This window comes from Pleurodeles waltl, chromosome 6 (assembly GCF_031143425.1).
Source record: "Pleurodeles waltl isolate 20211129_DDA chromosome 6, aPleWal1.hap1.20221129, whole genome shotgun sequence".
Lineage (NCBI taxonomy): Eukaryota > Metazoa > Chordata > Amphibia > Caudata > Salamandridae > Pleurodeles > Pleurodeles waltl.
In genome coordinates, this window is record NC_090445.1 from 171,745,778 (window position 1) to 171,817,866 (window position 72,089).

The window sequence follows — 72,089 nt, forward strand, 5'->3', positions numbered from 1 at the left end:
TTGGCTGGCTGGAGAGCGCCTGCACAGTCTACCAGCCTGCCCGGGAGCGCCCTGGCTGGGCGCTCACAGCCAATCCTGATGCTGCTTTGAGCAGCGTCAGGATTGGCCACAGGGCAGGCTGGGAGCCTGTGCCTGCCTGGCCCGGAAACGAAGCAGCATGGCGCGGCGCAGCACAGCGGCGGAGAAGGTAAGTGTGTTTTTTTTATATATAATATAATGTGTCCCCCCACCCACTCCTGCGCGCCTCACCGCCCCTTTTGTGACCCACGAGCCGCGACTAGCATTGTGTACCCATACAATCCAGTTCAGGGTTTTCTGCAACACCTACAAGCCCAACATTGTCCCATCTTGATCTTGCCTGCAGGTCCTCATTCTTTATTGACACTGTGGGAGTCTGCTTCTGTAATCTTGCCAATTGGGTCGTAGTTTCAGTAAGGTCATCTTCCATGTCGGGACTTCTCATCTCTGCGTAATCAATCCTGACCAAATGTCTATCCATCTGCTCAGTTAGGTGGTCCAGCTGCAACGCCATGGCGTCCAACTGCAACGCCATGGCATCCATCTTTGAGTCGAAGCATTGAAGACTGGATTTCAAATCCAGGAGTAGAGAGGGTGCTGCATCACCAGTGACTGGATAGTCCAGTATTGACTCACAAACCCCATCAGGTGTGGATTCCTTACAATGGTGGTTCCTCCTGGCCTCGAAGGACAGCTTGCCCTGTCTGGTATGATCCTTCGCCGTAGTAATAGAAGTGGACAAGCAGAGCCCAGTGCAATCAACTGTATGATGACTTGGAGGTATAGAGAACAGTCTAGAGGGCATGAGGGTATAGATGGGGGGAGGCCATGCTATGACCAGGGGGTAGGCAGCTTAGTGACTCAGTTCAGGGCAATGGTCCCCTAAGAAAGAGGGCCTCATCATACTAACCTACCTGCAGTCACCGTCCTCTGCATCTAATGAGGTTTGTGCAGTCAGGATATGCTGCATCTCACACCAGGGCTTCCCTTCCAACCCCGGCACACCACAATGTGGGGGACAGGCCACTGTTGGGCCTGAGGGAGGCGGAAGGGCCACAGACAGAACGGCCCTACCCCCCACCCGCCTTGAAGAAGCAAATGTAAAGTTGAACATTTTGTAGCATTCTGTAATTGTGAACGAATTTTAATTTGGAGACTAAAAATGAAGTTAATAATCCCTGATAGTTTTGTGGGTGTGGAAGGGCATCAAACAGAATATAGTATGAAGGATGAGTGGCCTAAAGTGAATTTAGAAAAGCTCCAAACTTCCCATTGCAATTAAAATATTGTTTTTTAAATATTTGTGTGTGAATTAAATAAAATATTTAATCATTTATGTATTTGTTTATGTATTTGTTTGATAAATGATTGTTTTGGTATTTTTGTATATTGTTTTGCATTTCAAATCATCAAAAATATTGAGCCCTGTGTCCTCGGTTTCTAGTAATGACTCAGTGGGGGTCCTCGGATTCCAATAATGATTAAGTGGGGGTACCGGGTTCTTGTACTGATGAAGTCAAAAGGTTAAGAACCACTGAAGTGGAGGATGTGACTGACATTAGCTCTATAAAGTTTGGGTGGCGAATTGGAAAGGAAGACACCTAAATTTTTAATCGAGCATTTTGACTGCCTGTGAAAACTATTATTTTTAAAGAATTCCCAGATATTCTGAAATTCAACTATTCCAATCCCCATTGATTTAGCAAGTTGAATTTAAAACCTAATGCTTCTGAAAAATCTGTAAGCTTCTTCCTTAAAGCCAGGGTCAAGCTTTCAGGGTTTGTTAAGTAACAAAGCATGCCATCAGCAAACAATGTCAGATTGTGTTGGCGACTCAGTCCCTATCCTACAAATCTTGGGGTGAGTTTTAACCGTGCATTTCAGAGGTTCCATTGTGAATGTGAAACACAGGGGTGAGATCTGACATTCCTGCCTCAAGCCACCAGAATTATGCTCAGCATGAACTTTTCCTGTATATGTATCCGTGCTTTCGGTTTTACATAATTAGCCATGGTATGTGGTTTCATATTTTGATCTGACCACTTTCAGCTAGTAATTTTCCTAAGAAATACCTTTCTGCCCTTTACAATGTGTTGTCAGCATCTAGTGTGAGGTGTATGGTTTCATTTTTATTTATCTTAATGATGTTAGCCATGTCGATGTTGTCCCAAGTTTCTGTGTTTTTGATAACACTAAAGGGGTAAATGCAAATGAGTCTAGGCTGGATGTTGTTGAGGCTTGTCACCAAAGGCTAGTATAAATTCTTGTATCACTGTTTAACAACGCTATGAGTCTCTTGGTGCAGTAGCCTGTAGGATTTTCTTCATGTTTCAAAAGTAAAGTGAGTGTGGAATTTAAAACAGATTCCAAAAAGTAACTGTATTTTTTCAACTAATAAAGTCATTAGTCTCCTCTGTGTTTAGGGGGAGGTTGGACCACGCTGTCTAGGATGGATGTTGGCCATGCTCTGCTCTTCACCAAGACCCTTTTTCTCTGTGGCTTCCAGTCTCTTAGTTTCTGCTACTAACTAGAAACAGCACCTCTTCGGCTAATCAGCTCTCTTATTCCCACGATCCTGCTGAAGAGAGTAATACTCTCACTCTCTCACGCTCAATGTATTGAGCCCCAATAGATTTTCTATCTCTCAAGTTGTAACCTCTAGGCTATACCTTTTTATAAGATCCGCCCTCGGTTTTTGAGGCATGCCCCTGAGATCTATGTGTATTCTCTTCACTTTGAAAGTTACTTTGTTTTCAGGTTCAGATTTTAGTTCAAGTTTCTGTGCCTTTGATCCCAGAGTGTCCCTTACCATGGAGACATAAACTTGGGAGATATTTATGGCATCACTACTTCTTTCTGATCTTATGGTGGCGTACCTTTGGCACATGGGCCCTCATTCCGAGCCTGGCGGGCGGCGGAGGCCGCCCGCCAGGCGTCCCCCCTCCGAAATACCGCTCCGCGGTCGTAAGACCGCGGAGGGTATTCCGAGTTTTCCCCTGGGCTGGCGGGCGGTCTTCACAAGACCGCCCGCCAGCCCAGGGGAAAACTCCCTTCCCACGATGACGCCGGCTCGTAATAGAGCCGGCGGAGTGGGAAGGTGCGACGGGTGCAGTTGCACCCGTCGCGTATTTCAGTGTCTGCTTTGCAGACACTGAAATACTTTTAGGGGCCCTCTTACGGGGGCCCCTGCCGTGCCCATGCCATAGGCATGGGCACGGCAGGGGCCCCCAGGGGCCCCGCGACTCCCCCTCCCGCCATCCGGTTCCCGGCGGGAGAACCGCCAGGAACTGGATGGCGGGAGGGGGAGTCGGAATCCCCATGCCGGCGCAGCATGCTGCGCCGGCTTGGAGGATTCCTTTGGGGCAGCGGGAAACCGGCGGGAGACCGCCGGTTTCCCTTCTCTGACCGCGGCTGAGCCGCCGCGGTCAGAATGCCCCGCGGGGCACCGCCGGCCTGTCGGCGGTGCCACCGCGTCCCACGGCCCTGGCGGACTTGTTCCGCCAGGGTCGTAATGACCCCCATGGTCTGAAATGTTGTATCGCTCTGTATACTTCCAAGAATGATCTCTGCTGCATGCCAGTAAGCGCTATCAACTTCACGCCAGTTCCACTGTCTATGAATACCCGTACTATTTTGGAATTTGCCTAAGAACCATGTGTAGCATAGTGATGGATGGAGATTTGTGAATATGCTTTCCCCCGATTAGCATTGTTACGGCTTTGGTACCATTCCCAATGGAAGTTACACATTTATGATCTTGTTTTGTCTTGTTAATTGAGGGTATACTGCCTCTTGTTGATATGTTTTCCTAGCATCTGGATACCTAGCCTGCCACTTGTTACAGACTGATCCAGTGACACCGCTGCTGCCTGGGTTTTCCCACCAACAGAAGTCCTGACCACCCCATAACCTACCTAATGCAGGCCACAGTGCAACCGTGCAAGGCAAGTCCGTCTGCACCCATCCACCCCTGGACTGCACCCAGTGCCATGAGGCCTGGCCCTCCCCCTCACAGAGGTACTCCATCACCGAGCTCTGGATGCTGCAACAAACACTGCCAACACACTAACCCACACTCCATGGTAGGACTTTCACCTGCTCCCACTGACCCCTCACCTGCCACAGCACATACACCAGCCTACCGACTAGCCCTGCCCTAAACACACCACAGACACCACCGGAACAAAAACACCAACTTGCATGCGCCCTTCTCAACACGCACTCAATATGCAAGCAATCCACCGAATTATGGGACATCATTGCCACTCTTACACTTGATACCGTCTTCCTTACTGAGACCTGGCTCAACCCTAATGAATATAAAACCACTCACCAGGCTCCCATCAACAAGCTGGGAGGAGGAACAGCCATCATCTTTAAAGAGACCACACAGTGCACCACCAGCACCAACTTCCTCGGCGACCTAAATTTCCACCACAATGACCCCAAGGACAACACCTCCACACACCTTCTCGACAATATGAGCAGCCTCGGATTGACCGTGATCATCCATGACCCTACACACACCAGAGGACACACACTGGTCCCCATTTTCACCTCCAGCAACTGTGTCAAATACAGCCATGTCACAGAGCTCACATGGACAGATCACTCTATTGTCCACTTCAGGCTCTCCAGCACCCGCATCACCACCATCAACACGACCAGCGCCCCCCACGAGAGTGGAACAAAGTCTCAAAGACCAGCTAGATGGAGACCCTAAACACCTCCAACCCCGCTACTGCCACCAACCTCGAACAGTGAATGAAGAATTTCAACACCTGGATCACCAATTGCTCCAAAGGCATCGTATTCATTAAGAGCAACATCCGGGGAACAATTCTCCAAAAAGGCCTGCTGTTACACCCAAAAACTCAGAACAGCAAAACGAGAAAGCAAACAGCTGGAGAGGAGATGGCATGTCAGCAAGGGCACCTCTGACAGGGCAGCCTTCAAGACTTCCCTCAACCTCTACCACCGCCTGCTGAAGACAGCAAAGAAAACAGCCCTAGCCGCATGCATTGAAACCAAAGCCAACAACTCCAAAGAACTTTTCAACATCGTTAAAGAATTCTCCCACCCGGGTGCCACTGAAAACAACATCACACCCTCATAGGTGCGCTGTGAGACAACTTTGCCGACTTCTTCCACAGCAAGATTGCAACCCTATACAGAAACTTTGAACCACCAACCCACACCTATAGACCTTCTCGACAGATACGCCATCCCGCACCTGACACAAACCACAGACTGACTACCTGGAACTTCCTCTCCACCCAGGACACCACCTTCACCATGAAATCCATCCACCCGGAGCTCCCATAGACCCATGCCCACACCACATCTTCAACCTCGGAAACCAAAGGATCAGCCAAGAACTCACCACCCTGTTAAACACCTCTATCACCACTGCAACATTTCTTTATGCCTGGAAATATGTCAAAGTCAGACCCCTACTCAAAAAACCTTCTGCCGACCCCACCGAACTCTCAAAAACAATCACCCAATTACCCTGCTCCCATTCCCAGCGAAGGTGCTAAAAATGGTCACTCGTGACACACCTGGTGCAGAACCAGCTACTCAACGCCTCCCAATCTGGCTTCTGCAGCAAACCAGCACTGAAACCACCCTGATCACAGACACCGATGACAACCAAATCCTCATTGACCAAGGAGAAACAGTAGCTCTGATTCTCCTCGACCTCTCAGCAGCCTTTGACACCATATCCAACCACACACTGATGGAAAGACTCCACCACATCTGCATTCAAGGGGACGCACTCTGATGGATCACCAATTTCTTCACAAGAAAAACTCAGAATATTAACCTCCTACCTTTCACCTCCGAACACAAGGAGATCACCTGCAGTATTGCCCACAGCTCATCCTTCAGCCCCACACTCTTCAACATATATGACCCCTCTGGCCAACATCGTCAGGTCCCATGGTGTCAACATAATGTCCTACACAGACGACACCCAACTCATCCTTTCACTCACCAATGACCCCACCGCTATCAGAACCAACTTCCGCAGATGCGTGACAAGCGTTTCCGACTGGATGAAGAATATCTACCTGCAGGTGAACACAGACAAGGCAAAAGTACTGATCTTCAGCAACAGCAGCAACACATGGAATGACTCCTGTAGGCCATCAGACCTAGGACCCACACCCACTTCCTCCGACCATGCCAGAAACTTCGGAATCATCACTGACAACAAGCTCACCATGAAATCGCAGATCAACACCGTCTCCTCCGCCTGCTTCCTTACTCTGCGCATGCTATATAAGATCTTCAAGTAGCTACCCCTACACATGAGGTGCACCGTGACACAGGCCCTCATTACCAGGCAACTGGACTCTGGCAACGCCCGCTACATAGGAATCACTGCCCACCTCCTATAGAGACTTCAGACCATACAGAACACTGCATTCATACTCATTGTAGGCCTTCCCGACGAAACCACATCACACCTCACCTCAGGCAACTCCACTGGCTCCCCATACAGAAAAGATGCTAATTCAAGTTGCTGACCCATGCACACAGGCTCTACACAACCAAGGACCCACCTACATTAACCACCTCCTGAACTTCCATCAACCGTCGAGAAGACTCTGCTCCACCTCCCTTTCTCTTGCCCATACTCCCTGCATCTACCAAAGCAGAAGTGGAGGACACTCCTTCTTCCACATCTCAGCAAAGACCTGGAACGGCCTCCCCATGCAACTCTGGACCATCACCTCACTTCTAGCATTCCGAATGGTCGGCAAGACCTGGCTGTTCGAATAAGCCTCCAAGACCTGCAAGTGCCTGGATACCCTATCAGGTGATTAGCCACGTTTTATAAATCCTGTTTGATTGAGTTGATTGATTGAGATATCCAAAAAGAAATGTGGTTCCAATCAACTGGACAATGCCCCATTATTGCTTTAATATTTTGTGGATTAATTGCAAATACTGGAGCACGTGCAGGTGTCTGAGCCATGCTTGTCCTCCTAGTGCCTTGCTATTGTAATAAAAATTTTTTACCTGCCTGGATATTACTGTAACTTATGCTCCCTGTTTTCACCTGTGGCTAACTGATTCCTAGCTGGGGGATATGTTTGTGTTCCTCATGTGGATGGGCCATGTCTTCCCTGGCAATGTTAACCAACCCAGGTGCACTATGTTACATAGGGCCATCTACTCTTCGACTGAGCAGCACGCCTTCTTTCAGCATCTTCAGACCCTATGGGTGATTAGCAGCACTTTACAAATCCTTGATTGATTGATTGATTGAAGGTTATATTTTATTGGACCTGTATAAGTCATATCACACTGGAGGATCTTTTTCAGCATATATTGTGAAAAGCCATGCTGCATCCTGCACATCACTCCATAAATAGAATGCATCTGTGGCAGATAAAGGGTCAGCTATGACTGTCAATGTGATTTCTACCTCCATTAAGAGGAATCCAATTACTGTCAAATGGCCAAGTAACATTGTTGGACAAGGACACACCCTTATGTGTTTCAGGATCTTAAGCTACATCCTCATATCTCCACTTTAAATTATGTGTGCAAAAATGTTTGATGTACTGGGTCATAAGGGGTCCTTACCGTCTGTTGGGCATCATGTTGTACCCTCTCAAAATTACTGGGGTCACATCCAGTACAATCTCTTCTCTGTATGTGATATTACAGAGCCACACTTTAAACTCCAAAATCAGTGTGCACACAAGTATTGGTATTTTATAATAAACTAATATTTTTAGGTACCATTCTCCTACAAATAACATAATATTTAGAATCATAAGTATTAACAACTCAGAGAACAAAGTAGCTGAAACAATGAACGCTAAATACAACACAATCATACTTCATCAAACATTCCTAACCAATTATGTTTGCATGTAGGTGGTATTTCCATAGCACAAACACAACCAAAAGGCAGCAGAGTGAGGTAGCTGGTTTGAGACGGTTAATGCATTGTGATTTAGTGTTCCTTAAAGAGGTGCATCTTCAACTCTTTCCTAAAGTGAAACAGCTTTAGCGTGGTCCTGATGGATATAGGGATGTTATTCTGCTTTCAGGGTACATGGAGAGAAAAGGCCTTCTGTTTTGTTTATTTTCTTTATTACAGTTCTTAATCTGCAGACTGATAGTGTCCTGGCTACAGGTGTGAGGACAACCATCAGAGATGGTGAGCTTGTCTGGAAGATACGTGGGAGGTCATGATGGGTTTGTAAATGATGCAGCTGGTTTTGAAAATGGTGAGGGCAGGGAAGAGAAGACAATGGAGTACCAACAGGATGGGGATGATTTAATCATATTTCTCCAGGCCCTGTATGAGACAATCTGGGGCATGTAGGATGGCCTTAAAAGGTGCCAGTGTGGAGTCTGCAAGGCCATGGAGCAGGATGTTAGAAAAATCCAGATGTGAGGATTTGGACAGCAGTTCCAAAGTCACTTTCTGGAAGAAACGGTTTCTCCTTCTTTAGAAGAGAGAGGTGGTACCAGGCCATCTTCGTTTTTTGGCAATATGTTCCATGAGAGTGAAGCTGATGTCCAAGATGAATCCAAGTGACTTGGCATTTTGTGAAAGTTGGGGTTAAAAGCCATCAAGGTTCATGCTATTGAGCCACATTATTAGTACTGTTTCTTGACTGTTGTTCTTGGCGGGAGTTTGTTCTTGGTTGGGTTGAGCTCCAGTTCTGAATGATGTGCAGGCAGTGCTTGAGATGTTGGACGCCAGAAGTAAAGGCGACTTTCAAATATAATTGTGTATCATAGACACATTGATGAATCTTGATTCTGTGAGTAGAGCAACAAGTGACTACATGTGGAGTTTGAAAGTGCCATGGGACAGTATAGCTCCTTGGGTGGCTCTGCAGGTGACGGAGATTTTTGGGATCTGGAGGTGCCTTTGTGAACAAACTGGTGCCGGTTGGAAAGGAAGGAGAAGAACCAGCGAAGGATATTTCCAGTAAATTCCATTCTGGACTACAGGGTTTGTATGAGTGTGGGATCATCAGCTGTGTCAAAAGGCAGCAATGAAGTCCAGCAATATTAAAAGACAAAGGTCATCGTCATCTGTGTTAAAGAGATCTTACCGTGTGTAAGGTAGCAGTATCCTTGCTGCAGTACAATCTGAAGCCAGACTGGTAGTCATGCGGAAGATGGTTAGAATTAATATGATCATGAAGTTGAACATATATTGCTTTTTCAGTAAGCCTGCTGATGAATTGTAGTTCAGTGATGGGTCAGTATGGGCGAGGTCATCAGGTTTTGGTATAGGTTTCTTTAGCCCGAGAGGATCTGGTCTGTCTTGACAGCTTCTTTGAAGATGCCTTGAGTAAGGAAGGTAATGACAATGTTGAGTAGGGGTAAGAAAGTGTCCCCATATTTGATTAAAGACAAAGGTAAGACAACATCTTCATTCTGCATGGGAATTCTTCAGAGAAATGCTCATCTTTATCTTCGTGTTGAGGTAGATTGAAGATTGTGGCAATACCTTCAAGAGATAGGAATTTGAAACTGACCATTGAGGGGTCCTGAAAGAAAGGGTGGGCATGAGAGAAGAAGCAGCCTCTTTGTTATCTAAGTGTTGTTGGATCTTCTGTGTTTTTTTTAGTAAAGCAGATGTTGATGGCATTGCACTTTCCGCTGGCATGAGGAATAGGTGCGTCTATCAGGAGGTTGATGCAGAGCTTGATTGTCTTGAAATGTTTTTTGCTTCTGTTGTGGGGGTTTACTGAAGGTGTTGGTAAAGTACTTTAATTTGGATGACATAATGAGCTGTCTGCATGATGCATGGAGCAATGTCAGTATCAGAAGGTCATCTGGAGTTCTATTTTTCATCCATTTTCTTTAGAGTCTGTGGATGGATTGTTTATTGTCCGCATGGTTTTGGGAACACCAGGGTACTGAAGGGGTTCACTTGCACTTGTTTGTTTTATTTGGGGTGTGTATGTTCACACTGTTTTCCAAAAAAGTGAAGTTATTTAGAAGGGGGTTGGTGTCAGATGTGGAGTTGATAGGGTGCGAGGTAAATTAAAGGATTAGGTTGTCTATTAATTATTCTTTGAAGAATCGGAAAGTTTGGTCTTCACTTTTAAATTGACTTGGGTTTGTTGGTAGGACCCTGAGCAGAGAGATTGGGATGATTTAGGTGGTCAGTCCAGGGAGGTTGAAGTCACCCAGGATGCGTAGGCATGTCGGATGAACATGGTGGCATGGAGTTCTGAGAAATCATTATTAAAATCCTTATCACGCCCAGAAGGCCTGTAGATGAGATGGAAGGTGAGAGTATGAGTTGCAGAGAGTGGGAAATGCTGCAGTTCCATGGAGCTGAGTGATGCTTGCATAGAGTGCAGGACCGGGGGACCTAAGAATGAGTGTAATTAGTCTAAACCTTACCTGGGCTACCTGATGACATTTTATATTGAGTCATGTAAGCCCTCTGCTTAACCTAATGCCATTAAACTCATCTTTCAGCATCCCTCTAATAAAAAGGTCCATTTGCATTGTCCTGCACCAATCACTGGTACCTTTCTTACATTTTTAACATTTTATCATCTATGAACCAAGTAGGGATTGCTAGCAATTTGTTTCTGTGTTTGTTACATAGGATAGTAAAATATGCCTGTATTCAGATTTAAGACACACACAGACCTTGCTGCTGTTGTACTCTCCTAGTTTCTCTGATATGAAACTATGCATTGTCTTTTAAAAACAGATCCTCAGCTACACTGAAACGTGAAATACTACAAAGAGTGGAAAATCCCCTTTTCAGCTTGTTAAAATGAGTTACAGAAAAATATGTGACAATTAGCACATACAAATTTCAAGCTTATATAAAACTGAGAGGCCCAAATTAGTAAGGAACGGGCCTGTCTTCTAGGGACCTAAACGCCTGCTGTGTCCATCAGTGCATTTGATGGACAATGAACATAAAGCAAGGCTGCCGTTGTATTATTATCTAAACACATAGTAAAGGCCATGCCACACGTCACAGGATCATGAAGGTAGATGATGATGTCATAGAACTTGTGTTGGACATTAATCTCTGCTACATAAAAGTTTGTTTTCTGGTGGACACTGGTGTGTGTGTATCCATTAATGTAGTGGTGAATGGAGATTTGGTGACCCTACTTCTGAGGTTAATCCCATGACTGGGGAAGCTTCAGAAATGACAATTTACATTTTGATGAAAAATAAAAACCTGTTGTGAGGCATTTCAGGGGTATTCCATTTCACATACGGATGCAAGCTGATGATAAAATTCAGAATCTCCTGCAACATGATTGAGCTGAGTGGGGCCCACTCCCAGGGTTTCTTCAATTGTTACAGTTCACATAAGACAAACTGGTGATTAGATTTGCATCTGTTGGGATATGAGACAACCTAATCTAGCCATACAAATTGAAAGACTGTTATCACTTAGCATTCAGATTTATCATCTGAGTGGCGCTTAGATGTTTTCAAAACTCAACCCAAACAAAACGTATCATAAGCCAGAGCTGGAAGAGTCTTCATGGTACACTGCCACTCCCAAGGCACAGTACAAGAAGAAATTCTGACAAGAAGCCCTAAAATTCCATGGATACATATTTTCAAAAGATGAAACAAGATATGGTCCAAACAAAGTGGTTGTCCTCAATTTTGCTCCAGCACCAGAAAATGTGTCAATGCTTTGCTCGTTCCTTGACATGTGAAATTACTACGCAAAATAAATCCAAGACTTTGTATCTGTCACAGCATCCCTCAGACAAATTACATGAAAGGGTAATGACTACATAACTTGGTACTAATATCTCACCACCACTCCATGTAGAAAGGGGCACGAGACAGGGATGCCCACTATCCCCCTTACTTTTTGCCCTGCCTATGGAGCCTCTAGCTGTTGCCTTCGTCAACAAGGTCATAACTGCGGTGTACCCCAGGGGGGCGGGATCTACGCTGTGCTCCCATATGCGGACGTTCTTTTCATATACGTTAAGGACCTGACTGATTTCCCTAAAAATATAATAACCCTTCTTGAAAAATATGCGGAATTATCATGACTACGAGTTAACTGTGCCAAATCTTGTATTTACCCACTGTCCCACACTATGATTGACCTGGGCCCCATCCCTGCTGCCCCAGCTTTAGTCTGCCAACCAACCACATTACCAGTACCTTGGTATATATGTATCACACGCAGAGGCTGATCTATTTAATGGTAACCTCTTACACGCTTTTACCCCTCTTCTGAGCCAGATGGCTTTTTGGAAGATGCCCCCGCTGTCAGTGATGGCCCGAGTGGCACTCGTTAAAATGGTACTCTTACCCTGCCTTTTATACTACTTTGTCAGCTCCTGCTGTATGTTCCCTTTTTTCTGCTCCCTAGAGTGTGAAATACGTTGCTTTATCTGGAACACCTCCCGCTGTTGAGTAGCCCTTTCTAAACTTTACCAACCAACAGATCAGGGTGGATTGTCACTACCAAACCTTGAGCACTACCATTGGTCTGCACAGCTGCAGTGGATGGCTCATTGGCTCTCCTCTCTATGCCTCTCGAACACTGCTACTACATCAAGTGCATGGTCACATCACAAATTGCTACATTTATTTTATCCATGCGCAAAACCACCCACTGCTGAGCCCCTGTTATTAAACGTAGCATTCGGCTGCTATCGCAGATGCTGTCACCTCACTAAAGATCTGGTCCCCTATGCACCAGCCATCCCACTCCTGGGGACACCACGGGTCACACACATTATCGCAACTGCTGAACTAGCTTCCTGGCACGCAGTAGGAATCCACACATTAGGTGAACTTTACACCAACAGCAAGCTCTATACACATGACGCCCTGATAGATGACACTGGTCTGCCCCCTGGAACGTTTGAGTTGTATAGTTCCAATAAGAGGGCGCTACAGGGAGCATAGGGTGACTTGACATGTGAACCCCCAGTACATTTCACATTACAGTATTTACATGTATTTGGAGAGTGGCGACACCTGGTGTGTTGGATAACAGACTCCTTACGACACCTCACTGCTGGCCCACTCACACCTCTCCATGACTGCTGGGAGGTGGATAGGGGGAGACCCTTTGCTGATAAAGAATGGTTGGCAATACTAGAGGGGCCCACACGCATCCCACACAATATGCAATTTCGCTCAGTACAATACTATGTTATGTAAAGGGCCTACCTCACTCCTAATAAGATTAACAGATAATATAACCGTACTGATGCCGCGTGCCCACGCTGCCACCAGATGGGAGCAGATTTATTACACATGTTGTGGGCATGTCTGAGTCTACAATACTATTGGACCGCGATCCTGAGCTGCTTGGCCCAATGTGTAGGCCGCTCCATACCACCAACCTGGGAGACCTGTATCTTAGGGTTGTTTAGATGGGGCAAGAAACTAAAGGCTACATCCTGTTTTATTGATTTTACTGTTGGCCAAATGTCTTATAACTTGCAGATGGCACTTCTCCGACCCGCCAACTTATGAGGCATGGACACAATCTCTGAGTGTCTGGGCACCGGCGTACAGAATTGCTCTCCTTGGTGAGGACACCCTGGGCCTGCGCAGATATCCACTTCCGACTCCGTGGGAGTCAATCCTTGCAGATCTTTACAAGCCTGTGTGACGCGAGGTCACCAGGCGATGTTGGCACCTGAGGCTGCTGTCCATAGTGCAACATCTCCCCTCTGACCACAATACGAAGCACAACATGGCGCCTTGTCGAATGCAATTATACCTGTACATTTGCATATTAATTAATGCTACTGCTGATATTGTGTTGCTGAAATGCTTGTCACTACGACGAAGTAACCCTGCTGATGTCTTATTGGACTTGACAAGAATTGTCACTGAGTTAATTGCCTATAACCCTTTCCTTTTTATCCTTCCCTTCTTTCCCCCAGCCAACGTACATTATTGCTCGTACCTCTATCATCATCTCCTTCTGCTATTCCCGCTAGGTCTGCTTCGGAACAAATTTACTCTCTTGTTCTTGTTCATGTCAATGACCAAATTGTTATTGCAATTGTTTTTTTTGTTTTTTGGCTGTTAATGTATAAGCGCACAAGTGTTGTCTGAAAACTCCTTGTAATGCCAAATGATTTGCTGTATGCGTTTCAATACAAACTCAATATTAACAAATGTAAAGAAATGAAAGGGTAATGAGTTCAAATGATTATAACAGTGTCATGTCAGTTTTGAAGACATTCGTACCTACACTGCTGATTCTAAGCATGAACATGATTGTAGGCTCCATTCCAGAAAGGGTGCCATTCTCATCAAACGAGATCATGATCCCTACACCCTTGCACAAATCATAGCCTATTCAGGCCTCAGCCTGACAAAATCTGAATCTGCCTACTCCAATTTGAAAAGGTGTTTGGCCTATCAACATTTCCAAATGTATGGGAAACAAATCTATACTGTAACTCATCATCACTATTGCTTTTGAATTATCCATAAGTCAATGAAAAAGCACAACCTGGTTGACTTTTATTCATGTTTTCCCTGTAAAACAGTGTCACCAGAACCACTAACTGCAGAAGATTATCCAGGGTGCATTATGCGACAGGCATCTGATGCAGTGAGCCAAGATAACATCCTAAAAGCAACCCGAAGTGACTTCAAGCTCACTGGAGCCACTGAGCTCATAGAACACCAATGATGGCAAAATCCCAAGCCAAAAAGGAAGATCATCCTGGAGTCATTCTGAAGTCATTTGATGACTCTAGCTGGGCTATTCCTGTAATTATCTTCTGAAGTCATCCAAAACCATCCTGAAGTATGTGTATAGGGTGAAATATTTAAATGAGACAACTCTAGAGTAATCACAATGAATACTCCAGGATGATCTTGTGATTACTTCAGTGGAAACATGTGATGATCATTTACTACTGCAGGATGAGCCCTTAATGACTTCAGGATGAGGCCATATTACTCTATGATGATTCTATGACAACTTCAGGATGAGGTTGTATTTCTCCATGATGATTCCATGAAAACTTTGGGATGAGGTTATATTACTCCATGATTATTCCATGACTGATTCAGGGTGAGGCTGTATTACTCCATGATGATTTGATGACAGCCTCAGGATGAGAATAAACTAACCCAGGATGATGCCACAATGTCTTCTGGCTAAAGCTTTATTTCTCCATGATGATTTTAGGATGGGAGTGTGTTACTCCAAGGGGATGATCATATAGGAATTTGGAAACTGGGCTGTACTACTGCAGGATGATATCTTGAGTAGAAATTGTCAATCTTTTTTGAGAAAATTAAAAAAGAAGTCTTTTTTTCTTCTATTTTGCCTATGACACAGATCATGGCTTTGTATCCAATCAATGACTGTTCTATATGCAATCCATAAATCAAAGGTGGATTCCTTGCTCAGACATGTAAAAACTGCCCACAAAACAGTCCTTAAAAACATGGACTGCCCATTGGTTTTCTGAATTATTTTTTTTCAGTAATCAAAAACAAGTGTCTAACCCCAGAGACCCATGCTGATTGGTTGATGGCAGGCAATCAGTGCTTGGACCCATATTGTTGGCTTCTAGGAAGTCAATCTCGTAGCAGTTCATGGATCACTAAAGGACACTGTCGGCTGTTCACTTTATCTGTTTGTGGTAAACTGTACTTGACATCTTTGATATTACAACTTCATCGCACTGGTGACTTATCCAGCGCTGAGAACTAACAAGTCCTCAATATCGTTATATCACTCTTTTTAATACTGAGTCTCCATTACTCTCCAATGTTGGTGTTGGTCACTCCTATCAAACAGGTTTGTTGAGGGCAGATGTAAATGTAAAAGAGTGACTCGAAGTATGGATGTGTTTACCATCAGTGCAGGATTTGTCTGAGATCTAATTCATGTGCATGAGTTTGAGACTGTAGGAGAGGCATGTTGTGATGAAGTAGCCCATAATAAGGGGCAAGTAACAGCTGTTACCAGCTCCATCAGAATTATACATTATTTTCTTTCACACTTAGATTTCAACTACTTAAATTAGGTGAAGCATCTTTGTGTATGTCTGTGGGAAGATGAGGAATTACCAGAGGAGCATGAAACTCCCTCCCTGCCCTTGAACAACTCCCACTCAACCCCTCCCCTAGCTACTGGTACCAGCACCTCTAAGAATGAGAACAATCTCACCCATTTTTCAGGCCTCAGTAGTCTTCAGAGTGGCAGACTGCTGTGCTGCAATTAAGATGTGGTATGATTAAGAAATTCTGTAGAAGTCTATGCCAAGTGTTTGTGCTATTGTATATATAGTTATTGGTCTAGTGGCTGTGAGCAGAAGAGTAACTCCTGGAGATCAGTTCGATCAAATATGTTGTCAGTAGCCTTTAAACTTGTGAGTAAAGAAAAGTGTTTTGTGTGGCTTAGAGTCATTTAGCCTGATTATCAAAAACAGGGAGGTATGTGTGACTAGCTGATTGAAAAAGAAAATGACATAAGTGAATAGTTAGTGAGCTTAAAAATAATTGTTGATGAATGATACTGCATTAAGTGGTGGATGTACTGAGTGGATAGTGATTTTCAGCGTTATTGGCGTACAATAACAAGGTTTATGTGGGTAAAGGAAAGTAGGTTTTAGGTCTGAGTAATTTTGAGAGTATATGCATGAGCTGGTGACTAGCGTAGCTAGACAGCATTGTGAATGTGGATTAATAGTGCATTGGGTCAGTGTGCATGGCACTAAGTGACAAAAGTAGCATTGTGAGACTAGAAAGGGTGTTGGATGTGCAATCAATTGAGGGGGTAAGTAACACAGGGGGCACAGGGGGCATAGTGGGAAGCAACACAGGGAAGGAAGCAAATCAGAGACCGAGCAACGGGAGATGGTGGAAGTGAATAAACAAAAGAACACAAAAGGGAATTAAAGAGCAAACGAGAGTATTTCGAAGGGCGAAGTTGTATAAAAATTAGCACGTATTTAAGAGCTCCTCAAAGAACAAAGTTGTGGAAAAATGTTATTTTTATAATGAAAAGAAATGTACTGGGAACACACACAGAATGAGGAAAAAAGACACTGTTATGGAGTGTTTTTGCAAATTTTTTTTAAAAAGTTCCCAAAAACAGACACTTGTGGAAGGATAAAAGGAATAAATTAGAGAGATGTTAAACAGGCTGTGTTCACGGGGTGGGGGAAAGACTAGATGGACTGGCTGAAACAAGTGAAACCGAGAGCAAAACAAAAGTGACAAAATAAAAAAATTGAAAACTATGTTTGGAGTCCTTTTCCAGGTCAGCTATCAACATTTGCCCAGTAAGTCTTTTTCAACCAGAAACTTTTGCTATCTGGCAGGTTTCGACCTAAAAAAGTGATGATCAGCCTAATCATTGAGGCTGCTTGAAACTGACAACTGTCCCCACAGGAAATCAGCTGTTACATCAGTAGGCACAGGAAGTGTGGGGGTGGCATCTGTCACTGTTTCTAGGAGCTACAAAGCACTGTCACTCGATACAAAAGCCATATACCAGGCTGCTTGTGGTGAAGAATGAGCATAGGAATACCTTGGGAGGAAGTTCGTTAATGTGTAATGGAAAAAGTGAGAGAAGAGTGTAAATAAATTATTAGCAAATTATAAGTCTACAGATTACAGATCAAGGTACAGTAGAATACAAGAGTTCTCGTCCACATACAGAGCTCTGTTGAGGTGTACATACCTGAAGACAGTCTACGTTAAAGGTGGACACAGTACAAGTCCTGTAACAACCTATTTACCTGGCCTCTTCCAAGGTCCCCAGTCGCCGCTCTCTCCACTCAACTCATATCTCAGTCTTTGAATGTTGCAATGTGAAGTGCCACTGATTTTAAAATGATGCTCAAGAACTGTTAAAATGGGGTGGAAGACAAAAATATTTTTGCTGGCCACAACAGGAAACCAGATGTTTTTCCATGCAAAGCATATTAGGTCCTCCTAATATGGTCACAATATCTTCACCTATTACTTAAACCTTCCTGTCCAATATCCCTTATATCCTTCTTTCACCCATACCCATCTTTCTAATGTCTCCTAGACTTTTTGACCATCTACCCTAATCATAAATACCCTGACCGCTGTTGCATTGCAAATTCTTGCTGCCCAGATCAGACCTCTCTCTTATCTGTCCTTTTCTTCCTCACTCCTCAACCTTTAGCCCCCCTCAGCTTATAGTACCAGGCCCTCCAGGCATTAAAAATGCCTGCTCTTCTGTCAGTCATACCTGCCCCTTCCTGTTGCGGCAGCGTATGAGAAAGAAAATCCAGTGGAAGAAGGAGATTCCTCAGAGAATCCAGAAAATTCAAGTGAAGCTGAGGATGAGGTGAGATCCTTAGTCTCAGAAGTAGGAGCCCCCTCAGAGGAGGATTTGGCTGTAGAAAGAATGACCAAACAGTTTGCTCTAGAGGTTCAACTTTTGGAAATAGAAATTAAAAGAAGTGAGTTGGGTGTAGGACCCATCTCTGGTGGCAGCATACAAATGAATAGGGAGAAAGAGAAATCTTTTCACCTAAAACTCCCTAAAGGAGTTTTTTCCCCTTACACAGAAGGTGATGACATAATGAAGTGTGTTTCTGCCTATGAGAGAGCCTGGTAGCCAGGAAAGTAGATAGGAAGCACTGGAGCTCTCTATTGTGGGAACTGTTCTCGTGTAAATACAGGGACAGACTCCAGACATTGAATGAGGCAGATGCTAAGTCTTATGACCTCATGAAGACTACCCTGATTGAGGGCTTTGGACTTACCACTGAAGAATACAGAATAAAATTCAGGGAGATTAAAAAAAAAAAACAGAGTTAGTCCTGGGTGGAATTTGTGGATTTTTCAGTAAACATGCTGGGTGGTTGGTTAGAAGGTAAAAGGGTACAAAATTATGATGGGCTTTATAATTTAATCATGTAAGAGCATCTATTGAGTAATTGTTACAATGAGAAACTACATCAGTTCCTGGTACACTTGGTCCACTTTCTCCGCTAGAGTTGGGGAAGAAGGCAGACCACTGGGTCAAAACAAGGGTGACCAAAACTACCACTGGTAGTGGAGACCAGAAGAAAGAGGCCAAAAAGCCCCCTCATGGGAAAGATGGGAACCAAAATAAAAACAAAGAGTCTTCATCAGACCCCCAAAAACTTGCTCAGAACGGTGGGCCAGAGACTCTCCACAGTTCAAGGGTGGGTATCAAAGGAAGTACTTAGATCCCAAGAATGCTTGGTGCGATAGTTTTAAAGCTACGAGGCACCCAACTGGAGACCCTAGCTGTAAAAATAAAAAGAGTGCCTCTAGTCCACCTGCTAATCTCCAGGTGGGATATCAGTTGTGGCCTGACCATATCAGTGAACCCACTGAGGCAACATTAGTCACTGCCTGGCCCACTAATGTGTAAAAATATAGGCAGCACCCATTGATTAATGGGACTAGAGTAGAAGCCTGGTGCTAGTGTCACTATGGTGACTCAGCAACTGGTTCACACAGATCAATGCAAGATTAGGAAAACCGTTCCTGTCACCAATGCTGACAGAAAGATCCATCCTATGGCTATGGTATCTTGGGACGGGGGGTAGAGCAGTTGGACAGAAGGAAGTGGCTGCGTCCCCATTCATCCCTGCAGACTGTCTGCTTGGAAATGAGCTGGAGAATTTCCCCTGGGCTGAAGTAGAGCTGAGGACCCATGCAGGAATGCTTGTATGAAAACCAGAACACAAAGCAAACTCCAAAGTGAACAAGAGGTGTTGGATCCGTGAAGAATCTTGGGACCAGGGGAACCCTCTAGGGCGCATCTGTGCCAGGGACAAATAACCTGTCTTGAAAGCCTGAGGCAACAAGCTGCACAGGAAGAACAGGGTAATGTCAGTGGTACCCACAGGGTCTATTGGGAGAACGGGCTCTTGTATACTGAGGCCAGAGACCTCAAGCCTGGTACAACCAAGAGGGTGGTAGTACCTCAGCAGTACAGCAGTTTCTTCTCTCTTTAGCCCACAACATTCCCTTAGCTGGGCACCAGGAGTAGGCTAGTGAATCACTTGTATTGCCCTGGGATGTCCCAAAAGGTGAATGACGTTTGCCAGTCCTGTGTCTCCTGTCAAGCTAGTGGCAAGGTGCAGGAGGTCACCAGGAGAGCCCCCTAATCCACTACCTGTTGTTGCGGTGCCCTTTGAAAGGGTATTGGTCGACATTGTGGGTATATGCTTGGCCTTCATTCCAGAATGACTCCTAGGGCTCTCCAGGATAAGTGGTCTGGGCCCTACCCTATCCTTGAAAGGGGAGGTCACCTACTCAGTTGACCTTGGCAGTTGCAAGAACCCCAGGATTAATGATGTCAACCACTTGAAGCCCTATTTTGACAGAGATGAGGTTACCATGCTCATGGTTACAAATGAGGGACAGGAAGAAGAGATTGAATCTCTCCCTGATCTCCTCTCCAGCAATTCCAAAGATGGTACTGTTGATAGAATGGTCTTGTCAGACACCCTCACAGAGCAACAGCAGGATGATTGTAGGCAAGTCCTCAACTAGTATGCTGAACTTTTCTCTCTGACCCCTGGTAGGACGAGCTGGTGTACCCATGATGTGGACACTGGAGACAGCTTGCCTGTCAAAAACAAAATTTACAGTCAGTCAGACCATGTCAGAGAAAGCATCCAAGTTGAAGTAAGCAAGATGCTGGAGTTGGGTGTCATTGAATCCCCTGGGAGCCCCTGGGCCAACCTAGTAGTTATAGTCCCTAAACCTCACTCCAAGGGTGAGAAAAGAGAAATGAAGTTCTGTGTGGACTATAGGGGCCTCAATGCAGCAACAAAGACTGATGCCCACACAATTCCTAGGGCAGAGAGCGTATTGACAGATTAGAGGCAGACAAAGATCAGAGTACCTTTTATCTCACATCAGGGTACTGGCAGATAGGCCTGACCCCTGGAGCAAAAGAAAGATCGGAATTCTCCACTTCAAGTGGGCAGTACAGTTTACTGTGATGCCCTTCAGATTAAAGAATGCCCCTTCCAGAGGTTGGTGAACCAGGTCCTGGCTAGGTTGGAATCCTTTAGTGCAGCTTATCTGAATGATATTGCTGTCTACAGCTCCACCTGGCAGGATCGCCTGATCCACCTTGGGAGGGTCCTCAAGGCTCTGCAAAAGGCAGGCCTCACTATCATGGCAAGCAAGTACCAGATAGGGCAAGGAAAGGTTGTATACTTGGGCCACCTGGTAGGTGGAGGCCAAGTTCAACCCCTACAGCCCAAGATCCAGACAATTCTGGCTTGGGAGTCTCCAACTACCCAGACTCAAGTCGGAGCATTCCTTGGCTTGACTGGTTACTATAGGAGGTCCGTGAAGGATTATGACACATAGTGGCTCCCCTCACAGAACTTACCTCCAAAAAAAGGCCCAAAAAGATTAACTGGACAGTGAGTTGTCAACAGGTTTTTGACACTCTATAGGATGCATTGTGCTCTGCTCCAGTCCTGAAAACTCCAGACTACTTCAGGAAGTTTATTGTCCAAAAAGATGCTTCTGAGCATAGGCTAGGAGCAGTCCTAGCCCATACAAAATGACCAGCCTGTTGGTTTTGCAAGCAGAAGACTACTCCCCAGAGAACAAAAATGAAGTGCCACAGAGAGGGAAGACTTTGCTGTGGTCTGGGCCCTGAAGAAGCTTAGTCCATACTTGTTTGGCTCTCACTTCATAGTTCAGATGAAACCATAGACCTCTCATATGGCTACAACAAATGAAAGGTGCAAATCCCAAACTGCTTCGGTAGTCGATATATCTACAGGGAATTAACTTTTCAGTGGAACACAGACCTGGGACTGTGCATGAAGATGGCCTTTCCAGGTTCTTCCACTTAGAGGATGAAGATTCCCCAGGGGAAGGGTAGTTTCATCCCCTTTTGTTTGGGGGTGAGGGAGTAGTGTGAGAAAGTGCCTCTTTTGACATGGTTAGCCCCCTCTTTTAGCCTGGAACATGATGTGGTTTCGAACTATAAGTGTTCTGGGCTCTGGGCCCCTGCTAAATAGGTTCACAGTGCCATATCTCTTTCCCCAAAACTGTACTGTGATTGGCAGTTCAGCCACCCTTGTAAGTCCCTGGAAAATTGTACCCCTGGTACCTAGGGCCTGGGTACTGAAGAACACCCACCCCCTCCTAGAGATGCAGCACCATTTGTGCCACTCTGAGAGACCCCACACCAGCCTCATGCAAACTGCCCTTGCAAGCTGCATGACAAGGTGTCCCCTAAATTGCAAACTCAACATGGCACTCACCCTAGGTGCCATGTCCGCTAGCACTGTATGCAATATAAGTCACCCCTTGCAACCCTAAGGAAGGGTGTACTATAATGCATGTGAGGACATATGTGAATGAACAGATATGCCCCTACTGTGTCTTTGCTAATTCTTAGAAAAAGTAAGTGTTCAGGGAAGCCATAGTAAATGCATGTGCTGGACACTGGTCACTACAATTTCCCCAGCTACATGATGACCTATCTGAACCCGGGCCTGTTTGGTATCAAACAACTCAGAATCATAAATCCACACTGATGCCAGTGTGGGATTTGTTATAAAATGTACCCAGACGGCACATTAGAGGTGCCCCTTGCAAAACCTAACAGCCCTGGAATGGTTAATGACCAGTCTTAGCCAGCCTGCCACCACCAGACATGATTCTGGACTCCTGGGGTGAGAGCCTTTGCTCTCAGGAGCCAGAAGACAAAGCCTTTCCTGGGTGGAGGTGTCACACATCTTCCCTCAGACATGCACCCTGCTCCAGCTGTCAGCTTCAAAGGCCTTTCCGCCTTTGAAATCTGACCGCAGCCTCTGCTGCTATCAGCAGAAGGCAGCCCACCAGTTCTACCCCAACATTAGGTGGGAAAACCAGCAGGAAACTTAGGAAGACTAGGGAGAGTGGCCACCCTCAGCCTGCACCACCCCTCAGGTGTGGCAGGCGAGGTGACGACTCCATTTCATTTTCCTCCATCTTGGAGGTTAGAAAAAATAGCCAATTGGGGTCAGGGTTGTGTCCCCTTTGCACAGGGAGTGGTTACTTAGTGGGTGTAGCCACTCTAAGGTAGGTGGCATACCCTGACCTCAGATTTGACAGACACAAGAAGACCAGGACAAAGAAGACCCAAGGCAAGAGAACTGAAGCCCTGCTGCACAAAGGAAAATGGACCAAACCCTGCCTGCTAGTCCAAGGTCTCGACAGGTCACTGTGGTGTCACCTGGAAACCTGAAGGACTCTATAAAATCCCCAAGCACCTCCAGCCTTCTAAAAATTACCAAGAACCTCCCTCAGAGTTGAGGTATCACAGACAAGGAATCGTGAAGTCCAGTTTACTGATCTGCTGCTGACCAATGACTCTGATGCAGTAGCCCAGCCAAAAACCGTATGACGGCTCTAGAGGACGAGACCTGCCTCCCTGCCACGTTTGGTGGCACCAGGATCTTCTAGGGCAGTGGCGTGCCAGTTCCCGGTGTACGGGACCCCCAACGGCGGACAGCGAGAAGCAGAGTCCATTCTGGACTCCCAAAAGCACAGAAGCAAGCACCAGTCAAGGGACTTCAGGGCACCCAAGATCCAACCCCTTAGTGGCCCAGTTGACCTGCAATCCATCCTCAAAGTTGCCTGCTGCTGACAGTGAGGACTCCACGACGCCTGGCTGACCTAACCACACTGCACAGGGCCTGCCTGGCCCCTACACTGACCAACCAGCTGTGCTCCCCTGGTCCCCAAGCCCTTGCAACCTCCTCCCTCCAAGGAGACCCTTCAGACTTGCAGTGTGTTTCCAAGTGGCCCCCTCCTCCTTTGACCACCAGCTCCAGGATCGTCAGCCGCTGAACCCGCTTGAACTGGGAACTACCCGAACTTCTCCAGCTGCACCATTGGACTTGTCCACAACCCTATTGAGGAGTATTGAGGAGACGGGGTGTTGCAAGGGGTGGGGATATGAGCAGGATCCATCTGCGGGGATTTCGTAATGTTGGTAAGAGAAAGATAGTTTAACATGAAGGAAGTGGCAGCTCATGGAGCAAGGGTCTGTGCAGGATGCAGATCTTGAGTGCTAACCAGGGGATGTGCAAGAGACTTAGGGCCTGATTTAGAACTCAGCAGACAGTGAAAGATATCCCATTTGCCAAAATCTAAATACTATAGAATATAACGGAATTTAGATTTTGGGGGACAGGATATGCAGTAACCCGTCCGCTGAGTTCTAATCAGGCCTTGAGTATTCCACAAGAGACAGCTCTCAGCAGCAAATGCTCACTCGCAGAACCTCACACTAGCAGGAATCGTTACTCTCTACTGTGAAGGCTAAATAAGCTCCCCCATTTTTAGATTTACGCTTTACAGACCATTGAAAGCATTAAAAAAAGATGCAGTTGTGATTGACCTGAATTTGCAACTTTACATATGCATAACTAAAATGTAAGGTAGATTTAATAATACAAACATGTTGTCTAATTTGCCTTTCTTTTTAAAAATACACACACACCCTCACCCCTAACTTAGTAAGCCCACCCTCTAATTGTGTAGTTCTTTGCCATTCAATTTGAGTATCTATGTCCACAATGCCCGATTTTTATCATTATTAATATCATGCATTGATCTCTTTAAAACTCAGTGGATGTTTTAACCCATTAATATCAATACAAATGGTTTAAAAGTAAAAAAAAAAAGACCAGAAATAGTAACTGAGATGTGCAAAAATTTCTGTAAACTGCTTTCACGTAATTACACAAAACTTCAGCAAAATTACATGTAATTGCGCAAAGTGCACATCTGTCTTTTCAAGATATATTTTAGTGCAAAATGAGTCCTGCATCATTTTTTTATATTTTGGCACAAGGACGCATTTAAACAAAAGCACAGTGAACGACAGGAGCTCGCATTATTGTTAGTAGCAGTAAACGCTAACCACTAATGGTGCTGTTTGCAGTAAGCTTTACAGTGACTGGTGCACAATTACATGCAATGGTAAAATAGCATTATTTTAGGAATTTTGCATAATGCAATACTAATGACATTACAAATATTATGCTGGCATAATGTAAATTTCACATAGGCCTAATATTAACCAGTGACTGAGACTCCACACAGTTTTCTGAAGCAGACTTTATGTCTATTTTCAGATAATTTAAAAATCATGTAATATCCAAATGAGGTTCATTGTGCAGTCATCAAGAAATAATTGCAAAATCATCCAGATAATCAGCATGTTAAACACATGGAGCAAAAATGGTGGCTAGGCTCTTCATGTATTCAGCAAATCATGCTTAAATCACAACAAATTATTCCATATCCTAAGTGCTTGTGAAATAATCAGAGACCCTTTTTCTAGTCATCCTCAGGTCATCAGTAACAAAGACCTCTTGTCAAGTACTCAAATACTCATCCTCAGATCATCAGGATCAGTGACATCTTGTGAAGTCATCAGATACTCATTTTGAAGTCATCTTCGGAAACAATTACATCTTGTAAAGTCATCAGATACTCATTTTCAAGTCATCCTCAAATCATCAGGCTGAAGTTTATAAACTCTACTGATGACTTTAAGCCCTTGATGATGTCTGATGATGTGAAAATGACTTCTAAAGTAGTTCGATGATCATCCAGTGGCTCTGGGTCGCTTATAAAGTAATCCTGTTAGATCTGGGATATCAGGTGCCTTAAGAGGTAGGAAAGTAGCTGAAATCCCAATTCTATGTCAGGACCAAAGGTGAGGATTATGCATTCTCTTCTTCACTTTTAATGTCACAGCATCTTGAAAGTACATAACATAAAGCACTGAAAAAAAGCATTAACACTGCATGACCCATGAGTCTAAGAGAAGGTCTCCATGGCAACACAGTCCAATCAGATAACAGTCCGTTGTATATTTTCATGTGACATCCCTTCCTCTTCCCTCTTTTTTACTGCTTGTGAGTCAGTTAAGTCACAGCTTTTCTCCTGTTCGCTTAACTGTGGCATACTGTTTCAGTTCAGTGAATTAAATTGTGATATTGCTCGCTGCTTGTTTGAAATGTGTTCCCGATTGTGTCTAGGTTGGACGGCAAGATTTTACTGAGTTTCTGTGCAGCAGGCTTCGGACCGAGCACTTTTGATACTGTGCGGGTTCTCCAGATGGCGCTCTTTCGTGCCAAAGGAGATCTGTCAGGGGAGTGTGTGCTGTCAGGGTTCAAACCTACTCGTTCTCAGCTCAGGAACCAAAAGCCAAAGACCAGCCTGCTCTCGAGGTAAAGACAAAATAGTTTATTATGTGTACACGGAGAATGACAACTTGAGAGGCTAAGTCTGAACAGTCTAAAGAAGGAAGTAATACATGATCTTTTATTCTAGCAAACTACAAGGCGTGTTTATACATTTCATTGGTTCTTGACACTGAGGTATGCTAATTTTTTAACATTGCAGTAGGTGTTACCGTTAATCCTTCATAACGCACCATATATAGTAAGATAAAGCATAGACATGGAAATTACAGAATATGTCCTACGTGACTAACATTGCGTGGTACATTTTTCTATAGAACTGTGAAATACACGTAAACAGGATGGTACATTTCTGAAGAAAATTTGTTTCAGCTAGTAGGCAATTGTACTTTCCTGGAGTCTGTTCTGATAGCAATCCTTGCAAAATGCTTTCCAAGCAACTAACATAATATCAGTAAACAAAATTCATCCAGGACATTAGTCGTTCAACCAAACAGGCCTTTCTTGTCATTGGGTATCATAGGGCCTAGCAGGCCCAAAATGGATTCCACAAAAATGTGATTCCACAAGGGCAGCTCGGTGAGTGCTTTGACAGTTTCACACTTGCACAAGGAAAGCACTGGGAAGGATTCCCTCAGTGCTTTCCTGCCAACCCCTGCTGACACCGCATGATCGCGTTAAGGAAAGTTCAAGCAGGCTTGTCTGGCCGACCTTGGTGCGCCCGATATTTAGCTAGGGTTCCTCGCCAAGTAGTAAAAATATAAGCACTTGCAGGGGGGCTACCCAAGTAAAACAGGGAGTTCAAAGTATTATTTGCAATACCTCTCACCTGGTGCTCTCCCCTCAACATAAGATATGGACTCCACTGGGGACCACGAATATTTCTCCTCACAGGAGATGAGAGAAGCTTGGCCACAGTACCTGCCTGCAGAGGTATATAGGGCCCTATCCCAAGCCAAATCCAGAGCTTTAGCCCCTCTTCAGCAGAAGATCGACAGACTGGCCAAAAGCATCCCAGAGGTGTTCTCCATCCCCTCTTCTTCCCTAGGCACAGGGACTAGTGGGGAGCAGACAAGGGGCAAGAGGGCCAAGAACCATGACTCGGGGCACCTCAAGGGTTTCAACAAATTATACAAAACCTTCCATAAGAGTGCGGGCGTGCTAAAACATGCACCTTACTAGGAGGACGACGAACCAGAGAAAATTGGTGATCTGATTTCCCCAAATTTCGACCCTGACACCAGGGATTCTGTCAGAGGGGAAGGTGAGAAGGACATGTCCTCAGACGATGAGGGTGACTCGGGCAGACCCTGGCGCCCGGGCTCTTCAGCCTCTGATTCCCCTGATGGGGAGACCGGACACTCCGATATGTTTGATCCGGTGGTGGATCTATCGTCCCAGCTCCTCTGAATGGACTCGGACACTAAGGTGGCAGAGTATGTGGGGAACAAGATCCGCCAACCCCTATGAAAGGAGGTCCTGGCGCGGCTAAGAGCAGAATGCCCTAGGCCCAGTTTGGCTGGGAAGGTGGCGGCCTCGCCAGATATCGACCCAAAAATGTGCACTTTATCAGCAAGTATATGCAGAACCCAAAGAAAGGCAAAGACTGGCCCTGGAGGGCATGCCAGGACAAGCTTTTGGACGTCCCGGGCTGCCTCAGAAAGATTATAGAGATGGCTGAGCAGGCCAAGCAATCTGGAACGCCTATGTCTACTGACATAGTGGCCGGTTGGGCCCAAAGGGCAGTATGTCTTCTGGGCAACGCTAATTGTGCCCTGGCAGCAGAGAGGAGGAGATCGCTGCTTATCAAAATTGACCCCAAACTAGGGGAGTTCGCAACATCCAAGGCGGGTGCAGTGGCACAAGGACACCTTTTCGGTGAACCTTTTTGTTAAAGAATTGAGGGAATTTGCCTCCACTTTCTCAGCCCTCTACAAGGCACAATCATCCATAATAAAGATCTTCTCGGGGGAAGGTTTTTGCAGGGGCCGAAAGAGGCAGGGGACGTTCCTCCAGCAGCCCACCTGCCCAAGGTCCTCCTAAACACCAGGCCAGATGAAACAATGGTTGGAATGATGGAAGGCAGGGACCTTTTTTACCCGAGCAGAGGATCTGGAAGAGGTAAGTCCTTCTGGGGAGGCAGAGGCTCCAATTCATCACAGAAAGGACAAAAGTGGTAAGCAATGCCCTTTTTTCCCCCTCACAAAAAGCTAGTGGGAGGTTAAGGTTGTTGGCACACAATTGGGAAAAGATTGCATCGGACCCATGGGTACTACAGATGGTCAGAGGTTTCTACATAGAACTCTATCAGACGCCCACCCAGAAAGCATGCCCCTGGCCCTTGGTTTTTTCACACAAGGAGTCCTTCCTAATAGAATCAGAGATAAAGGGGCGATTCGCAAAACAACATGCCATCCGGACGGGTTTGTAAGCAATATTTTCTTAGTCTAGAAGAGAGTAAAAGGATTCAGACCTGTCATAAATTTGAGAGCGTTCAACAAGTGGCTGGTGTATTGCCACTTCAAGATGGAGGGCCTCCATCTGCTGAGAGATATGCTGCTAACGGGCGATTCAGTGGTCCGGGTGGACCTCAAGAATGCTTACCTCTCAGTCTCCATCTATCCCCTGCACAGGTGGTTCCTCCAGTTTCTCCGGTGGGAGCAAACATTTGAAATCCGAGCCCTTCCTTTTGGACTCTCGTTGCCCCGTGGGCTTTTACCGAGCTACTACGTCCAGTGTTGAAGGTCCTTCGCATCAAGCGGGTACAGTTGATCATTTATCCAGATGACATACTGCTCATGGATCAGTCTCGACGACTTATATACAACTTGAACATGACTATTGCTCTGCTAAGCGATCTGGGCTTTGTCATCAACGAGGACAAATCGGAGCTGAATCCAGCCCAGAGGATTACATTCCTGGGGTTCCTAATTGACTCGAAGGAAGCCACCTTGAGCCTTCCGACATCCAAAATCGCCAAAATAAGAAAGGAGATTTGAAAGGTCCCCCAGGAAGGACAGATTATCTCTAGGACAACTTGCCAGGATAGTGGGACTATAATCGTCATCGATTTAGGTCATTTTTCCGGGACTCCTACACTACAGAGCTCTGCAGAGACTGAAAGCGGGCCACCTCGGGAGAAGCCTAGTCTACTTAGAACTGCTGTCACTGTCGAGGGAAGCCAGATTGGAGCTTCAGTGGTGGTTGGACAACACAGAGGCCTGGACTGGCTGAGCAATATTTGGGACAACCCCAGATCTAGTAATAGAATTGAGTGCCAGTCGGCAGGGCTGGGGAGCCAGATGCAGAGAGATCGCCATGGGAGGTAGATGGTAGGGGAGGAGTTGTCTCTCCATATCAATTGTCTAGAACTGCTGGCCGAATCCTTGGCAATCAAAGCCCTCACCAAAGACAAAGTGCCATGCTGTGTTCTAAAGGTGGACAGCATCTCAGTGGTCCCCTATGTCAACGGTTTGGGAGGGACTCGGTCGAAGGCTCTGTGGACCTCGCAAAGAACTTCTGGCACTACTGCCTTGAGAGACAGATTTCGGTCACAACGGAATATCTACAGGGCATCAGCAACACAACAGCAGATTGGAATTTCAGGAACTTTGTGAACAACAGCGACTGACAATTGGACCAGAACGTCTATCCTGGTTTTCCTAATTGACTTGAAGGAAGCCACCTTGAGCCTTCCAACATCCAAGATTGCCAGAATGAGAAAGCAGATTTGCAAGATCCTCAGGAGGGGCAGATTACCTCTGAGACAAATTGCCAGTATAGTGGGATTATTACCTCGTTGATTCAGGCCATTTTCCCGGGACTCCTACACTACAGAGCTCTTCAGAGCCTGAAAGCAGACCACCTCAGGAGAGGCCTAGCCTACTCGGATCTGCTGTCTCTGTTGAGGGAAGCCAGATTGGAGCTTCAATGATAGAGCGATATTTGGGACAACCCCGGATTTAGTAATAGAATTGGATGCCAGTTGGCAGGGCTGGGAAGCCAGATGTGGAGAGATGGCCATGAAAGGCAGATGGTCAGAGGAGGAGTTGTCTCTCCATATCAATTGTCTAGACTGCGGTGGGCTCCTTTGTGATCAAAGACCTCACCAAAGACAAAGTGTCATGCTGTGTTCTTCTAAAGGTGGACAACTGCTCAGCAGTCCACTATGTCAACGGTTTGGGAGGGACTCGGTCGAAGGCCCTGTCCGACCCTGCAAAGGACTTCTGGCACTACTGCCTTGAGAAACAGATTTCAGTGAATATCTACCAGGTATCAGCAACATGATAGCAGATTGAAATTCCAAGAACTTTGTGGACAACAGCAACTGGCAACTGGAGTGCAACGTCTTTCTAGCCCTCATGGACAGGTGAGGCCCTTGCGATCTGGATCTCTTTGCATCCCAGCTAAACTGACAGCTTCCAAAGTATGTGAACTGGAGACTGGATCCAGAAGCCGAAGCAGTGGATGCTTTTATGCAGGGCTGGTCCAAGGACAATCCATATGCCCTCCCACGGTTCATGATGATTCCCCGAGTAGTGGCTGAGACGCAGAGACAGGAAGTGTTATTGATCTTCATAACTCTGATCTGGAGGTCTCAGGCATGGTTTCCCACATTGATGGAACTATCTTGGGATCTCCCGACCACTCTGCCTTCGTTCCCATCTAGCCTTAGAGACCCCGTGGGGAAACTTCATAGACTAGTCCTTCAGGGTCATCTGACACTCATGGCATGGAGGATTTCAGGTGACGATGGAAAGATGAACGCCTTTCATGGAGGCTTAAAAATTCATCCATCAGGCGAGGGCCACGGGCACATCTAAGAGATACCGTTCAACTTGAAGAAGATGGCATTGTTGGTGCTTGGAGAGACAACAGGATACCATGGGGACAGAAATTACACACGTAATGATTTTTTTTTTAGCAGAGATGGCACAAGCAGGGTTGGTGTACAGTACGGTCAATTGCTTGAGGTCCGCTATCTTGGCAGGTCACAACACCATTGACAACACATCAGTGGGAGAACACCCCTGGGTTTGCAGATTTATGAAAGGGATTAGGCTTAGCAGACCACCGCAACTGCGATACTCAGACTTGTGGGATGTTAATTTGGTATTAAGACTTCTAATGAGTTGGCAGGATAACCAGTACCTGTCAAGAAAAAAACCATCTGTGAAACTAGCTACTCTACTTTGCCTTGTTTTGTGCAACAGTGTTTCAGATATACGGGCATTGGACATATCCGCCAAGGTCTTCATCCCGCAGGTGGTAACATTTACAGTATCCAGGAGAACAAAAACCAATAGCACGTCGGTATCTTACCCTGCTTTTACAGATACTCTTCAGTTGTGTGTGGTGTGCTGCATTAATGCATATGAAGAATTGATGAGTGAATATAGACCGCAAGAGACAATTGCTAATTGCAATTAAAAAGACTTTTAAAGCAGTCTCTTCACCCTCCATTGCAATGTGGGTACAGTGGGTGATGGCAGAGGCAGGAATTGATGTGAAGAGGTTTGGTGCTCATTCTGCTAGGGGAGCAATGGCGTTGAAAGCCATTCAGGTAGGTGGAAGGCTTTAGGACATAATGAATGCAGCAGATTGGTCATCGGAGTCGACCTTCGAGAAATTCTACTTCAAATCTATATATGATGCCAATACCTTAGTGATAAATAAGCTTTGAACATGGATAATCCTCGTCTCCCGTCCTTATGTAGACTCCCGGTTTATGCGTAAATTACTCAGTCCAGTTATTTATTAATTGGTTGGTGTATTTATTGATTGATTGCATTCTGGATGTGATGCTGTGTTCGCCCTGCTAAAAATCATACAGCCTAGTAGTAGCAGCAGCAAAGAGAAACGCCCAGTATGTACCTCGATTTCACAATAGCATGCTTTTCATACATCGCTTTACATTGACCAGCCGGCGTTTCAAATTGCGGTAAAATAACTGCTCTTTATAAGTGCTGCAAAAATACTAGTATGTGAGTGATGAGTACACACTGAAATTTCTACCCTTGAGATTTATTCTACCGATCCCTCTAATCTTGCCAAAGCGACTTGCTTATGAGAGGAGGAGGACTTGTAAAATGAGGTAAAAGAGGGAATCTACTGTAGTGGAACTCATACCGAAAATGCCTTATGTATTTTAAAAAAAATGCTGCACGTTATACTAAAATGATATGGTATGTTTTGGTGTTTCAGTCATGTTGTAACTTACTACTTGTGCAAAAAAAAAATATGAGCGGATAGAAATTTGTTTTTAATGTGATATTTTCTGTGAAATACGTCCACAGGTAATGTAGGAGTCACTCTTCCAAGATGGCGCGGCATTTTCATTGAAATCTATGCCCGTCCGTCTTCCAGCTCTACACATTGTTCCCTTTTACCGGAAGAAGGGGTGACGACGTTGGAAGACGGCGGTGTCAAAGGTGACCGTGCCTGCATCTACTTCCTTTCTTTTCAGGGCGGCCATCGAGCTAGACCAAGTGAGTGAAATGCCAGAATAGATAATCTGCTGCCATCCTTCTTGTTAACCTACAAACAGGGCTGTGGCGGCGACTAGGCGAAGGCAGTGTGATGCGGACGATGCGCATTAATGTCTGTTTTCTTTAATAGCTGTCCAGGAGGCGGGCTTTGGGTTATTTTCCTCTCGTTTCTTTGGCGGCCTGGAATTCCTTAGTTCCCTAACCCCACAGATACCTCCCTGACCCCGCTGACAAGGCAGTGACAACAAGTGGTCTAGAATAGCGGGTACATTTGTGCTTCGTACTCAACGGTAGCAATATCCTATTTCCATATTGACACGTTCCTCGTTGGATATGGCACATATAAAATAGCGTATATGCTAGATTTGGTAAAGGGTAGCTGCCCCGTGTCTTTACAACTCTAAAGCATTCTCTTCATTGCTGAAGGTTGATAATTTGTGTTCTCCAAACCCCTTCACCTTCTATTTGAGAATTCGCTTGCAGAATATCGTACTTTGCTTGGGCCAGGTGGACAGTCCAGTTCCTTACACTTTGCAGATCTGTTTCAATCCAGTGTTCTTTATTCCTTTCTGTTGGACGGGCTCTTACTCTGCATTTTATGTTGTGAGACATAAAAAACATTTTAGTGTGCACTCTTCTCACCCATAATTTTCGTTGATAAAATCTTGCCGACACATTGTATTTACGTATGCAGGTCCCGGACCCCACCTCCTCCATGCATGTGATGTTTGGATGCCTCGTTCGTTTAATGGCCATACCCCCTTTTTACGATTTAACAGGTTCACTCGCGTCCACATTTGGATCACCTGGGCCCTGAAAAGGGAGTATTCATATCCGCGCTTTAGTGCCTTTTGGGCCTGGGGGAATGCACCCGAGTTAGTTGATAAATTTGCAACAGCAGCTTGTCTACATAATTTGTATTACAAATGGGCACTAAAAGATTCATTCTAGTTGACATTAAAACCATGCACTTGTAGCTAGAACAAGTGCGCCTGGCGTGGAGCCCCTTTTTAACTTACTTAGGCGTTATGTTTTGGGGTGTTACATAAACAGAATTTGTTTTTAGTTTCTAGGTAGTAAAATCCACATTGATTCCCTCGTTTTTCTGCAGAAATAATGCTTTTCTGGTAGCTATGTTTACGCACCTTCTGTACTATACGCCGAATACTGTAACTTGTCAACACATTTTAAGGTGTGAAATCCTAATTAGTTCAAGTAAGCTCCCTTCGGGTACTTTGTTAAAATTTTACACGTAATCATTATAATTGCCGATATTCAAGACAGCTGTTATGTACTTACTATACTGTTGTGGGATTGCTGAGAAACTAATATTTATAGAATAGGTTGCATTCACGAGGACGGTCAGAAAACGCGAGCTTTATTGGACGACATCGCATGGCTCAACACAATCTATAGTTCAAAAAGACTTTGGGCTCATTTGTCATGCTTTTCTTTCCGCAGAAATGGGTAAATTTATGAAACCGGGGAAGGTCGTCTTGGTCCTGGCTGGTCGATACTCTGGACGTAAAGCTGTCATAGTGAAGGTAATATAGTTTACTAAAACACGAGGTGCTGTTTGCAAGTGTATATCCTTGATTGCTCAACTGGTGAATCTGCCTGACAGTTCTGTGCTTTTCACATGTAAAGCACTTCTTTGCAGTTCATAACCACCTTTATATGCTTGTTCAGTTGGGATTCGTAACTTCAATTTTGTATTTTTCAGAACATTGATGATGGCACATCAGACAGACCTTACAGTCATGCCCTAGTGGCAGGCATTGACCGTTACCCACGTAAAGTAACAGCCACGATGGGCAAGAAGAAGATTGCTAAGCGATCTAAAATTAAGGCCTTTGTCAAGGTTTGCAACTACAACCACTTGATGCCAACCAGGTAGGGCAGTTGATAAATTTATTTGCTTGATGATGGAAGAATCTAAATCTACCGCTTGCTGAAAGTGATTTTGTTTACAGCTAGGTTTCATACAAATAAAAGGGGGTGTCTTGAAAATATTCCACTTCTCTGTATTTTTATTTTTGATAGCACTGCTTTACAGTTCTATTTGTTGAGGCCAAAGTAAGTCTGGACTTAGAGTGGGAATCTATAATTGTTACCCATTACCAAATGTCTCAAATTTGGGTACACTAGTGCATTCATTTAAACTTCTGAATGGAAATTAATTCCCTCAAATCCCTTCACATTAGCGTTTTCATGTTGATAACAGTATTAGTATTTCAGCTGTAGTGTATAGTAATGTCTGGTACTACTTTTTCGTCACTCCGTTTGTCACTTATATTTTTGTTCGAACCGAAGTGAAAAGTTAAGTTTTGGTGCCTTGTGAAAGGGGGTAGAAGTACTGGCTGTTGTAACTATTTATGTAGTGTTTTCCATTCACACTGTGAAGCATAAAAACCTTTCTGATGGTCTAATTGTGATATCTGTAAAGTGCCGATTTAAACATGGCATGTGGCAAGATACCGTCACCCATGTATGTACTTGCGAGCTTCCAAATGCTAAGAAATAACATAAGCCCACAAGGAACACGCATCAGCCCGGATCTTCCCAGCTCTGACAACTGCCCAAGGAGAACTCCTCATGGCAGTGGAGTATTCCTTAACTCGTCAGTCTTATTCATAGCGTGGTAACATGGGGCTTCTCTCAGTATTCAGTTACTACACCCCTTCCTTGAACACCAACATTAAATGCTAACATGTAAATTAATAGACTTCTGCTTTTCCCGGTATAAAAAATAAAGTTAAAATGTTAGATATGTGGATCACATTTCTATAGACTTAACCCCCCCCCCCCCCCCCCCCCCCAAATAATACTTGGAAATTAAAAAATAAAGGGCCTCCAGTTTGAGAGGTCAGTTGATTCTGGCTTTAATTTTGCGAAAAGCCCATGGCACAAGCCAGTGAAGGAAATAGTCCACATCTTTAAAAACAAATGCCTCTGCTTCTGTACGAATGGAGCCAGAGGAGAGTGTAGGGCATACATAGACGTCATTCATATTCAAAAGGTTGAAAATACGTTTTTACATAGACTTTTGGCTCTACCACAATCCTCATCCATCATCTTCTGCAATGCAGAGATTGGTTTAGGTTTTACGGAGGACTATATTAAATTGCAACCCCTGGTGAAACGCGGAAGCCTACTTTCCCAGAGCAGTAATATCGGATTATTTTGTTCTGGATGGTGTATCAAATGTCCCCTGGTTGACATGTTACTCACATGTTTATTAGTGATATGGGGATCCCTGAGCTGTACACAAATCCAGATAATACTTTGCGTTTTACAACGGTTTCAGTAAAAGGCCAATTTTATGTTCGCAAGGAGGAATTGCTTGCAAGGCAGTCTAGTAAGCCCCTTTAGAATGCAATTGTGTTAGCCCTGCTCCAGATGCCTATTCCCTCGTTTCAAATGAATGGAATAGATCAGTGGTTCCCATCCTTTTGACTTCGGTAGACCCACCCCACACTTTATCATTACTAAAATCTGGGGACCCCCACTGAGACATTGCTGAAAGCTGGGGACCTAATCTGTTAATATTGTTTAATTTTCTAAGTAGTCGCGGACCCCCTAAAGAGGCTTTGCGGACCCCCAGGACCACAGGTTGAAAGCCACTGGAATAGATTTCTCCTCACAAGGCCGTATTTTAATCTTGTTCACTCTGTTGGCCTGTCCCATCCAAGGCGCATGTTTTTTATCCCTTCCCATGTGCTCAAGTGATGACCGATGCAGACAGAGCACAGTTACACTTTTATTCTATTGTACTCCCTTTACACAGCACATCGTAAATGCATTCTCATCGCTATATTACGTAGTACAAATATTAGATCCCATAAAGAAGCTTTTATTTTTACAGCAACTACGGAGTCCTGAGGTTTGCTATGCAGTGATTATGAGACTTTCTTTAGCCATGAGTAAGAGAAACTAGCATGGACTAATTAATTTTTGATGGATGTTGGATTATTTTCAATGTTTTATTTTTAACACTGAGGCTTCTACAACAGTAACTTTAATCTAAAGCAAAACCGTGTGAGCAAGATGTCTTGTGCTTTTATGTGCGTATATTTTTTTTACTTGAAATTTTCTAGATATAGATAAATGTTGACACGTTCTCTTATGGCTGTCATTTCAGCCGAAGAACGCATGTTTATAATATATATATATATTTTTATTTTTTTAAGGATTGTGTAGCAGGGATGTGGAATTCCTATTGCCCGATGCCCGGGACACATTGTTTTGGGTCCAGGGCAAGAAGTTTTTCATGTTTATTTTGTCCTTGGGACAAGTAGGCCTAACTCTCAGCAGCACAAGCCCTTTGGCTGTCAGTTTACAGAGAAGGGACTGTCTGCAGTTGAGATAATGTGTCCATATGTTAATGCTGTTCGAACTTGTATTTATGGTTCATTAATTAAAAGCCTTCATTATTAGGGTGAACGCTGTAAATAAACAATTTAAGGGCGCACTGTACTACTGACAGTGGTTCCAGTAAAAAAAAAAAAGTGTTCACACTTTTGAAAAGTTTAGCAATATGAGGCTAAGTTTTTAATGCTCCTAAAAAGAAAATGTACAGGAATAAAATGCAAGTAGCGAAAAAAACATTTCTCTACTGTGAAATTTTAGGTGCTACTTCTTTGAAGCGTCATTTAGTAAACTGTGGTGGTGCATGCTAGTATTTCCCCAAAATATTCCTAATGGAAAATCAATGTTGTAATTTCAACAAGATTATGGGAAACATGAAAATAAACTAGCACTGGCAAAGCCAACTGATCCAAACTTTTGAGTCTTTTGGTTTTGTCAGTGCGTGTCTTGTTTTGACAATGCTTTTGTAACACTCTATTGTCAGAGCTGCCAGGCCCTTACCATTGTAACAAACACTGGCAAAAAGGAAAACAAATATTTGGTCACATTGCCACCAGTGGCATAACAAATGCCCCGCAGCTCCCCTCCAGGGGGGGGGGGGGCTCAGAACAGCACCTGCCCTGAGAGTCTGTGGGGGAGGAGGGGCCTCAATGTTCTTTGCAGGGGGCCCCCTCTAGTTTTGTTACACCACTGATAGCCACAGTAGTTCCTGGCACTGAACAAAACTACTTAGTGTTCCAGTATGCTCCTTGTAGAAGAACAGAATGCGATCGCTCACAGTAAACCCAGGCAATATACAGAGAGATATCTTTGTTAACACCAGACCTAATTAGGGACCCCGTTCTTGAAGAAACTGCACACATGGTATGTCTTTGAAATAGTTGCTTTCATGAATTCACAAGACCTTTCAGAAGTATACCAGGAAATCGTACTCCTAGACAAATATCAGGAAATCATACTCCCAGAAAAATATTTGTGAGTAGTATTTTAGCATGAGCAAATATGCATGTGTAGATTTGCTCATGTGAAAATCTATTGAGCTCTTTCAGGTTCACTTTCCCTCCAGCCACCTTTTTCCCAACCATGGAAGAACTTCTACTTCTGCCATTGTTAGGAGTAAATTTTCAAACTTTCTCATGGGAAAATATTAGAAGAGCTGGTGAAAATCCTTAAAACATGCAAGTTGGTAGGTTTGCATACATTCCTACCCTTGAACTAATGCTTACTGATTCCTCCAGCTCCATATGTAGATCTGTGGAAAGGTGGCAAATGAGGAAATTGCTATAGTAGGGATTGATATTGCAAGTATTCAAGCCCTACTATAGTAGAGGCCCTGGCATGATCAGAGTGGCTATTATCAGAGATTGCTGCCATAATGTGTCGTCGCACTACATAGCACCAAAGGGACAAGTGCATTTTTCTTACAGGACAAATATATTTAAGAAGCAACCTGTCCCTTAGACAAGTAGATATTTTTATTAAATTCCACATCCCTGGTGTAGACTTGACAGGTAACGTGTTTTGGTACCTCTTTGGGTGTGTGTTTGTGTGTGTGTTTTTTTTTTTTTATTTGTTTTTTTTAATATGGCAGCTATGTGAGATGTCTTTGCTCTGTTAACCTATTTCTTGTGTAAAGATCAGTAGTAACATTTGAGGCTCTTTGTTACAGAGATGAATAATCATTTGAGTTAAGTGTTCTAATGTTAAAGGGTATAAGTTTAGTAGTAGTCATTTCCAGTGGGTTCTGATGCCTATGTGGATGCTGAGATAAGCTCATTGCTAAAAAAAAAAATATATATTGTGCGCAAGAATGGTGATAACTGTAATGTTCCATGCTGCGGAGTTTTTGTCTGGCAGTCAGCAGATGTGGGCTGTACAGGACGTGTTCCTATTCTGGTGAGGCTTAAGTTTCAATTACCAGAAGTTGTCAACTTAACTTCAGTGAAAAGCTGTAGTGAGCTGGCGAGACTAGAGTTTTAGGTTTGCTTGGTGCTCTCCGCTTATGTTTTTATGTTTGTGTCTTCTTCACAATGCTATAACCAAGTGTTTAGCAGTAAGCCTTATGACCCTGTTGAGTATTGGAATAAATGGTACTTAATTTAATAAGTAGGACATCATTTGAAATGTTATATTTGATTCACAAGCATTACAGAAAGTAGATGTTTTGTGAAGGAGTAAGCATTGCATGTTCCTTTCCCGTAGAATGTTTCTCTAAATATGTATAGTGCTAATCTTACTTTAAATCTGCAAATAATTTCACAGTAAGAGGGATGAGATGCAAGAAGGGACAGTAAAGAGCTAGTACATTTTGCTTGCCAGAGGTATAGTATAGAGTGTGAACGGGTTTATTTGCTGGGTCACTTGTGAAAGAAGTATTTCTGGAAGAGATGAGCCAGGCCCAGTGAAGAGATGGAACTTGTCTGTTAAGGTTTGATAAAGTTCCATATCCTTGGTAGTGGTGATTATGGAGAAGGCTCGTCTTCTGGTTTTCTACCTTTTGCTGTTGTTGGTCTGGTCTGGTCTAGCCTGGCCTGTCTATCGAAATGCTTCTTCCTTAAACCAGCAAGCCATTAATGCTCATTCTTGTTTCAGCCTCTCACCAACTAACTATGAAACCAAAGTGATTTTAATGTCTGTGATGGTAAATGTAGTGCTGCAGTTTCTGTTTCATGGAAGATGACCAAAGGACTTTTATTATTACTGGGGTTCTACGTTGTAAGCAAAAGCTTTGGCCGTCTGCCCTGCAAACCAGGGTTTTTCCTGCTACTACGTCCCCACCATTCCACAATAATCTCTCTTCCCGGTCACAACAGAACTTCGGTCATACTTTATGCAGTTATGGCATCAGAATATCAAGAACTAAATATTTAGTGACAATATAGCCCTCTTAAGTATTACTTACAAAGATATTCATATTGTCCCACTGAAATAACTAATAGAATATAGACACCCAATGGAGCAATATTTTAAACTATATTTAGGTCACAGTCTTATCTATGTTCTGATATGCGGCCCTAAATTGTGGATACTAAAAAGAGTAGTGTTCTTTTCCATTACTTCAACTTCGTTGTACAAACCTAATGTAACACCAAGGATTGATACTGCCTTCATGAACTTGTGGTTTCTATATTTGTGCATTCAACCAATTGCTAATATCGCCTGTTATTGTATCCGAGTCCGTGCCCAAAGGTTCTGCTAGTCAGTTGGTCACAAAGCTATTGTGCCACCCCTCCTGCTTTTCTTCTCTTTCTTTTGGAGGGAGCTGCCTCTTTCTGACTTTTCTAACAGGGGTGTGGAATTTTATAATATCTAATTGTCAATGGGACAGGTCGCTTAATACATCAAGGTGTCCTGCAACAAAATCCACTTGTTCCTTTGATGCTTTGAAGTGTGGCGACAAATCATGGCAGCAGTCTCATTACACAAGGGCTCTTATATTAGCCTCTCTGATTATGCCAGTGCTCATACTATCTATCATAGGGTGTGAATACTAACAAATCCCTTATTTAGCCACCTTTCTACAAAATAGTTCAAGGGTTGTAATGCCCTTTTGAGTCTGCGAACCTATAAACTTGTATGTTTTAGGGGTTTTTGCCAGCTCTTCTCCAATCTTTTCCCATACTATGAAAGCTTGGAAATGTATTCCTGTCAATTGGGGTTGTGTGTGTGTTGGGGCGGGGGGGGTTGTTTAAATGGAGGGAAAGTGAACCTGTCCATGCTCACAGATTTTTGCCTGATCAAATCTACACATTTCCTCGCGCTAAAATTCAGTTCACAAACCTTTTCTAGATGTAATACTTCCTGTCCTACTTCCGTAAATGCTTGGTAATTCATGAGTTGTAAAATTGGACTAATGCAAGAAGCTATATATGTATGTATGTATGTTAAATGGCATGTGTAGCTGCAGATACACATGCTGTGCACATCCCGCCATCTAGTGTTGAGCTCTGAGTTACAGGTTGTTTTTCTTCTAAGAAGTCTTTTTCGAGTCACGAGATCGAGGGACTCCTCCCCTTTCGGCTCCATTGCGCATGGCGTCTACTCCATCTTAAATTGTTTTCTTTCCGCCATCGGGTTCTGACATGTTCCTTTTCGCTCCGCGTTTCGGTTCGGAAAGTTAGTGAAAATCTCGGGAAAATTGGCGGTATAGTTTGCGTTCGGTATCGGGTTAGTTACAACAGATCGACACTGAATTTTGAAGAGCTCCGGTGGCCCTTCGGGGTTTTCGATTTCCCTGGCAGGGCCTGGTCGGCCCTACCAGATGCGTCTTCAAGGCTAATGGAACGGACCCCATTCCGCTTCTGCCCCGAATGTCACAACAAGTATCCTTATACAGATCAGCATCTGGTCTGTAATTTGTGTTAGTCTCCAGAACACAAAGAGGATACCTGTGAGGCCCGTCGAGCGTTTCAGTCGAGGAAGACTTTTAAGAGACCGAAGAGCAAGAAGACTACAAATGGTGTCGGCGCCGACACAACAACGACACTTGGAGGAAGAGGAAGAAACCTTCTCCATCGCGGACTCGGACGAGGTCGATCCCGAACAGACGCCAAAACCCGTGAGTAAGACGTCCCAACACAAAACTGACGGAAAATCCGGAAAAGCCCAAGGGACGCCACCGCCAGCAGGCCATGGCTTAACCCGAAAAATAGGTGACCGAGCATCGGCACCGAAAAAGGGCATGCGTGTGTCAGTCATCCGACTCTGGTCGAGAGACCGGCACAGAGCAGACTCGACCCCGGGTCGGAGCAATCTCGACACAGAGAGGGTGGCACCGAAATGAGTCGGCATCGAGATATCAGTACGCCGAAAATTAAAAAAGTGTCTTCGGAGCTGAAAAAGACAGGCGAAAAAGTTTCCATACCGAAACATCCGGCCTCGGAACCGAAATCAAGTTCCTACACAGAGGAACACAGGGCCTGTCTTCACAGATGCAAGGACACAAATTCTGACAAGAACTGGAGGCTGGGGAGCCAGATTACACTCTGAAGGCTCCACATTCAAAAGGACACAGGGAAGATCAGAACTCTCCCTCCAATAAAAATGAAAAGAAAACTTGACTTCCAAGAGAAAGACAAGCAGGCAAAGGTGGCAAGACAAGTGACTCCGCCACCATCTCCACAACGCTCACCACAACTATCACCAGTAGCCACTCCACCAATGATGCAGTCCCCACCTCACACAGGGATGAGTCAGGATGATCCCGACGCATGGGATCTTTATGATGCGCCTGTATCAGATAACAGTCCCGACTGTTATCCAGCGAGACCGTCACCACCTGAGGACAGCACTGCCTACACACAGGTGGTGGCAAGAGCAGCTGTGTTTCATAATGTCACCCTGCAGGCAGAACCTATAGAGGATGACTTTCTTTTTAATACACTGTCGTCCACACACAGCCAGTACCAGTCTCCCTATGTTACCAGGAATGCTCAAACACTCCAAACAAGTGTTGCAGGAGCCTGTGAAGGGCAGGGCCATAACTCCAAGGGTGGAGAAGAAGTACAAAGCGCAACCAACAGACCCTGTGTACATCACGCAGCAATTAACACCAGACTCGGTGGTAGTAGGAGCAGCTCGTAAAAGGGCGAACTCGCACACCTCAGGCGCCCCACCTCCAGACAAAGTCGCAAGTTCGCAGCGGGGAAAAGGGTTGCGGCACAGGCGGCCAACCAATGGCGCATTGCCAACTCACAGGCATTGCTGGCGAGATATGATTGGGACGAAATGCAACATTTCATAGAACACCTGCCCAAAGAGTTCCAAAAAAGAGCACAACAGGTGGTGGAGGAAGGCCAGAGTATCTTGAACAATCAGATACGCTCAGCAATGGATGCAGCCGACACAGCTGCTAGGACTAAATACAGCAGTGACCATACGGAGGCACGCATGGCTAAGAACATCAGGATTCAAGCCTGAAATACAACCAGCAGTCCTGAATATTCCATTTAACGGACAGCAATTGTTTGGGCCGTAGGTGGACACTGCCATAGAAAAACTTAAATAGGACACCGATACGGCCAAAGCCATGGGCGCACTCTCCTCCCCGCAGAGCAGAGGCACATTTCGAAAAAAACATTTTTGAGGAGGGTTTCGGGGACAGAGCACAGAACCCTCACCAACAAGGCCCACTTATCAAAGCCAATATCAGCGGGGAAGTTTTCGGGGTCAATATAGAGGAGGACAGTTCCCAAAGAGTAGAGGGAAGTTCCAGAGCCCCAAAACTCCACAAAATAAACAGTGACTTCAACGTCACAAATCCCCAACACATGACACCAGTTGGGGGGGAACTAACCGATTTCTACAACAACTGGGAAGAAATAACAGACACGTGGGTCCTAGCCATTATCCAGCATGGTTATTGCATAGAATTTCTTCAATTCCCTCCAAATGTCCCACCGAAAACACACATGTCCAAACAACACATGGATCTCTTACAAATAGAGGTCCAAGCATTGTTGCAAAAAGATGCAATAGAGCTATTACCCAATCAGAAAGGAACAGGAGTTTACTCTCTGTACTTTCTCATACACAAAAAAGACAAAACTCTAGACCTATACTAGATCTCAGAACATTAAACATATACATCAAATCAGATCACTTTCACATGGTGACACTGCAAGACGTGATCCCATTGTTCAAACAGCAAGGCTACATGACAACACTAGACCTCAAGGATGCGTATTTCCATATACCCATACATCCTTCCCACAGAAAGTACTTAAGGTTCGTAATCCAAGGGGTACATTACCAATTCAAAGTGTTGCCATTCGGGATAACAGCGCCAAGAGTTTTTACAAAATGCCTGGCAGTAGTGGCAGCTCATATCAGAAGGTAGCAAATACATGTGTTCCCGTACCTAGACGATTGGTTAATCAGAACCAATACGCAAGAACGGTGTCCACAACACACAAAGTATGTCATAGAAACCCTTCACAAGCTAGGTTTCTCACTCAACTACAAGAAGTCACACCTACAGCTGTGTCAAATACAACAATACTTAGGAGCAACAATCAACACAACAAAGGGGATTGCCACTCCAAGTCCACAAAGGGTACAGGCATTTCAAAACGTAATACAAGCCATGCACCCAAACCAAAACTTACAGGTAAAATTAGTAATGAAACTACTAGGCATGATGTCCTCATGCATAGCCATTGTCCCAAACGCAAGATTGCACATGCGGCCCTTGCAACAGTGCCTAGCATCACAATGGTCACAGGCACAGGGTCAACTTCAAGATCTAGTGTTGATGGACTGCCAAACATACACCTCGCTTCAATGGTGGAACACTATAAATTTAAACAAAGGGCGGCCTTTTCAAGACCCAGTGCCTCAATACGTAATCACAACGGATGCCTCCACGATAGGGTGGGGAGCACACCTCAACCAACACAGCATCCAAGGACAATGGGACAATCGGCAAAAACAGTTTCACATAAATCACTTAGAACTACTAGCAGTATTTCTAGCGCTGAAAGCATTTCAACCTATAATAACCCACAAACACATTCTTGTCAAAACCGACAACATGACAACGATGTAACAAACAGGGAGGGACACACTCAACACAGTTGTCTCTTGGCACAGAAAATATGGCATTGGGCGATTCACAACCACATTCGCCTAATAGCGCAGTTCATACCTGGAATTCAGAACCAATTAGACAATCTCTCTCGGGATCACCAACAAATCCACAAATGGGAGATTCATCCCCAAATACTAAAGACTTACTTCCAAAGGTGGGGAACACCGCAAATACACCTATTCGCAACAAAAGAAAACGCAAAGGTACCCACAGGCTCACTCTCAGGGCAATGCGTTATGGATGAGTTGGTCAGGGATATTTGCATACGCTTTTCCCCCTCTCCCACTCCTTCCATATCTAGTAAACAAATTGAGTCAAAACAAACTCATACTCATACTAATAGCACCAACTTGGGCAAGACAACCTTGGTACACAACACTACTAGACCTCTCAGTAGTGCCCCATATCAAACTACCAAACAGACCAGATCTGTTAACTCAACACAAACAGATCAGACACCCAAATCCAGCATCGCTGAATCTAGCAATTTGGCTCCTGAAGTCTTAGAATTCAGGCATCTAGACCTTACACAAGAATGTATGGAGGTCATAAAACAAGCTAGAAAACTAACCACAAGACATTGCTATGCAAATAAGTGGAAAAGATTTTGTTTATTACTGCCATAATAATCAAATTCAACCATTACACGCATCTGCTAAAGACATCGTCAGCTACCTACTACACTTGCAAAAGTCCAAGTTAGCTTTTTCATCCATTAAAATAAATCTCACTGCAATTTCAGCTTATCTGCAAATTACGCACTCAACTTCATTATTCAGGGTCCCAGTCATAAAAGCATTTATGGAGGGTCTGAAAAGAATTATCCCACCAAGAACACCACCAGTTGCTTCGTGGAATCTCAACATTGTCTTAACACGATTTATGGGTCCACCTTTTGAACCCATGCACTCATGTGAGATACAGTATTTAACATGGAAAGTAGCTTTTCTAATAGCTATCACATCTCTCAGAAGAGTAAGTGAAATACAAGCATTTACTATACAAGAACCCTTTATTCAGATACATAAAGTAGTTCTACGAACGAATCCTAAATTCTTACCTAAGGTCATATCACCGTTCCACTTAAATCAAACAGTGGAACTCCCAGTATTCTTTCCAGAACCAGATTCTGTAGCAGAAAGAGTATTACATACATTAGACATTAAAAGGGCACTAATGTACTACATAGATAGAACAAAACAATTTCGCAAAACAAAACAATTGTTTGTTGCATTCCAAAAACCTCATACAGGGAATCCAATATCCAAACAAGGCATTGCCAGATGGATAGTTAAATGTATTCAAACCTGTTATATAAAAGCAAAAAGAGAACTGCCTATTACACCAAAGGCACACTCAACTAGAAAGAAAGGTGCTACCATGGCCTTTCTAGGAAACATACCAATGACTGAGATATGTAAGGCAGCCACATGGTCTACGCCTCATACATTTACCAAGCATTACTGCGTGGATGTGTTAACACAAGCCACAGTAGGACAAGCAGTATTACGGACTTTATTTCAAACAACTTCAACTCCTACAGGCTGAACCACCGCTTTTGGGGAGATAACTGCTTACTAGTCTATGCACAGCATGTGTATCTGCAGCTACACATGCCATTGAACGGAAAATCACTTACCCAGTGTACATCTGTTCGTGGCATGAGACGTTGCAGATTCACATGCGCCCTCCCACCTCCCCGGGAGCCTGTAGCCGTTATTAGTTGAGAAAAAATTAGACTTGTACATTTGTAAATATATCACTTTTAAACACACTACGTACATACATATGCACTCCATTGCATGGGCACTATTACTATATACACAACTCCTACCTCACCCTCTGCGGGGAAAACAATCTAAGATGGAGTCAACGCCCATGCGCAATGGAGCTGAAAGGGGAGGGGTCCCTCGATCTCGTGACTCGAAAAAGACTTCTTCGAAGAAAAACAACCTGTAACACTCAGAGCCCAACACTAGATGGCGGGATGTGCACAGCATGTGAATCTTCAGCGTCTCATGCCACGAACATATGTACGTACACTGGGTAAGTGACATTTTCCATATATATATATAAATAAAATTATTTTCAGGGGTGTGGAATTTAATAAAATATCTACTTGTTCCTTTGGTGCCATGTAGTGCGGGAAGAAATTATGTATAAATATAGTAGAGCTTGAATACTTTCAGTTAAATTTCAGTCCCTACTACAGCAATTTCCTTATTTTGCTACCTTTCCACAGATCTACGTACTGGGGCTTGAGGAAGCATTAAGCAATAGTTCCAGGGCTGGAATGCCTTGGAGTCTCCAAACCTATTAACTTGCATGTTTTAAGGATGTTCACTAGCTCTTCTCTAATCTTTTCTATAAACTGAGAAAGGTTGGAAATTTACTCTGGGCAATGGCAGAAGTAGAAGTTTTTCCAGAATTGGGGGAAAATGGTTGGAGTCAACTTGAACTTGTAAACACTCAATAGATTTTCGCATGAGCAAATCTACACATGCATAGTTGCTCGTGCTAAAATACAGTTCACAAATATTTTCTAGGAGTACGATTTCCTGGTCTACTTCTGTAAGTTCTTGTGAATTCATGAAAGCCGCTAATTTAAAGACATAGCATGGGCGCAGTTTTGTGACTTATAGAATTGTGTCCCTAACTAGGTCTGATGCTGACCAAGACACTTTGTTTTTATTAAAATTCTATAGATGGAGATATATATCTATAGATATAGGCTGGTTCTACTGTGAGCGATCGCATTCTGCTGTTCCGCAAGGAGCATATTGGCACACAAGGTAGTTTTGTTCAGTGCAAGGAACTAATGCGGCAATCCGTGGTGGAAGGAAACTGGAGGGGGCCCCTCTGCAAAGAACTTGGAGACATTTTTTCCTACGTGCATTTTTATTCAGCATTTTATTTTGAAAGCAAAGAATCATCACTCTTGCTACAAGCTTCTGCAAACATTTGCATCTAATTAGAGAAAATTCTGGGAGCATTATACTTCATAATGTTAAACTTTTCAAATGTGTGCACGTTTTTTTATTTTTTATGGAACCACTGTCAGTAGTGCAGTGTAATCTTAAAACCTTTTATTTACAGCGCTCATAATAAAGGCTTTTCGATAATGAACCAAGTTTGAACACCATTAATGTATGGGCATACGCATTACCTCCATTACGGACCATCCCTTCTTTGTAAGCTGGCAGCCAAAGTGTGCTGCAGGGGGCTGGGCCTACTTGTCCCAAGGACAAAGTAAACATGAAAACGTGTTGCCTTTGACCCCAAACAATATGTCCTGGGTGTCAGGTGATAGGAATTCCACAGCCCTGATATTATGGGTGTGCTTTTGTGACTTCCGTCAAGAATTGGGTCCCTGGTTAGATCTGGCATTAACCAAAACATTATTTTTTTTTTTTAAATAGTCTCTCTCTCTGTCCACTGGCTTTCTTCACTTTGAGTGACCGCATTGTACTCTTTCACAAGGTGCGTATTGGCACACAGTTTCAATGCCAGTAACTTCTGTGGCAATATGTACTTTTTTGAGACGAAAATATGTTAGCTTTTTGCCAGTGTTTGTTATAATAGTGAGAGCACAACAGCTCCCACAACAGTGAAGTCTTACAAAAACCACGTAAAAACAAGATATGCGTTGACAAAACCAAAAGGCTGACGACCAAGGTTGAACCTACTGGATTTGACAGTGCTTGTTTATTTTTCATGTTTTCCATAATCTTGTTTTAACTTGTTACACTGATTTTTACATTATAGATATATTTTTGGGAAATACTAGCTTGCTTCAACACATTTTACTAAATGATACTTCAAAGAAATGGTACCCAACATTTCACAGTAGTTAAGCTAAACATTTATTTCCTAGTTGTGTTTTTTTAAAATGAGTGTTTTGATTTTGAAACCATGAATCCTCAATATGGCTTTTAAGCTTCTGCAAATATTTACATCTAATTAAGGAGCATTCTGGGAGCATTATACATAGTCTTGTGGTGTCAAAGTTTGTAAACGTGTACACATTTTTATACTGGAACTATCAGTAGTGCAGTCTGAGCTTGCAGCATTTCCTTAGCCCACTCACCCTAATTAATACATGCTTTTCATTAATAAACCATAAAGACCAGTTCAAACAGCATTAACATATTAACACAAGTGTTACCTTAACTGTAGACAATGCCCTTCATTAATCCATAATGTGGTACTGTAAAACTGGCAGACAAAGGATTTGTGCTGCAGGGGTTGTGGCCTACTTGTCCCAAGAACAAAAATAAAACCAGTTGCCCTTGACCCTAAACAATATGTCCTGGCTGTCGGGCTATAGAAATTTCTCAACCCTGTGCTAAGTTTGTATCTTGTGGTCTTGCTAACTCCAAATTGACAAACGTTTGCAAAACATTTTAGGGAAATTTAGGTTTTTGAAAAACTGAATACTTTAAAAAAATGTGTATTAACTCTGAAAGTTGTAAAGAACGCAAACCTATACCAGTATAAAGCCATTTCCAGAACTCAAAAGTCCTTCCTAGTTAGGGAGGATAGAGTTGTGCAAAAATCATCAAAGGTATTTATTTCACTAGATAAATAGCCCCATTGATTTGTGGTGAAGGCCTTGTGCAAAATTAACACAATTTAAAGCAACTGCTCACCAGAAGAGTAAACTGTTGATTCATGATTATGCAGATAAAATAAAAAATAAATCAGTGGGTCGGATTTGATGTTTGTGTACTAATAGACCTTGGTTCGTATACTTGTGAGTTCACATATAAAAATTAACATGTATTTCCACTTATCAAGTTAATAGATGGGCTAAAAAAATAAAAGGCAGCGTTGCGGCTAAATTTTGTGTTTACTTTCTTTTATTTAGATTGTGTGTACATTTAGCTTCAATAATAAAAGTTTAAAACTAAACAAGGGCATATACTCCTATTGAAAGTATTAATGCTTGATTTTGAAGAAACTGCTTGAGGTTGTAGAAATTGCAGGTTTACATTTCGTACTACTTGCTTTTGCAACTTAGCATTTTCTTTTCCAAGATTTTTAGTTGCAATTTTGTTTGTTAAAGGTACTCCGTTGATATTCCCCTTGACAAAACCATTGTGAATAAGGATGTATTCAGGGACCCGGCTCTAAAACGAAAAGCCAGACGTGAAGCCAAAGTGAAATTTGAGGAACGGTAAGATAACAGTATATCTATTGTACAGTGTGATTATTGATATCCTAATTATTACAATAGTCATCACTGTTAGTTCACATTTAAGAAAAAATGTTGGAACTTGTACCGAACGGTGCATTTCTGTATGACTGTAACTTGTGTGATTTACCAGATTAGGTTTATTAATTTATAAATGGAGATGCCTGACAACTTCAGTTTGCCACATTGCATTTGTGCATTGTTGCTTTCTTGCTGTCAGAAGTCCACCTTACTGTTTCCATTTCAGCAGCAGAGCTATTGCAAGTGCATGGCTGTGACAAGCAGCTGCTGAACTGCTGCTGCTCTCGGCCACAGACGGCCCTGAGCAGCTGCTATGCAATTGTCACCACTGGCAGCCATTGTCCAAGTTCCTCTCATTTTATATCGCAGCCTTCTTGGATGAGAGAGACTGCATTTTAAGTACATCTAGCGATTCAGACACTTGGTTGTCCATACCATAAATACCACTGGGCGGTGAGGAGCTTTTCTATACAACAGCTATGGATATGGTATGCATTTTGTTTGAGAGCACTTTAACAAAGCATAACTGAAAAGCTAGCATTCAAAGTTGATTGACTTTCAGGGGAATGACGTAGTTTGTTTTAGAGGCCTTGCCACGAAGACAAACAATCTTAGTTGCCATTTATGGTGTTTTCTTCAGTGTTTGATACAGAAGTTTATTATGAGTACTTTTCTGCTTACAGTGCAGAAAGCAATTCTGTATCACTTTGTCACACTTGTGAAATAATACGTTTAGTTACATTGCAAGTGGCATTCCGCTACAAGGCAGTTGTCAAGTAATATGTGGTTGAGTCAGCATGTGGGTAGGTTCAGGCTGCGAGTTTACAATCCTGTATTCATTTTTTTGGTGTAGATCAAGGCTAGGATGTTTATCTCCTTTCAAGGGTCAGATTTACGTGTCGTAGTAAGACTCAGTCGGACACTTTTTTTTTTTTTTTTTTTTTTTTTTTTTTTTCCCTTCAGTAACTTTATTTTCTGTAGAGTGCAGTACTCCTCTTCTTTACCGCGGCGTACTGCATCTTTCAGAGCCTTTACTAAGACAACATGAACATAATTCAGGGCACTGTTTTTTATTTTGGTGAATGGTTGTAATCCTGCATCTGGAGCATTGTTGACAAAATGGTGTTGATCTGAGTTTTAGGTTGACACAATATCTGAACTGTTAGTTTTACACCCCTGATTTATATTATTTAAACCAGACTGTTTCTTAATCTCCTAAATTGTCTGTGAGACTAGACCAGTGGTTCCCAACCTTTTGACTTCTGTGGGCCCCACGTTATCATTATTGGAGCCTGGGGAAACCCCCCCACTAGTCATTACTGCAAGCTGGGGACCTAATTTTTTAATATTATTTAATTTCCTAAGCAGTCGCAGACCCCCAGGAGTCCCCGGACAACAGGTTGGGAACCACTGGACTAGACAGTTGCATAGCTTTTTGTTGTATGGTAATTCTGTTTGATTGTAAAATGTTGCTAACTTAGTTTTCTTTTCTTCGCAGATACAAGACTGGCAAGAATAAGTGGTTCTTCCAGAAGCTGAGATTCTAAATTGGTGGCAATGTGGAACACTGGCACATGAATAAAAATTTATGTAAAATCCAGTCTGCCTGCTTATACTTTCATTTTGTAAAGCCTTTACTATGCTAAATCCGCCACCTTTTTAACCTGTCTGTGGAGAGCGCTTCTATAGGTAGTAGAGGTATGGAAAGCAAACCACCTTATTTGTAGACTCCATACTTATTAAAATCATGTCTACATACTCTTAGCTACAAGTTATGTTTCTGAATCGGGTTTGATCATTGTCAGATCAAGCTTCATTTGTGCTACACGACAATGGGCTACAACTGCACCTGCTTGCAACTATTTCAGAGTGGAATGGTTAATGAGCATATGCAAGCTTTGTACTAATACTGAGAGGTCCCATTGGCGCAGGGTTTTTGACCCATGTATATTTTAAATGAGGAAGAAGCTCTTTCAACTTGAACAATGTTAGCCTATTGGAAAGAAAGTTAATTCTAAATTACAAGGTATGCTTACACAAATGGCACAGTTATCGATGGTTACACGTCTATTGAAATCAATGTAAAGTTTATTTCGGTTCAAATAGAACTATAAATACATATGCACAAATCAACATTTAAACAGCTGGTAATAAGCAACAGAGGCTGCCAAGTCAAAACTAGTCCTAGCTTTTGTGCAGTGCTGGCAGAAGCAACCCATTTCATATCCAGCTGTCAGACGAAATTAAAAAAAGAAAACGGATGGGCCACAACTAGTAAATCTACCATTTCTCAGCAACTTTAAGTTGAACAGATTTATAGAATGTGCATATAAGGCTAGTGCATTTTAGTGTCCAAGTTGTAGTATGGTCAGAGAGACAAAAGGTCGGATCCACAGGTGCCAGCACTTCTGGAAGATAATGTACTGTGGGCAATATTCAGCCTAATCCTGAATGGGAAGAACTTGTTTGCAACAAAAACAAAGCTGTGTGTCCCAGTCGTTTTGACTGTCAAGGAGGATCTGGTGGCTTACATCGTAAGTGGAATCTCTAAATGTTTGTATCTAATGGTGGAAAGTATTCTTGTCCCTGAATTTCTGTTTTCTAATAACTCCGGGTTCTTGAAACACTGCTGGCCTACCAAGTTCTAAGCATGTTGCCTTAGTATATTTGGGCCACTGTGTTTTTAGGTGAGTATTCAAGCACCAGCAATCAATTATAATTTAACTCTTCAACCTTGGTGGCCAGATAAGCCCACGTGGAGAACCACGAGAGAATATACGCCAACTTGAAAGCATCTTTAAACTAATCAAACTGGAGTTGTTTGTGACCTGGAAAAGAGTGCTTTGTTGGAGGCCTAAAAGTTATTTGCTCCACTAATTTTCCCCCACCTGAAGACTAGCACTATTACTAAAATCCCAGACACCACCACAGTTGCACCCTATATAGATTAACAACGTATGTTTTCAACAACTTGCTACCCAACCTACTTGTAAAGTTAAAAACTACACCTTGTGGTTCCATGGGTCTGAGCCTCCATGGGGTGGGGAGGGGGGTCAATAAATGTGACTGAGTGAAAAAAAATCATTCAAGTGGGTGGTCTTTTACCTGACGCTCTTGTTTGATCCTGTGATCTTGTTTCACTTATTACCATAGAAGAACCTAATGACTGATTTGGTCAGAGTTTTAAAGATCTCTAGGTAAATTTGCCATCTCCTTGCATTCCCTTAAGCCTCTAGATGTGGCTTAAATTTTTATGGGTTATTTGAATAGTGCACATCAACCTTTTTAGGTCTCCTCAGGGCATTGTTGACTGTTCGCATTATACTATACCCCACTAATCTAGGGTGTTGGATTTGTGTTTACTCGCAGCTATGATTTGGTAGCCCGTGGTCTGAAATTAATGGTATGGTGGGGGTTTGTGCTTGTGAATGTGCGTAGTTAGTATTGCTGCCTTCTGAAGTGGAAGTATCTACTGTGTAGCAAGTCGTGGAATTAATTAATGGTCTAATACTTCATTCAAGCATGGCGGTAATTTCATGAGCACCAATCAAAAACCTTTTCCATTTCTAGCTAGCAACTCTAGTAGCTGCTTAACCAAGCTTTGCTCTTTCTACCCCCGTACCTTCTCTTCAAAATCTGCCAGGATACAAGCACAGAATTGTAGGATCAGCGTCAACTTTACATTTTGTGCCTGATTGGCTGCTCCTCTGAGGTCAGATGGGGTCAGCATCTAAATTAGCTGCATGGCCACTCAATTGGCTGACTGCGCCACAGGATCCTGCTCTTTATACAGCAGTAGGTTGGTGCACATGTTGGCTGGGTGAGGAATTTACTTAAAGTAGCATTGGCAAGAACATTCCTAAACGGTGAGGCTGGAAACCGGGACGCTACTATGTGCCAATGTAGTGTGTGCAACTTTTCTTGTAGTAGGGCCTAGATGTACATAAGATTCCTACTCGATTGTGCATTTATTTGCTGTGCTGCTGACTTTGTCCTGAAATAATGCTGGCCGTACAGTTTTAAGATGCCAATTATTTTGGTGTGGTGTAATTCATACTCCAACATTTTCTTGATGCTTTTACTGCTTTCTAGAATGTTAACTTCACTTACGAGTTTGGTTTTTGTGGTCTGATTTGCAGGTAACTACTTTTTTCATTTCCTAATTTAGAATGGTGTTTCAAATTTCAAATCAGAAAAAAAACCTTGTAATATGTCAGTTGAGAAGGCCCTCTTCATTTAACATCTTTATTGGCACTTTAGAGGATCAAAGTGCAATTGTTGCTAATGAAGCAAGTGAAATAGTATGAATGTTGGCTCCCATAGGAAGAGTACTCTTGCCTCATGGATGGAATTACAGTCCTTTCGCAAATTATATATATATATTTTTTTAACTGCCTGCTCACCTAAGCTTTCTATACCATCTGACGTGCTCCTGTGTGCTATTTCTCTTTAAACTTGACAGGTGGCTCCACGTCATCTGGGATACAGCTTTCTATCCACGCGTTTTCATGTGGTTCATTTTAACTTAGCTAATTGTACTAAAACAGGAAAATGATAAAAGAAAGGGAACACCATGATGACCCTTGTGACATGGTCACCCTTCTTACTTTCACCTTGTTAACTCAGTTTGAATATAAGATGGGCTATTGAAAGCGCCATATTTTGTGCGATTTCCAAATGCAAGTAAGGGGTTGGACAATTGTATGAGAAAAATAAACCAAACATGTTGCACATATTTGGCACAATGCATGTCTGCCCTTCTTGGCAGGCCTGACTAAAGACGCTTGCAGTGTATCTAAATAGCGTATTTGGAGGGCAGTTCCATCCAATATGGTTAAAACCTGTATGTGTCTAGAACATCTGCAGCTGTGTGAGACATTGCTATTGTGGGATCTCCGAAATGAATGTTTTGTCTGACTCCCTTCAAATATGGCTGAAGGGCCAAAATGATGATCTTGGAGTGTCTTCGTTTCAGACCTCCAGAAGTCCTGTCACAAAATGAAAATTGTAAACTTGATCCCTCAGTAAGAGGACCTCGCAACTTCTGTAAACTGCCAGATTAAGTTAAACCCAAGGGCCTGCTTCACAAATTGGATTTTGTAGTGTATATAGTACATCAAAATGCAATTCACAGCCTTTGAGTGGAAATCCCCCATGTAGCTGATCTTTTCTATGGAATATTCTCCACACCATTAGTGAATGTGAGGGGGATGGTGGGCAAATGGCAAATATCTACTACTAAGTGTGATAGGTTTAGGAAAAAGTAACGCGGTGTAGGGACATATGTGCTACTATCAACCTATTCACCCACTAACCAAAGAGAAAGCACACTGTTATTAAACTATAGCTACTACCGCCCCAAACATGACAAAATGGTAGTAAATGTACTCCAACCCAGCTTTGGAGTAAGTATGTGCTGCAAAAGTTTTAGGTATGTCGATACCTGCTTTTTATATTAAAATATACCTTTTTAAGAACGAATAACTTTAATAAGTTTCCCTAAACTTTCCTATAGGGACATCTCTCCCATGTTGTATGTACCATACTGTATTTCTACTTAACGTTAAAGCCATTCTGATATGGGTGTACTTCGTTTAGGCAGTTCTCCAAGAACTTTCCAAAGATTTTGCTGTCCTCACGAGCATTGAAATTGAATGCTAGAAGATTTATAATTGGTGTGGAATTCTTCTGGAATTTGTGGGCCATGACTAGTGATGCCTTTTGCATTGATTCAGGAAGGAATTTTTTTAGTTTTTTTTCCCTCTGCAGTACAAACAGTCTGCCAGTAGTCTAGTAGGGAGTCGATTACCACCCTGAAAAGCAATTTACTCCAGCCCATGGCAAGACTACATCCCTGACTATTTTACAGTGGAAAGTGTCTGAGAGCAGTTGTGAATTATCAGACTTGCAATTGTGTGGGTGTTCATAAAATTCCCATTCCAGTACAAGATTTAAAAAAAAATGGTTGTAGCTCAAACTGATTGCATGCCACAATGTTCCTTTTCCTGCTGCATAATTTTGTCCTCCTGTGCTGCACAATTCCAGTAGCCCTGACTAAGCAAGAACATTGCAGATATTAACTTTATATAAAAAGCACTTTTGATACAAGACTGGGTTCTCCAGTTTTGTCTGGAGGACTGCTTAGTTTTTTAACCAATCTGTGGTTGCCGATTTGAGACATCCGTTCAAATGTATGCTGCCAACTCTGATTTCTGGTACACCAGAATAAAACCAACAGTTTTTTACTATGTGTGCTAAAGGATACACGTTTGCAAGTGTTGCAGCACAGACAAAAAAATCCATCCTCTGGTTGCCCACAGAATCTAAAAACCCACAGCTACATAAACCAGAGGAGCCCTGTTCAACGTTGACCTGTCGTTTTAGGGCTTCAATTTAGAGTTGTTTCATTGGGTGAAAGTGATGGGATCCTTGATAATTGCATAGCTGCATAATAATGTCTTATGCTCAAGATTTCTAAAACATTTTGTAGACTACCACAAGGGTATAAGAACAGTCCTGGCCTGTTCTCAGCATATGTAACATCCATTTTACACAACATTGGCCCTGAGGCATTGTCCTCTGTGGATGACATCCACCTTACAGGATGATGGTCTTGTTCAACAGCTAAGACGGGGGGCCCACATTGTTGTGGGATTTGCTGAATTCAGCTATGTTGAAAGGTGGGCCATTACTTGTGTGGCTTGCACAAGTAATGGGTCCGCACGCGACCACCTCTGGTAACCAAACACCCCATTGTGGCGCTTGACTCTCATAGGGTAGTGTTGCAGAGCAGTCCAAGGGATACTCAAGGGAGGTGGTGTGGTCTTGTAATACCCATTCACGAGCACACAAGCATGAAACTCAAATGATTGTCCAGTCTCTGCTTTTTTTCTTTTGATAAAGTAAAAGTACATTTATTACATACACACTAACTACTCAATACTATGCAACAATTTACAAATATACGCTAGTTGAGGGAATTACTCTTGGATGACATTGTGTAATCTCTCATGTCTTCCTGGGGGGTGGGGGGTGGTATAATCCAACAGCCCCCCTGGCAAAACCATCCCCAGTATCCCAATGCAACATTTGACATGTAGAATGAGCACACCTAAATCTGGCACTCAAGTACATCTACTTTGCAAAGAGGTGGCTGACAGTCTCATTACTCAAACTAGCATCAACAAGGAACATCTAAAGACAATTTAAAGTTTAGTATTACTTTTGAGCTACTATTGGATTACTTCCAAATTACTCATGATTAACATTGTGATTACTGCTGATTAACATTCATTAATACCATTTTACACCCCTAGAAGGCACATCCCACAAGCCAGAACAAAAGTCCAAACAAGCTTGTGCTTCCCCTCGCGTTGGAACCTATGGGGAGTTAAAATTCTTTTGTCCCTCCCTACCTAGGGTGGGTACACAAACTGCATTCGGGGGGGGGGGGGGTGGCTGCACTAATCCTGCAGCACCCCCTGCCCATGGGCACTCATTTGGTGATGGCCCCGTTTTCCTGGGGCCACCACAAGCTGGCTATGGGCCTAGACCAATGCTGGTTTCCTGCAAGACATGCTGGCTCTCACGCTAAGCCGGGGAGAGCCATGTTGCCACCAGAGCTGGTGTGTTGCCTTGGGGATGCACGGTCCCACCCAGATAACCCTACACCAAGTAAGTGTTCCCTCGTTGGGGGCCGGCACAGTGAACCCACACCAGGCTGCCCCCACTGGCTCCCCGCATGGTCAGCACCTCCAGGTGCTACCGCGGGAGCCAGCCTTTCCTGTGATGTCTGCCTGCTTCTGAGAGCAGACGCATGCAGGGGCTGCAGCCAGATGGGCCACCTGGGGGGGTGCTGTCCTCTGCAGCTTTGGGGCTCCAGGATGGGGTCCGGGGCCCCTGTTCCGATCCTCATGGGGAGTGCAGTGGCGCTCCCTGGATGCCTCTTCTGCCGCCAGCCATCTTGCGGGGGCACGACAGCGGCCCCCAGCCATCCTTCTTCACAGGGCCCCAGGATGGGGTCCGGGGCCCCTTTCCACAATGTTCACAGGGAGCACGACTGCGCTCCCTGACTTTACTTCGGCTGCATGGGGCCCCGGGATAGGGTCCCTACACTTCCATGGCAAGGGAGGTGTGCGACGGCGCACCCCCATCACCTTAAACTGGCCAGGCTTCATGGGGCCCCTTCTTCATCCATAATTGGGGTGCAATGGCACTCCCCCGGCTCCTCTTCCTCTTGGGGTGCCCCGGCACAATCTGGAGCAGCTGCAGAGCCCCACTCGAGTCGTTGCTGCCTCTGGAAAGGTCAAAGATTGCAGGTCGCGGTCCTCCTCCCCTTGATATCCCAGGCCCCCAAGGGCCAGTTTGCATGATCCTGGTGTCTTTTCACTCCTGGTGACAAGACCTTGCTGCCAGGAGGCCTGTTGTTAGGCCTCCTTGCTTCGGAGATTCTCAGATTGTAGGGAGCCAGTCCCCCTGACTCCCTGCACCATCCTTTCCTCTGGGCGCCTTCCTTTTCTTCTGGGCTGCGTGCTCTCCCTGTGCCGGCGCAGTCTTTCCCCCAGCTAGTCCTCAGGGGAGGCAACGGGGCCAGCTTACCTGGCCTCACTTGGCCCGAAGTCCTTTAGGGGCAGACTCCCTGCCCCAGGGGGCAGTCAGGGGGTTCTTCCTTCCAGTTGCCCATGCCACCGTTCTGCAGTCTCAGTGTCCAACAGTGAAGCACAACCAAGAGAGAGAGCTCTCCCCTGTGCAGGGCCTGTTAAGTGGGGCAGAAGTGTCCAGCAGGTCTGCACCTCTGGCCTATCCAGATGTGCCACAACACTTCCTTGCCCCTGTCCCCTCCTTCTGCACAGTCTTCTGGGATAGCTCAAAATGGCATCATCCAGGAGTTAGTTGCCGCATGTACGCTGAAAGTCTCAGCCCCTCCTCCCTGACATTCCTTCTAGGGCCTCTCCAGCCTGCTCCTGGCACGGAATGGCAGCTGGCTGATTGGTGCAAGGCCCTGCTCAAGCAGCTGGACAGAGCAGTAATTGGCCCTAATTTAGAGCTGAGTGAGAGAAAGATGACATCCCTGGATGACCCATAAATTGTACAACTATGCTCTTGTAACCTACTGCATTATTCTTTCCTTACAGGTTACAGTGTACCTTGGGGTGACTCTGGTCTCGGTGAACCCCAAAGGACTGGAGTTGCACCCTAGGCTATCCTTTCCCATTGACATTTAATGGAGTGTCCCCATAATGCAAATACAGTAAGCACACTGTCAATCCCTCACATGTGTACACCCATCTCATGAGGCCACCACCCTCTCTGCATAGTCCCTCCTGAGCTAGGCTTACCTAAGTGCAGTTCTTGGTCTGCGCACATCAGGAATCCTCCCCCTCTCAGCCCTCACATGGGTGCACATCGTGTGCACACATGATCACGTGTAACCCGCCTGGGGCCTTCTAGTCTTGCTGTGCCACAGCGGCACTGGCGGTAAACATGTGCAGTCCATTTACCATGAGTTTACTGTGCGGGAGTCCCTGCCTAGGAGGCGCCTTCACAGTAAAAGGTCAAAAAGTGAAAAATCAGGGCAGACCTGATAGTCCGAACCATCCTCTCACAGGCTACAAATTCAATTTTAAGAAAACAAAAACTGTCTTTCTCAGTGTCCTTTTTTTTTTTTTTTTTTTTGGGATACAAGTTATCAGATGAAGAAAAGAGCCTAGCTCCTCACTTTCTAGAAAAATGAACACAATTGCAACCACCAAATGCCATAAAAAAAAGCTCCAGTCCTTATTTGGTTTTGTAAACTTTGGCTGTACTTAAGTTCCTGATTATGCACAACGCATTAAACTGTTAACTGATTTAGTACACCCTGACTTTTCAAGCAAATATTAGACAGTCTAACATACAGGCATTCTCAGAGTATTGCAGCAAGACATGCTTGCAGCAAAACACACACCAGACAACAAAACATTTGGTCATCAGAGTAATTGCTGGTGTAACATTTAATGAGGGTGACACTATCCTTGTTGCATACAGATCACATTTGTGTTCTACAGTAGAACAATGCTTTGCTCTCCGAAAAGATTCTGACTGCTGATCAGATGGCTGCCATTATAGAGAGACATCTGGATCAGGAGAAACGCGTCATTGTCGTGTCTCTGATCCCAGCCCATGAGGCTGTCACAAAGGCCAGCGTTCCAAATGCAAAAGCATTACATCCATGCTGGATCCAATGGGCAACGTCTCTGACGGCCACTGATGTAGATTACATTACAAGCTCAAGAATTCCATCAATACAAAATGGATTATCCAGTACTAGCAAACACTTTGCCTGTTGCTCAAAATCAAACAGTCATTTACACCGATGGTTCAGCCCAACCAGCCATAGGCACTAAACACCATTACTCTGCCGCTTGTGCGGCTGTGAGTGGCTACTTGAAAGATAGTAAATTCCATCCACAAAATACTTACACACAGACCTTAGGGGACTGTACTGCACACCTAGTATAGCTCAAGACTGATGGCACTAGAACACACAGATCCAAAAGACTGATTCCCACTATTGTGTCCAGTCCTTCAATGAATATCTACATTATTGGTGTCAGAATGGGTTCACAGATTCAAAAGGCAATACCATCAAACACAGGTTACTGTGGGGGAAGGTAGCAGATTTGAAAGAAACCCTACCAAATGTTCAAGCAGTTCATACACTGGGACATCAACGTTAGGAATTCACGTCACAGGCAATACCTTGGCCGAAGAAGCAGCCAAGTCAGCAGTAGCCATGGCTTCTGTTGCTGTAATTACTCATTCAAGAACGAGGCTGGATGATGGAACACTGACTGCTGCGAAAGCTTTGTCTGACAGAAAGCCATTATCAAAAGCATATCCTGTCAAATATCCCTACCGCATAACTTGCCTGAATATTGCCTTAGTAACAAGACCAGGTATGGGTGATTGTGTAGTCCCAAGAAGACCAAAGATCTGAGTTTGTCGCATGGGCTCTCATTATCCTAAATGAGACTACTGGATTTCTAGGCAGCAGGATCGAAAACGTTGTGGGGACTGAGTCTGACCCACGTGTAAAGAACTCGGTCACCCTAAACCCATTTTTTTTGCTCCGGCTAACTAGCAGTGCTTCATTTCTCCCACGGGGAAGAGATGATTGGGCAGCCGAGCGCATGACATCTTTGGAACTTCTCAGGGAAGTCGTGGTCACTCAGATCCAAACCAACTCATTTACAGTATGATCTCATATACAAATGACAAAGACTATAGGTTTTATATAATGTTTTAATAAAATGACTATTTTAGATAATAAGGCGTGAGCCGCAATAACCAGAACCATACAACACATTAGGATTGAAATAGTCACCAGGAGAGTAAAACATAAGAACAAAGCTATCCTCGTGTCTAATAGTTCCTACTCTCCCCCTGCTTGATCTATTTCGAGCACAGCATGTTAAGCTTCTAACTTGCCCTTCTGAATCACTGGGGAGACATCAGCACTCATACCTGAGCAAAGGCCTGTGATCTTGGTTCAGCGTCTGCAACGAGGCAGTCAGCGTCTAGTTGTGGTTCCCTGGTCGGAATCTCCCTCTTGCGTGTATTGGGACAAGGAAGTGATTTTATAACTAACATGTCAGCGTGATCACAAAATGTCCCTACGCAGGAATGCCAAATACTAAACTCCTACCACGTCTATCTTCAATGTACCAGACTGTATCCTTGACTGAAGCACAGAGTGAACAGGAATGTGTTATGGAGAACTCCAGTGCTGAAGTAGGCTAAACAGTGTGATATGAATATAAAACAAGTCCGTAGAACTGGCTATTTGAAAAATAACAGTACGAAGCCTAATAAAAAGCATTTAGAGCAAAGTGCACAGAGGCTCTAAGCTGCAAGCAAATGAATAAAATACATCCAGGGCAAAGTGCACAAAGGCCTAAAGCTAATGCGCAAAGGATACGTAAAACTAACCACACTACACCCTCCCCTTGTCGGTAGCAAGTGGTTCCAATAATATAAAAGTATGCCCCAGGTATAAACAATACATAAAAATATATATATTTCGACAAGGTCAGAAGACAACAAAGTCATAAATTTAGGAAACGTGACGATAAAGCCAAATTCAGTATAATGTCAATTTTTCAGGGGTAAAAAAAAAATCCAATTGTCAGACAGAAGCAATAGAAAGTAGGAGTTCCTCCACTTCGATATATGTCAAGATCGGAAGATCCAGGCCACAAAGTACCATGGAGCAGGTGTGTTCCAAAGCCCCAAAACCATTCAGGGCAGCACCCCGTGCAGGGCCTATGAACAAGACAATACCATCTTCCTCCAGGAAGGGAATCTCATAAACTGCTTCACGAAGCAAACGCAACCGTAGTGCACAAGTCTGGGAATGAGCCCTAATCGGGAACATCAACCGATCAGTATCGACCACTGGAGGGCGCTGCAGTGAGAGACAGAAAGCCAGTGCATGTTCAAACGAGCACCAAAGGCACCGAAACACGGGTTGCACACAATCCAAAACTGGTCGGAATGACAGAGACCAGTCACACTCCAAATGTCCCAGGAGTGTTGCTCCAAAATGCTGCATCATGCGTTCACGACACAGCTGCGCTGACTGGAGCAGCAATATAGGATGTCGTCGTGGCGGGACAGCCATTGCGAAAAAATAGCAACAATAGCAAGACTCCAGCCAATAAAACCAAAGTAATCGGGAAACCCCCAAAAATGCTTCCGAAGATAGGGTACAGCCGAAGGTATCAAACCGAATATGGAAGAGAAGGTGTGAGCAACACCAACGGCTTTGAAAAAATGTGCAATTCCAGCAGTGCTGGACGCATTAAATATACGTCCCACAAGTTCACCAAAGTGACTCGGAAAGTTAGTATTCAAAAGGGACTGTATTTCCGCTGATGACCTTGCCACCTGAAGTGCGTAGGTCTCGCTAGCAGATGTAAGGGCCACATGCTTTTGAAACACTAAAGCTTTTAGTCGACTCAACTTGTCGAAATTCACCTTGGAAATAGCAATATGAGGCCAGATGTCTGCTACCTCCCTAATTTGAGTGGGGGGAAACCACACATTCCCGCAGCACGTAACGGCCTTGGTGACAACGACCACGTAAACTATTCCGGCATGCATGCCACAGCAGCGTTCGCTGTTAAGAACAATGTAATTGCCGTTGAAAAGCACCTGGAAAGTGTTTTTAATAACCGGGACTGGAACTCCTTTCAGATAACAAGCTAAGTTAGCAATCGAAGCGTTACACGCTCCGTGCAAGGACAGCTGTTTACAAACCATGGAATGGCTGACAGAAGTTTCGCATTCACTACCGCTAAGAAAAACCTTCCTCAAACCATTAATACATCTGTATAGAAAGGGAAGCTCCCACACCTCGTGTATGTAACTGTCTCTCAACCGTTCGTATCTACCCACCGGAATGTGCCTCAAACAAGAAGTAAATTGCAGAGTGGAGATAGGCAAATTAATAACCCGTGAATTAACCACTCAGCGGATGGAATCTCAGCAACCGTGAAAGGCAGTTTCTCCAATTTTTCAATATTTAACATGACATACGTCGCTTCCTTTTTTGCCATCAGTTGTTGTTGACGAGTTAAAGGAGACAAAGATCTCCCTGGCACGAATGTGCTGCCACGGAACGCGACCTGCCTTCAAGGTCTGTAGAGTCCAACCCAGCTGCATGATGGATCGCGTCTGACTCTGCCCATGATATAAAGAGGACATATCCGATTTAATAATGTCTATAGCAGAGGAAACGATGCTGTCAATTGTGTAAACAGTCAGAAAGGGAATGCATGCCATTATCCACAACAGACAAAGCCTGTATCAGGTTTTCCTGATCAATTTGCCTCAACCGGGCCGCTGCCTCCTGTTGTGAAAGCTTCCAAATCTCATTATATACGTCGTCTAAAAATAGTTTCTTCCGGGGTACCTTAGGTCCTGACAAAAAATCTTGTAAGTCAGTATCATTAGACAGTAACGTGAGATGTGATTTAACTGCATCCAGTGTGGATGATTTCAACCATTGCTGACAAAGCTTTCCCACGCTGTATGTAGTTATGATATCAGCATGTTCTGGTGAAATGTAGCGAGGGTCTGCCCTACTAGTCCTGAACCCCCCTGAAGAGGTGACAAAACGTTGATGACACTTATTAGTGTCTACAGGCCATAATAACCACCCGCCCGGATGTACTAATGAAGTGTTAAGCGTACCATTCTGGACCCAGTGTGTAAACTCACTAAACGTAGCATTAACATATCGCTGCCAATTGTTCAATTTGGAAGGGACAGGTATACCAGGCAAATTTAACTATCTAATCGTTGCCAAGCCCAAACAGCTAGTCTGTTGTACTGTGTCATTGAGGAAAATCATCTGCACAGGGATAATACATGCTCTAAATAATGTGTCCCTGCCTTGCATTTGCCAATTTTTCGTTCCCCAGACACTTTTTAAATCAACAGTCTTAAACCAATATTCATACCCCTCAACCGAAAGTTTAGACACAAACAAATTTGAATACAGTAATTTAGTATCTGTCAATAACATTTGCTTATTAGCATACGGAGTAACTTTAAAATAGTAAGACTTAGCATTTTGTTGATTATGCCCAGAAAAATATGCAAATTTATCATAATACGTTTTTGAACTCCCTTGTGGAGGAGTTGGGCAATGTTCCCATTACACATAATCAAATATGGACTTAGGGCTACTTGCTTTATGAATAAAGTGGTGTCCATAATAGTTGTAGCAAAACATGTCACCATGATTATCTCTAAATAGGTAAGCATCGTCATTGTCATAGACAGTATAATATTGCAAGTCTGTCAGCATAGAATCTACTGTCTTCACATCCCAATCATCAGAAACAATGCCTGGTATAACAATATCATTAATTGATAGCTTGAGAACATACGGTATTTGATCAATTCAGTGGGACCATATATATCAAACATTACTTTATCCCACACAATCCCATCCGGAATCGGTATTGCAGACATGTTTACATTGGACAAGTCTCTGCAAACCATATGAGACGAAAAATGTGGTTTTAACACTGTCTCCACGTGCTCAATATCAGATCGTTCAGGAAGAAAATGACTGTGTATTACTAGAAAAAAAGTAACCACAAAACCCAACCACAATTTTTTTTTCATTATAGCCATAAAACGCCACAAATAGTTCCAAGGAAAAACAAAATGTGTGTGTTTAAGCCAACACAGCAGCTTACGTGGACCTCGGACTGAAGACAGTGAGGACGAGGAGCCGGACACTGCATCATCAGTGTCGTTGAAGCAGCCAGAGGCAGTTCTCGCAAAAGGTGCAACTGTGAACAAAGAAGCAGATGGAGGCTCTCGCCTTGGCACACTATAAACCACATGTTCAGAAACATCAGTAGAACGTACAGCAACTTGATCAAAAGATTCCAAATTAATCGTCGTCTGTGGAACAATCGCAAGATCATCTTCCACCCTCCCAAGCTCGGAGAGGAAACTGCGTTGGTGTAAATCACCTGCAGCGGGACTTCTTCCCCAGTAGTGAGAGGGATTCCGGAACTACTGGGTGTCCCTCTTGGTCTGCTGTGCAGAATCGGCCACATGTTGTAACTTGACATTATCAATGGAAACAAAGCGATTTCCCTTGGCCCCGTGCAGCGGCGGTAAAATTACAGTTCTCGTGCCGCTAACCCCTAATACTGGGACTGGTGCTCGATAAGAAGGACCAAATTCTTTCTTTATTGCGACCTTTTTACACACTAGATCCCCAATCCTGGGTATCCAACCAGTAGGCGTTACTGGGTCATCCTTAATTCCTGAGGAGGCAGCACTTGCAGAAGAGTTATCTTCACGGAATTGTTGTGAATCCTGCAAAACAGTGACACAATCATTTATGTCAAAAGGCGTATCTGCCGCCTTCACACCAGGACCATCTAGATCAGGAACATACATTTGTGTTCCGAACAGGCACTCATATGAAGTATGACCCCCCCAGTGACCTTCTAGGCAAGTTATTAAGTGCCCGCTGTACTCCATACAGGTGGGCTAGCCAACCACGACCCGTACCTATAACTCTGGCCGTTAAAGATTGCTTTAAATCACGATTCAAACGCTCCACGACAGAATTTCCCTCAGGATGAAATGGAGACGAGAACTGGAGTTGGACCCCCAACGAAGCCATGGTGTCCCTGAAAGCCTTAGAGGCAAAAGCAGGGCCCTGGTCCGAATGAAAAGCCGCAACTGCAAATGTATCGACAAAGATGCGCAAATCTTTAATAACAGTTCGAGCGTCAGCCGAGCGTTGTGGCCAGACCCACACAAATCTGGAGCACGAATCTACAGCAACCAATATATATTTGTATGCAATATCTGGTGTCAGCGGACCACAATGATCCAATTACACACACTGTAAAGGTTTATTTGAAATCAGAAGGGGCGTCTGCTGCGGGCGTCTAGCCGACAAAGCTTTAATTTGTTGACAAACGTCACAACAAAGGACATATTGCTTTGTCTCTTTATAGAGACCAGGCCACCAGTAACGAGCCTGTAAAAGTGAAATCGTGGCAGCCACACCAGCATGTGCAGATGCCACCCCCTCATGTGCTGCAGAAATGAATCGAGGTCTCAATTTTATTGGGTAGTTCACGTACACCAATGCCTGGAATATTAACAACAGCATTTAGCGCACTACTCAAGCAGTAACTATATTTAGAAGGAAATCCTTTAGGATACGGCATGCCATCAGCCGTAGCTTTTATGGCAGCCGAAATCTCTGTGCCTGGTTTGGAACTCGAACGAGTCACTGCGGCCACAGTGGTGACAGCCACTGCCGATTTCGCGGCTTCATCAGCCAAAGTATTCCCAGTAACGTGTATTCCAACGCGCTGGTGTCCAAGTGTATGTACAACATGGACCTTAGGAAGCGTTTCTTTCAGATCCGCAAATTTACCCCACAACAATTTGTGTTTAATGGTGTTGCCTTTAGAATCTCTGAACCCATTCAACTTCCAATAGTGTAAATATTCATTGAAAGACTGAACACAGTAGTAGGACTCACAGACCAGCAAGGTTAAAGTCGCCGGATCCGCGTGCTCCAACGCTAACAATAGAGCTTTAAGCTCAGCCAGCTGCGCCGTGCAATCTCCCAAGGTTTTAGTATAAGTATGTCGGGGGCAGAACACTTCCCCCTCCATAATGCCGCGCACCACCGCACATGCAGCAGAATACTGTTGTTCAGTCCCAACCGCTGGTTGCGCAGAGCCATCGGTATACATGACCACCTGATATTGGTCAATAGGCAATGTGCCAGCAGGAACTGGGTATTCCATTTCATATTGAAGAAATTCTTGAGTCTGCAGTTTAGGGTCAAATATATATTCTACATCAGTGGCAGTCAAAGACGTAGCCCATTGTATCCATCGCGGGTGTAAAGCTTTCGAATTAGGAACACTTGCTTTTGTAACAGCCTCTAAGGCTGGAATCGGGGAAACGACAATGATGCGTTGGCCCTGGGCAAGCGGTCTTTCTTTAATCACAGCCATCTGTACTGCAGTGAGTATTTTCTCAGTTTGTGCAAATCGTTGTTCTGCAGCAGAATACAAGTGGGACTTGTATGCAATTGGGACTGTCTCACCCTCATTAAAGGTGACATATGTAAACCCAACAGCCCCAGGTATCACCCTGATGACTAAATGTGTTTTATTGTCCCGTGTGTGTAAGTGTTTAAGTTCTAAGAGATCAGTTTGCAAATCTCGTAGTATATGTGTATGCTCAATCATCCAAAATCTACTCGAAAAATTCAGACGAATCAACTCGTATAAGGGTTTTATACGTGTAGCATAATCAGGTATGTAAGTTCTGCCAAAATTCAGAAACCCCAACAATGACTGGAGCTTCCGAACCAAATTAGGAGGCTGCAATTGAGCACATTTCTCCCAAAAATGTGGCGCTAAGCTCTTGCCCTCACTCGACAGCTCATATCCCAGGAAAATGACGCTGAGGAAGGCAATCTTCGATTTCTTAAAATTAAACTTATAGCCAATTCCAGCAAACCCCACAACAATGCGTGATACACGCCTTGGATGTTGCAGAATCTCATCGTCTGTCAAATATATATCATCAACATATGATAACGCTTCAGGGTCCAACTCGTGCAGAATTTCAGTTACACGAGCCAAAAATAGTCCTGGGCTATTCTTATACCCCTGAGGCAAACGACAAAACTTTTTCTGAGAGCCAAACGCACTGAAACTGGTATAGTCCCGACTTTCGGGCGCTATATTTTCGCAGACAAATCCATTCGAGATATCTAATGTTGTTTTGTATTTTTTACGCACTATATTATTCATAAGCGCTGCGCTATGTGAATTCTGTATTGCATATGTGCGTGTATGTCCATTTAAATGTCTGTAATCCACCACTATCCTATATGAATGGTCCGGTTTAGCAACTGGAAATAAGGGATTATTCATCGGCGAGACACAGGGCTCAATTACACCCTGGTACTCCAATTGTGTAAGAATATTCCTAACCAATGCCCTTGCCTCAAATTTGATAGGATACTGCGGCTGCGGCTTGCCCTTTATTGGAATTACATGATAAGGTGATTGTCTATCCCACCCCACATTATTTCTATATAGAGCGGGGGCCTGTGCTAGAGCCCATAGTTTACTATAGGACTCCGCTAGTTCTCTTGGAACAAGTGGTGAGAAGGAAGGTGTAATAACCTCTTCCCCAACCGGACAGTCGCGAACAAAGTCAGGCGGCCAATCTTGTTCGGCCAGCAGAACGTCATATGATTTTACCATATGGTCCCAAAAGACGGCGTGTACAATGCGGTCAATGTCCCCTTCTAATTGCAGAGTCATATTATATACTCTATCAGGATTAGAGACTCGCTTATCCGCCGTTTCGACTTGTATGAAGTCATCAGTTGCTTTCACCTCCAGATGCTCTAGAAGACTCCGGCGAACTATTGTGACCTCTGCCACGCTGTCTAACAGTGCTAAAGCCCATGTCTTGTTCGTCAAGAGAACTCTCTTCTTGAGCGGCATGTCTAACCGAGACTGCTGCCACTTTCTTCTTTTTAAATTGTTGTTTTTGTTGCAGTGGTTTCTCTTCTTGTTTAATAGAAACCGCCGTTGAGCGTTGTGAATCCTGTCTCGGTTTCACATACTCAGTTCTCTGCTCTGACCGCCCACCTCTCTCACTTCTCTTGTCCGAGGAGTCCTGAAAGGAACGAGATTGGCGTGTATCAGTATATTGATATCTATCAGGCGTCTTCAAATTATCCCTATTCCTGAGATTATACCTATTCTGCGGGGTCTCCGGTTGCGGAGACTGTCCCCCATCTTTCTTAGGTGTTTGCTGTTTCTTTTCCCAGTGCTTTTTAGTACCCTCAGGTTGCTGTTGTTTAGCATTGTCTTTATTATTTTTACCTTTCAATTGGGGTTTTTGTGGTCTAGCCCCAAGGCTATCGCGACCAATACTAGAATATGTTTCTGCTATTATTCCCAGGAGTTCCCGCTCCTGATTAAGGAGGGGAGAGCCATGTTGCCACCAGAGCTGGTGTGTTGCCTTGGGGATGCATGGTCCCACCCAGATAACCCTACACCAGGTAAGAGTTCCCTCGTTGGGGGCCGGCACAGTGAACCCACCCCAGGCTGCCCCCGCATGGTCAGCACCTCCAGGTGCTGCCGCGGGAGCCAGCCTTTCCTGTGATGTCTGCCTGCTTCTGAGAGCAGACACATGCAGGGGCTGCAGCCAGATGGGTCACCTGGGGGAGTGCTGTCCTCTGCAGCTTTGGGGCTCCGGGATGGGGTCCGGGGCCCCTGTTCCCATTCTCAAGGGGAGTGCAGTGGCACTCCCTGGCTGCCTCTTCTGCCGCCAGCCCCTTCCACTGCCGGCAGCCATCATGCGGGGGCACGACAGCGGCCCCCAGCCATCCTTCTTCACAGGGCCCCAGGATGGGGTCCGGGGCCACTTTCCACAATGTTCACAGGGAGCACGACTGCGCTCCCTGACTTTACTTCGGCTGCATGGGGCCCCGGGATAGGGTCCCTATACTTCCATGGCAAGGGAGGTGTGCGACGGCGCACCCCCATCACCTTAAACTGGCCAGGCTTCATGGGGCCCCTTCTTCATCCATAAAGGGGGTGCAATGACTCTCCCCCGGCTCCTCTTCCTTTTGCTGTGGCCCCGGCACAATCTGGAGCAGCTGCAGAGCCTCACTCGAGTCGTCGCTGCCTCTGGAAAGGTCAAAGGTCGCAGGTCGCGGTCCTCCTCCCCTTGATATCCCAGGCCCCCAAGGTCCAGTTTGCATGATCCTGGTGTCGTTTCACTCCTGGTGACAAGACCTTGCCGCCAGGAGGCCTGTTGTCAGGCCTCCTTGCCTAGGAGATTCTCAGATTGTAGGGAGCCAGTCCCCCTGACTCCCTGCACCATCCTTTCCTCTGGGCGCCTTCCTTTTCTTCTGGGCTGCGTGCTCTCCCTGTGCCGGCGCAGTCTTTCCCCCAGCTAGTCCTCATGGGAGGCAACGGGGCCAGCTTACCTGGCCCTGGCATGCGCCTCACTGGGCCCGACGTCCTTTAGGGGCAGACTCCCTGCCCCAGGGGGCAGCCAGGGGGTTCTTCCTTCCAGTTGCCCATGCCACCGTTCTGCAGTCCCAGTGTCCAACAGTGAAGCACAACCAAGAGAGAGAGCTCTCCCCTGTGCAAGGCCTGTTAAGTGGGGCAGAAGTGTCCAGCAGGTCTGCACCTCTGGCCTATCCAGATATGCCACAACACTTCCTTGCCCCTGTCCCCTCCTTCTGCACAGTCTTCCTGGATAGCTCAAAATGGCATCATCCAGGAGTTAGTTGCTGCATGTACGCTGAAAGTCTCAGCCCCTCCTCCCTGACATTCCTTCTAGGGCCTCTCCAGCCTGCTCCTGGCACGGAATGGCAGCTGGCTGATTGATGCAAGGCCCTGCTCAAGCAGCTGGACAGTGCAGTAATTGGCCCTAATTTAGAGCTGAGTGAGAGAAAGATGACATCCCTGGATGACCCATAAATTGTACAACTATGCTCTTATAACCTACTGCATTATTATTTCCTTACAGGTTACAGTGTACTTTGGGGTGACTCTGGTCTCGGTGAACCCCAAAGGACTGGAGTTGCACCCTAGGCTATCCTTTCCCATTGACATTTAATGGAGTGTCCCCATAATGCAAATACAGTAAGCACACTGTCAATCCCTCATATGTGTACACCCATCTCATGAGGCCACCACTCTCTCTGCATAGTCCCTCCTGCGCTAGGCTTACCTAAGTGCAGTTCTTGGTCTGCGCACATCAGGAATCCTCCCCCTCTCAGCCCTCACATGGGTGCACATCGTGTGCACACATGATCACGTTTAACCCGCCTGGGGCCTTCTACTCTTGCTGTGCCACAGCAGCCTTTCCTTAGCACAGCGGCACTGGCGGTAAACATGTGCAGTCCATTTACCATGAGTTTACTGTGCGGGAGTCCCTGCCTAGGAGGCATCCTCACAGTAAAAGGTCAAAAAGCGAAAAATCAGGGCAGACCTGATAGTCCGAACCATCCTCTCACAGGCTACAAATTCAATTTTAAGAAAACAAAAACTGTCTTTCTCAGTGTCCTTTTTTTTTTTTTTGGGATACAAGTTATCAGATGAAGAAAAGAGCCAAGCTCCCCACTTTCTAGAAAAATGCACACAATTGCAACCACCAAATGCCATAAAAAAAGCTCCAGTCCTTATTTGGTTTTGTAAACTTTGGCTGTACTTAAATTCCTGATTATGCACAACGCATTAAACTGTTAAATGATTTAATACACCCTGACTTTTCAAGCAAGTATTTGACAGTCTAACATACAGGCATTCTCAGAGTATTGCAGCAAGACATGCTTGCAGCAAAACACACACCAGACAACAAAACATTTGGTCATCAGAGTAATTGCTGGTGTAACATTTAATGAGGGTGACACTATCCTTGTTGCATACAGATCACATTTGTGTTCCACAGTAGAACAATGCTTTGCTCTCCGAAAAGATTCTGACTGCTGATCAGATGGCTGCCATTATAGAGAGACATCTGGATCAGGAGAAACACGTCATTGTCGTGTCTCTGATCCCAGCCCTTGAGGCTGTCACAAAGGCCAGCGTTCCAAATGCAAAAGCATTACATCCATGCTGGATCCAATGGGCAAT

General features: G+C 44.3%; 1 protein-coding gene across 1 annotated transcript; it reads left to right on the top strand.

The window, feature by feature from the left end:
• The first annotated feature begins 32,552 nt into the window (after window positions 1–32,552).
• On the top strand, window positions 32,553–51,466 carry RPL27 (ribosomal protein L27). The gene is made up of 5 exons (XM_069237756.1): window positions 32,553–32,695; window positions 34,157–34,239; window positions 34,419–34,588; window positions 49,717–49,827; window positions 51,365–51,466. Exons 2-5 carry the CDS (start codon window positions 34,159–34,161, stop codon window positions 51,411–51,413), a joined length of 411 nt encoding a protein of 136 aa, XP_069093857.1. The 5' UTR covers window positions 32,553–32,695; window positions 34,157–34,158; the 3' UTR covers window positions 51,414–51,466.
• The last annotated feature ends 20,623 nt before the right edge of the window (window positions 51,467–72,089 follow it).

Coding starts and splice junctions, on each gene's coding strand:
- RPL27 (XM_069237756.1), top strand. CDS start 34,159: ATGGGTAAATTTATGAAACCGGGGAAGGTCGTCTTGGTCCTGGCTGGT. Junction 34,240..34,418: donor GTAAAGCTGTCATAGTGAAG/GTAATATAGTTT, acceptor TGTATTTTTCAG/AACATTGATGATGGCACATC. Junction 49,828..51,364: donor AAAGTGAAATTTGAGGAACG/GTAAGATAACAG, acceptor TTTTCTTCGCAG/ATACAAGACTGGCAAGAATA.